Source organism: Euphorbia lathyris, chromosome 4 (genome assembly GCF_963576675.1).
Source record: "Euphorbia lathyris chromosome 4, ddEupLath1.1, whole genome shotgun sequence".
Lineage (NCBI taxonomy): Eukaryota > Viridiplantae > Streptophyta > Magnoliopsida > Malpighiales > Euphorbiaceae > Euphorbia > Euphorbia lathyris.
Window position 1 is genome coordinate 37092387 of NC_088913.1, and position 72089 is coordinate 37164475.

A 72089-nucleotide genomic window follows, 5' to 3' on the forward strand; every position below is an offset into this window, starting at 1 on the left:
AACCCTGCTCTCACACACCCCAGGCTCTCACCTGTTGGATCGTGCTCGCACAGAATCAAAGTACCAGACTCCATAATCCAGAATCACTAATTAATGAATGTTTGAGTCTGAGGATTAGTTATACCTACTAATACAAATGAGATGAACATTTGACACTTTTAGATAAATTAATCTATGTTGTTATCTCAAGTCGGGTCCCAATCCGAATGAACTCCTTCACCGGATCCATGTAACTGTCTAGATATCTAAATATCTAAAGCTTGTGAGATCCGCTTTCTGTCTCGATAGAAAACACTGTTACATGCAAGTCTCAACAGTAATATGCCAACCCTTATAACATATTACTTGACTTGGGTTGGTTTTAAGTCTATTGGTCTATTGCAAAGTATAGTCTCACTTCATGCTTGTATGAACACTTTACAACTACTTAAATAAACTTAGGATTACTTTCTTAATGAAAGATTTGTGACGTTATATATAGTTACATTTTAGTGCTATATGTCTGATTAAACAAATGATTAAATAAACAATTTATTCATTAATATTTATATCCTAAAACAATTGTATTTAGGACACTAAACTCCAACAGTTGGAGCGTTACCACTTCTAACACCAGCTGACCCGCTGTTTGTATCTACTGTCCCTATCTATCTCGATTCCCTAGCCTGCTGCCACTCCATAATAAACTTTTGCACTTCTTTGTAACTCTTTGTTGCACTTTGCAGGTGATTTTGCCATAGAACTGCATTGCGATTTTTCCAAATAGTGTACACAATACCAATAATATTAATCAATGACTCATTATCCACTGTCATGCACACTGCCTCAATCCATTCAACCACATCATCATACTCCCCAACTGTCTCCCTCATCCCCGCCTCTCTTCACACACTTACTTGCAAACGGACAAGCACAAAACAAATGCCAGTTATACTCCACATCAATTTGACACACTATACAATTATTGGGTAAGTTAATGTGTCATGATCGTAATAGTGATCTCAGTGGTAAACATCTAGAGCATAATTTCCATATAAATAGTTTAACCTGAGGTGGAATCTATAATTCCCACATTCTACTCCAAGACACTATCAGAATGTTTCCCCAACATTGTTCCTCTAGCACTCTATAACCCGATTTTGCTGAGTATAAACCATTTCTAGTGAATTTCCATATCAATCTATCAGGTATATTACGATACGGAACTATAATTTTGCAAATCTCCTCTACCTCCTGACCCGAGAATAGTGTCTCCAATTTACATCTATCCCATACCCTAGAATCATCCCTAAACAGTTCATTTACTCTCATCCCTGCAATGTCCTGTGAATCCTTAGGCTCCCTTAACCTCTTGTTCAGACCTTCTACCCAGACATCCCTCCATACTCTAATCCTCTCCTCGTTACCCACTTTCCACCTAGCACCCTTCCTCACCACTTCAATTGACTTCCACACCCCTCTCCAAATAAAGCTAGGATTATTGCCCAATTTTGAAGACAAGAAAGACTCATTAGGAAAATATTTAGCCTTGAACATTCGACTCATTAATGAATATGGATACGATAACAATTTCCAACCCTACTTACCTAATAAGGATAGATTAAACATCTCTAGGTCCATATAACCTAACCCACCCTATTTTTTGTGTTGCACAACTTTTTCCACCCAAACCAGTGAATATTCTATCTACCATCCTTCTTTTTTCCCCACAAAAAAGAACTCATCATTCTTTGCAATTCCTCACAGATAGAATTTGGTAACAAGAACGTACTCATACAAAAAGTTGGCAATGCTTGGTCTACCGTTTTAAGCAATATATCTTTTCCCACATTTGACAAAAATTTAAACCCCCAACAACCAAACTTCCTACGCAATCTATCTAAAAGGAAAGTAAAGGTACTTCTTTTGGATCTGCCAATTAATGACAGTAGACCAAGGTATCTACTTGTATTCAAAGGAGCCCATACTCCAAGCAAACCACACACCCCATCTCTGATATTTTGATCAACATTAGAGCTAAAGAAAATACCTGATTTGTTCATGTTTACGTCTTGACCCGGTGCCTGTTCGTATGTATTCAGAATCTCCAATACTACCAATGTTTCCTCTTCAGTTGCTCCAAAAAACAGAAAACTGTCATCGGCAAAGAACAGATGAGAGATCATAGGTGCACCTTTACACACTTGGCTCCCTCAAATAAGGCCAGACCATTCCTCTTGATAAATCAACTAAGAAAGCACTTCCGCACACAGTATGAACAAATATGGTAATAGCGGATCCCTTTGTCTTATGCCCCTTTCCGGACCGATTGGCGCTACCAATTCCTTGTTAAGTGAAACTGAATATGTAATTGTTGTCATACATAGTAACACTCATCTTATCCATTTGTCTTCGAACCCTAATCTCCTTAACAATGCCTTAAGGAAATTCCAATCCACCTTATCATATGCCTTACTTATGTCAATTTTAAGGGCTATATTACCCACAACCCTCTATATTCTTTCTTTTCATATAATGTAAGGATTCAAATGCTATCTGCACTATCAATAATTGACCTTCCAGGGACAAAAGCACTAATAACCTTTGGAAGGACACATTTTAGATGATTCGATAGCACTTTAGATATTACCTTATATATCACATTGCATAGGGATATAGGTCGATAATCAGCCATAACTTTTGGTACTTCACTCTTCGAAATCAGCACAATTACTGTATCATTTACACCAATAAGGAATTCTTCCCTTTCCAACCATCTCGTGCATTCCTTAAACAACTCCTACCCAATATGCTTCCAAAAAATGCTGGTAGAAACCTGGGTTCAAACCATCCGGACCTGGTGCTTTGTCATGGTGCATTTGGAACACTGTTACTCGGAATTTTTCTAACTGAAACTAAGCCTCTAGCTTCTCATTCTCACCATCTGTGATCATTGATGTTAAGACATTTGCAGTTATCTGCTGGCTTTCTACAGGTGACTTGTACTCTTTTATATGATTGCCAATCTTAGTCTGTCCTATCAATATAGCCCCCTTTCCATCCTCTAAGGATAAAATACTATCCTGCTTCCTTCTAGACACAACACATGAAAGGAAAAACTTTGTATTCATATCGCCTCCTTATAGCGAAAATTGTTTTGCCTTTTGTTTCTAATAGCTATCCTCCTGATCCAATGCCATATTTAGCTGTCCTTGAATCTCTTTATACCTTCGTACTGATTCCCTATCCTCTATGTCCCTGAACCTTATGCTTAACCGCTTCAGGTGCTCTATTCGACCCGTGAATCATTTCTGACACTCTTGCCAAATTTATCCGTAACGTTAACACAACCCCTTAACCTCTCATTAACATTCCGGCCTTTACTCTCCACCCATACTTCCTCACCACCAATTTCTCAAGTTGCGGCTCCTTCACCCATGCATGTTCAAACTGAAATCTCCTACTTTTCACAAGATTCGTCGGTTCTGCAACCGATAATACAAATGGCTAGTGATCCGAATAGGATGCCATTGTATTCCATAATTTGTACCGGGGAAACCGCCTAATCCACTCCCCATCTACAAAACCCTATCAAGTTTCTCTTTGGCCCATCTCTTTGTTCCTCTACTCCTTTCCCAAGTAAATGGACTCCCTCCCTGTCTAAGCTCCTCTAGCCCGCATTCCTACGACATCATTTTGAATCTCCGAATCAAGCTCTCTAGATACATTGTCCCACCCTGTTTCTCCCTCTGATCCAATATATAGTTAAAATCCCTCATAATAATCCATGGTAATCCTGACTCATTTGCTACAAACTTCAATAAGTTCCATGACTCCCTCTGCCTACCCATTTCCGCATACTCGTAAAACCCCACACACCTCCAATCCCTATTTATTAGATCCGTAATTGTTGAATTAATATGATGATCCGAAAATCTTGTAATATTCAACTTAATTTCCTGCTTCCATAACATAGTTAACCCTCCACTTTGATCCCGACTCTCTATAACAAAACACCCCTCAAATTTCAATTTCTTACTAATATTCTCCATCCTCCTACAATCAATTAAAGTTTCAATGAGAAACACAACATTCGGGTGGCACGTGCGAACCATATCCCCCAAAGACCGAACTGCACGGGAGTTCCCTAACTCCCATCAGTTCCAACTTAAACAAGTCATTTTGACAGGTGGGCTTGCTCCGCAGACCTCGCCTTTTCATTTTATGCCAAGAAATCCTCAAATCCACCAAAAATGGATTTCTCATTTTGCATTATTTATACTGGCTGACCAATACTAAACACTTCCTTCTCTCCCATATAACCTCCTTGGCCCTCTCGCGACCCCTCCCCCCTTATCCTCTTCCTATCCTCTAAGATTAGCAGCTTTATCTCCTCCTCACTCACCATATGGACATCTTCTCCACTCTCATTCTCCCCCAACCTCGGGCCATGTACTATAATTTCTCCTCCCCTCACTCCTCATAATCACTTTCCCTTTCTCCCATGACCCCGATATTTGCCTCCCTAAGCTATGATTAGACCTCATTTGCCTGGATTCAATGACAGACCTCTACTCCTTGTGTTTGGGTCTAATTCCCTCAGTGGATACATCCCATTCCTCACATACATAGTCGGTCTTCCCCCTGCTAGCCCTATATTTTGTTCTCCATGTTCTTTTAACCATCTCGCCCCACTCTGGTCTCCCCATCTCCTTAATGGAGCCTTTAGCCAAATTCCCCACTCTTTGGGTAACATTCAGCTTTCACTTTCAAACAGACGTCCATTGTATCTTTCGGCATGCCCCAGTACACCAGACAAATAATAGAAAATTCATATTCTCTCATATTGGAATTCACAAAAATAGTATCATTCGCCGCCTTACATATCTTTTTGAATCTCTTCAAAGGCTTTCTCACATCTATACAGGCCCTGATTCTCATCACTCCACTCAGACCTCCTATATGAGTCTTCCTATCAAATTCCATAAATTCCCCTAGGAAATCACCCAGTTGTTTTCCTATAGTCTCATTCAAGGCTCTAAAAGGGAGGTCATAAACCTGAACCCATATTTCCATCATATTTAAATCTACCTCTTCCAGTTTTACATAATCAGACCACTATTTCATTATCAGTATATAATTATCAAACGTCTATGGACCCCTCGCCATAATTCTATTCTTATCAATTTCATGGTAAAATTCAAAAGAATATAAATTTGGTAATGACTCAAGGATTGTCACACTCCTACATGGCCTCCATCTTCAGTTTCATCGCCTGGAAATTTACAGGTCTGCCTGCTACGAATGTTCCCACCATCCTCGAGCCTATGTCTTCCCTGTTCACGGCAACCACAGGTAGTACAATCTTCAGCCCCTCATTTTCCTCTTCAGATATTGTCAAATGATTTAGTTGCTCCTCCATAAGGGGCGGCCCGGTCGCATTACGCGTCCCCGCTGAGCGAGGGTCCGGGGAGGGGTCCCACCACAAGGGTGTATTGGGGGCAAGCCTTCCCTTGCCAATTTAATTGGCAAGAGACCGCTCCTAAGACTCGAACCCGTGACCTCAGGTCACACGGCAACAACGTTTTACCGTTGCGCCAAGGCTCGCCCTCTTTAGTTGCTCCTCCATATTTGCAAAAAATTTCTCACAGCAGCCTAAGCGTTCTCTCCTGCCCAGATCGCACCAGCCAATGCTTATCAACAAAATGGATCCACGCGACCCTACCTCACCTGCCCAAAATCACCAGAAACCGACACCTCTTCCTTACGCCTTCGAAAAACAAAAGCCCCCTCAACAAACAGCCACCAGTGATAAAATCCGACCATCGCTACCCCAAGAAACCGTCATTCCCTTATTCACCCGTCCAACCGAAACTGCAGAACAAAACTAAACTATCCACTCACAACCTCTCACAACTATGGAGAGACAACTATCATAGATTCAAAACAACTACTACCTTGTCGAGAAAGGGAGCCGCTGCCATTAAATGTCTGGAGAGACTTTTAGGTTTTTACAATTAAATGGGATAAATTAATTTGTTAATTAATTGAGAAAAACAAAACATTTCAATTTTTCACGCATTCGAAAAAGATAGACATTTCATCTAAAATTTTTGGTATATGTCAAATTTTGTTCATCTCTCAAAACTTTGTTTTGACTTTTTCATCTTATTTTTTGGTTTTCTTACGATAACTCGATACACATGGTTAGAGTTCGACTCACATTTCTATTGTAACTTAAGAGACAATTATCAATTGCAGTAAAATTTATCTTAAGGAAACTAGTCTCATCAGGTATCATAATCTTCTTCTTCCTTTCACTCGGTTCATTTGAAGTTTCATTACATCATGTTTATTGTAATTTTATTAGTTGTATTATTCAATTTAATAAAATTATTATTTTATTCTTCAATCTTGTTCTTTAATTAATGGTGAATTTAAATAAATTTTTTGTGAATGTAATTCTTTAAAATTAATCACACTAGAAGGGAGGACAAAAATGAAAAAACTATATACTAATTAAAATGATGATATTATATAATTTAAAATGATTTTTGTAAATTTATGAATTAAATATAATTTAAATATATAACTCGTGCAATGAATAGACATTCGACTAGTTTCTCTTAACCCTTTTATGCATCATTAGGTATCAGAGCCTCGTCCTCTCCTAATCTGAGACTTCTTCGACCATTTGATTCCATCAAAGTTTGTAAATGAATCCATGAAGTCCTTGGAAAGAAAAAATTGAAGATGTGAGATACGAGATGAAGATAGAGATAATAACATCAATGGAAGAAGGAAAAAGAGAGTTTCAAGAAAGGTTTCATCAATTCCTAAAAAATGGAGAAGTAAGCAAAGTTATCTCCTCGTGTCAAAAAAAATTGAAGATATGAGATACGAGATGAAGATAGAGATAATAACATCAATGGAAGAAGTAAAAAGAGAGTTTCAAGAAAGGTTTCATCAATTCTTAAGTAAGCAAAATTATCTCCTCATGTTAAGAAAAATTGAATATATAATATACCAGATGAAGATAAAGATAATATCGAATGGTTCTTGTAAATGAGTCATCATCAATTTCTCCTCAAACATATTCTAAAGCTAAAGAGGTGAACCCCAACTTTCCAAATTTTACATTAAAAATATAGGTGTTGAAATTGTGGGTGAAAAGTTGGATGTTAGTATAATGGAGAAATTTTTTTTATTCTAATTTTGAATGTATAGGTAATGTAATTGTGAATTTAAAATTTGTTTCAAAAACTGGAACTTGCCTTATCCCGTCCGCCCTTATACTATATGTATTTAACATATTTTTTATTTGGTTTTTTTTTTGTTTATTTAAAATTATGTTTATTGAGTTTTGTTGAATTATTTAAATAATCGTTGATACATTTTTATTCTTCATAACTATAATTTATTTTTAATTTATGTTTTTAATATAACTATATTAATTGGGAACATTAAGTTAAATTTGGAAATTAATTTCTTTAGTCTGATTTATAACTCGGATCAGTCCGATGTGTCCTGAACAATGTAGTTAAATATTAATCTCGATTAGATAGTAACATATCTAGCTAAAAACAACTCCAAGTGATTAATTACGTTTAGGGATGGATTGATACTTCCAAATAGTAATATTTAGGTGAAAAAATATGGCGGGCTCATTTCTGATAAGGTTATGGAGTATCTGGCGAGCCAAAAATGCTAAACTCTGGAACCACGTCGCCAGAAATGCTAAACTCTGCAACCACGTTATCACGACGACGGAACAAATTGCGACTGTTGCGGACTCGTGCCGCGCGGACTGGATTCGAGCCCAACAATTAAGGCGTCAACTCGGTACAACCTCATCAAGTAACCCGTCGTCTGGCTGCAATTGTCCCCTCTGGCATACCCCTGCTGCTGGTTTAGTTTCCTGCTGTACGGATGCAGCCAGATTTGAGGAAATGAATTGCGTGGGACTAGGTATAGCAGTTAGAGATGCCATCGGTCGTTTTATCAGTGGGAGGTCGATCAGATTGCAGTCCTGCCCGTTGGTCAAAGAATGCGAAGCCGAAGCCCTACTTAATGCAATGAAATGGATGGCGGATCAGAATATCAACGGGATTGTGTTTGAATCGGATGCTAAACAGGTTGTCGATGCAATTGCTCAATGCCGAGCAATAATTGAATCAAACGACTCGTACTCAGTCAAATGGATTCGGAGGCAAGCTAACGGACTGACCCATGCAATTGCTCGGTCTTCCCGTTTCAATCCTTGCTCCACATTATTTAATTCTTTACCGAGTTTTATTTCGTCAGATGTATTACTTTCTTGCGAATTTACGGCTATTATTTAATTCATTCATTATTTGATTCAAAAAAAATATCTTATCCCGAAGATTTATATATACTCTACTCTATTGATTCAAAAAAAAAAAAAAACTCTACTCTATCCGTTTTAGCAGAGGGAAAAAAGAAGCCAAATTTTAATTATTTATTGGGAAAATTATAAAATTGGGTAAAATGTGAAACCCATTTACATATTTAGACCATTTTTCCAATCCATTACCTATCTAGACTATATTGTGTAACTTTCCTAAAATACCCCAATCTTTCATTTTCCCCTTCCCCTTCATCTTCCAAATCCACGATTTCTCTTCCCCTACCAGACCCGCTAACGATTCAATCTCGGTTTTGCCAGTATCGGCTCGATACCCATTTCGCTCCTATACGCAGCAGGTTGCACATCAGTATCAGCAAAAACAGCAGATAATTTTTCAGGCGGGATTAGTGGATCCGAAACAGAGAAAAGGAACAATACCAGGAACAACATACTTCCTTGGAGTCTATTCAGTAAGGCTCGAACTTGTAGAAAGCTTCTAGTTTGAAAATGAAAGAAAGTAGAAAGCGGAGCAGTTGCAGTAATGCTTTCACCATTGTTATGATCTGAATGTTACATCTCACTTCGCATATTGTGCAATATGCGAAGCATATTGCGAATTTGCGAAGTAAAATCATATCGCATATTGTGCAATATGCGAAGCATATTGTGCAATATGCGAAGCATATTGCGAATTTGCGAAGTAAAATCATTCGCATATTGTGCAATATGCGAAGCATATTGCGAATTTGCGAAGTAAAATCATTCTTCTAATTAGCATATTGCGAATTTGTGAAGTAAAATCGATTTTGCTAATTAGTATATTGCGAATTTGCGAAGTAAAAGTCATATATGCGAAGTCAGACGGAATTGAAAATGAAAAAGACTAAAAATTTTCTAAGTGTCATATATACATGAAGGGTATTTTTAAAAAGTTACAAAATATAGTCTAGATAGGTAATGGATTGAAAAAATGGTCTAAATATATAAATGTGTCTCTCATTTTACCCAATTTTGTAATTTTTCCTTATTTATTTAATAAACCAAATTGAAAAAAAAAACATATATGAAAAATGAAATATTGGAAAGTAATGGAGGGCATATCTTTTGTTGGGATTCAGAGAGTTGCAGACACATTTTTCCTTTAGCTTTACCTCTGTCCTTTTCTTCCCCCTTTCTCCTCTGCAAGAGAAACCCCAAGAAAGAAAATCACCTTCCTTCCATTTCCTATTCCGATCCAAACACTTCCAATCATGAGCACCGACTAGTGAGTTCTCTTTTTTACAGCCACCGCTCTCTCTTTATCATTTCCCCCCTTTCTATTTGCTTTATTGGTTTTCCTTTTTCGTGTTTTCGCAGCGATTATCTCTTTAAGCTTTTGCTTATCGGTGACTCCTCCGTTGGAAAATCGTGTCTGCTTCTTAGGTTTGCTGTGAGTTCGTCTTTCTCTGTTTTAGTTTAAGTGGACTTTTGTTATTAACCTTATATATTTAGTGTACATAGTTATGGTCAATTTGAGGATCAATAAGAAGTTCAGTGCAGAAAGCTGAGTTAAACTTTGTTAAATTTTGCAGGATGATTCATACGTGGACAGCTATATCAGTACCATTGGTGTTGATTTTGTGAGTTACTTCTCTTTGTATCTCTTGGAGTGTATGTTGTGTTTGTATTGTATCTGAATGTTCGTGAGTTAAAAATTGATAATGATTTTGTAGAAAATCAGAACTGTGGAGCTGGATGGCAAAACAATCAAGCTGCAAATTGTGAGTAACTAAGGATATAACTTCCCTTTCTTGAGATACAGTGTCTATTTAATGGTTCCGGCTAGTGTGTTTGAGATTGTAAGTTCATAGAAAATACAAATGATAACAATCCATGGCATTGAATTGTAGACTTGGGTTTCTATTCGGCTGACCAACTCCACTTAGTTGAAAGATACATGTATGCACCAGTGGTCTAATGATACGCTTGAAGATAGTACATGTGTAATAGCTTGTAGCATGTATGTTAACTGGTTTAAGTCTCCAAAGGATTAGCAGGCTGTTGTTTATGATACATTCATTGGCATAATAAGGTTTTATGCGAGTTAATAATTGAAATTTCTTGTGAAGACTCTCAGAGAGGTCAAAAAGCTGAACAACACTTTTTAGCTAATTAAAAATTCTTAGTGATAATAATATCATGTAATTGTTCAGAAGATTTTCCAGTCAATCTGTGAAACGTTTAAGTTTTATTCCCAATTTGATCCTCTAGATTAAATGCATCTCAGAATGTTGTCTGATGGAGGTTGTTAGTCCTTGTGATTTTAGATTCAAATATCTTTTATCTCATGTTTAGAGAACTTTTACTTTAGTATTTATACACAATTCACATCAGTGATCTGCTTCATATTTTTCCTTATGCATTCTTCTTCAAATTTGATTTTTAACTTGTTTTATTTATTTAGTGGGATACTGCTGGACAAGAGCGCTTCCGGACTATAACCAGTAGTTACTACAGAGGAGCACATGGGATAATTGTAAGATGTTTTGGCTTTCTATTTCATGTGATCTTTCATTGTTTCTTTGGGCCCATGATCATAGTAAACTTTGTTGCCCTTGATGAAATTACCTTGAGAATAAGGGTGTACTATTTCTTGTACAAGGTAATGCTGCGGTGTTGGTTCTAACCACATATTTGGGAACTTGGTAGATTGAAAACATACCTTCTTGTGTTTCTGAACTCACTTTATGAACTTAAATTTCCTACTAAGCTTGAATTTAAATTAACATCACTTAATTATGCTTTGGCATATGATAGATTACTAATCTATATTGTTGGGTCCATTTTTCTCTCTCTTTATGAGTTGTTACCTGCTCTTTTCTTTATCTTTTATTTTATTTTTGTTGTTGTTATTATTATTCTTATTTGTTCTTCTGATGAGTACATTCTTTATAATATGGAATAAGGATGCTATAATATGATCTTTTAAGTGTTAATTGTGGTGATACTTTGTTGATGTTGTAGTCATTAAATTTTTGTGTGAAATAATATTCAAGGGCTGAAATCTGCCATTTGCATTGCAATTATAACAGATAGTTTATGATGTCACTGATATGGAGAGCTTCAACAATGTCAAGCAGTGGTTGAATGAGATTGACAGATATGCAAATGATAGTGTGTGCAAGCTCTTAGTTGGAAATAAATGTGATTTAGTTGAAAACAAAGTTGTTGACACGCAGACTGCAAAGGTATGTATGGCTATATTTGCTGTCTCATCTCATATTTTAAGGTTGTTCTTAGCAAGCTTGTACAACAACAAAACCTCTATGTTGGGACTGCATACTCATCCAGTAAACACGAACAGCTCTATGTTTGTTGCCTTGTGGCTGTTAATGGGTGCTGTATTAGTGGTATATAAAGGGCGGCCCGGTGCATTACGCGTCCCCGCTTAAGCGAGGGTCCAGGGAGGGGTCCCACCACAAGGGTGTACTGGGCAAGCCTTCCCCTGCCAATATTTTGGTAAGAGGCCGCTCCTAAGACTCGAACCCGTGACCTCTCAGTCACACGACAAACATGCATCTTTTGAAGTGGTGGGCCTTTTAGGGGTAGATTTTTCACTGCACATTTATGTCTAAAATGTTTTTACGCCTGTGTATTTTGGTACATAGAAAGACTAAGGCTTCTTTTGGATGTGTTCCAGTCAAGTTGTTTTGCTGGTAAACATTTAATGGAGCACTTACCTTTCAGGTGAATTTACAGATGTAAAGAGAGTGATCTCTGCAACCCCTTACTCCTCTAATATGATCTCTATAAAACATGCCATGAGTGCTAATGAGTATCTTTCTATATGATTTTCTCAAGGGCATAATATCTAGAAAGAATCTAGTGAATTTTACTAAATTATATTGTCTGTCAGTCAAGATAATTATGTTCCCTGTACTCGAATGAAATGCAGGCATTTGCAGATGAGCTTGGTATTCCTTTCTTAGAAACAAGTGCTAAAGACTCGATCAATGTGGAACAGGCCTTCTTAACCATGGCTGGTGAAATCAAGAAAAAGTAAAACTTTTATGAACTTTCTCTATTACTCTAGTTCCATATGCTTGGTTATCATTGATTTGCTTATTTATCATCACTACCTGCTTTCGAACTATCGATTTGCTCTATGATAATTATATTATGACTGAATAGATGGAACAGTCAATTTGTTCCTTGTCCCTTAGACATGGGGTATTTCTTACAAATCTTGGTATTTGGTAAATTATTCTGTAAATACATTGATCTTATTAAATAGATTTAATCCATTGTTAAAGCTAATCCGTTGATTGATATGCAGAATGGGTAACCAGCCAACTGCAGACAAGTCAACAGGAACTGTTCAAATGAAGGGGCAGCCTATCCAGCAGAATAACAATTGTTGTGGTTAACCATTCATTGTATCAATAGTTTCTTACTGCAAGGTTGTTTGTTTAGACATAACTTAACTATGGTCCTAAAGGTGTTATCATATGGATCTATAGATTCTGTCAAATATTTTGTGCTTAAAGTTGTCTGTGAAAAGTGAAAATCTTCTAATTTCCTTAGAAAATCCCAAATTAGGGTGTGCACAATTCCTCTGTTGCATTTTGTGACTGTTCATTTCATTTGGAGAAAACTTGATGGAATGAAACACAGTAACATCCATGTTGAATCTGTGTATTATAGATGCATATGAGCAAAAACAATTTTTTTTTACTGGGCATTTGGTCATTTAAGCCCCATAAAAGCATGGAGCTGTGTAGAACTAAAGGTTGGGGACTTCTGCTTATTGTTTTGATATGGGGTTAATTGCATCAATAAGTCTGAAAAGGTCATTAAACTTTATTTTGCTTCAATTAAGGCATTTGAATTTTTATTTTTAATTTTTATTTCAATAAGTTATTTTATCCTTTTCATATAGAAAATAGTTACATGATAGTCACATTTTCAATGATTGTCATTATAATAGGATGCTAGCAAAAAAATAAAAATTATGTTTGTTATTTATTTGATTCAATCAAAAGTTAAGCAGAAAAGATTTTTTTTTTTTTTTGTCATGATTGCCATGTGGCTGTGAGGTAATACATTGTAAATTATTCAAATAAAAAACAAAGTCCAGTAATTATATTCAATCAAAACTAAGTTAAAGTAATTATATTCAAACAAAACAAAGTTAAGTAATCTTTTTAAAATTGATCTTAATGATTGGTGCAATTTAGAACATCCACAATGGAGTATATTGAACCACTCAATATATTTCATTGTATCATACTCTCTCATTGAAGAGAGTATGATACCAACCTAAAACTATCAACCGGTTAATCTGCATCAACCGGTTAGCAGCAAAAGTTGAGCAATACATTTATTTTTTTTAATTTTTTTTTTAACTTATTTAATACATTGCTGTTGGAGAGGGTTCTCCAGCCCTCTCCTACGGCAATGTCCTTTTTTTTATTTTTTGTTTTTAATTATTATACTTTATTTTTTAAAAAATATATAAAATATTATTTTAATCACTACCCTAATTAATTACAAAGAAAAACCTTCTATCACGGTAATTTATATAAAAAATTATTGTTATATAAAAAATTATTTTGTTAGATAATATATATCATTTTATGAGAAAATTAATTATTTAGTTTAGTAGTATAAAAAATAATAAAAAAATGTGATTTAATAGTGGGTCCATATGATTGAGTGGTTCTAGTGTTTAACCATTGGAAAAAGATAGTTTATTAAGTGGGGCTCACAAAAATGATGTGGTATATCTATTGAGTGGTTGTATGGTTTAACCATTGGAGATGCTCTTAGTATGGCCTCTAAGTCCTGAACTATTAAAGAGGTGACACGTCAATAATAAAAGGCTTAATACATATCCAGCCCCCTAAAGTTGTCCATTTTATTCATTTAACCCCTTCAACTTAAGGGACATCCTTTTAACCCCCTAAACTCCAAAAAAACGCTACTTTTAACCCCCTTTTTTAGAATGCCGAGATATAATGTTGTCCGTGTGTATCACGCGTGTGACACGTGTGTATCCTGAATTACCCAGCCCCCTAAAGTTGTCCATTTTGTTCATTTAACCCCCTCACCTCACGGGCCGCCCCTTTAACCCCCTAAACTCCAAAAAAACGCTACTTTTAACCCCATATTTTAGACTGCCGAGATATAATGTTGTCCGTGTGTATAATTTGCTCTTTTCTTTCCTACTTTCTTCTTTTGAAAGTCCTTAATATTGAAAAATTGCTATAAATATCATTTAGTCATCACTTCTCTTCCACTATATTCTATACTTCATATCAAATCAGATTTTAACTCTTCCTTTGTATTGCCTTCCACTGTATCTATATACACTGTGGTCATAATTCATACAAAGTTAAAGCATTTTTTACAATTCCAACGTGGATTGAGACCAAAAAAAGCACCAATTAAAAATTAGAAAGACACCAATTAAATCTTCTTTATCTCCAATGCCCGTACTTGAGTTGGAACTAGGATTTTTTTGGAGTTTAGGGGGTTAAAGGGTTGTCCCGTGAGGTGAGGGGGTTAAATGAACAAAATGGACAACTTTAGGGGGCTGTATGCATTTTTTTTTTACCGTTGGAGGCAAGAACAAAATCCTCCCACGCGCCTCCTGTGTTTGAGACACAAACGTTGACTAGGTCAATGCCACGTCGGATGATAGGGGGTTAAAAGTAGCGTTTTTTTGGAGTTTAAGGGGTTAAAAGGATGTCCTTTAAGTTGAAGGGGTTAAATGAATAAAATGGACAACTTTAGGGGGCTGGGTATGTATTAAGCCATAATAAAAATATGTTATCATTTAAATGGTTAGGATCAATTTGGTCCCAAATCATTTTCTTAATAAAGTACACTGCTAATTCATCGGAAAATACTTGCATCATGAATAATTAGAATTTGTGCTTGATCATCTGAGAATTAGAATTTGTGCTTGATCATCTGAGAAGACAACCTGATATTTCATTTTGAAGAATGGCTACGGCAATTACCAAAATGTGAAAGTGTGTATGCGACTTTCCTTAATTTGACATGAAAGTACAAGAGTTCCCCTGATTTCCCCAAAAATACTGAAGTTGCACAAAGTACAAAGGACATCAGTGTTCTTATATGTCTTGGCTCCTCGCATTTAGCCAGAAGAAGGCTAATGGATATTACCCTACAAATACAGATAGATAATTCCTGACGGATAACACGATTTAATCATTTTTCTTTTACTGTATCAAGCACAAGAGAGAGAGTTTATGACAGATAACCGACTAACAAATAGAGAGAATTTCTGACAGATAACACTCTACATAGAAATAACTAGACTAACACAACAGCGATCGCCACAATATATTATTTTTCCATAGATAACATGATACAGCAAAGCATTCACATAGCAGGCACATGCACACGCAAAATATACTAAAATTAAAGTATACTAAATCATGTAACATATGGCAATTGCTTCGAATCTTACCGCAATTCCTATAGGAAATTTGATCCAATTGCGACATACAAAAACAAAGTAAAAGTACAACAAAATAACCATAAAAATTGCATCCTATTTCATGTTTCCAGTCACCATTATCTCTATTCTAGTTTCAATCCAGATTAATGCTGGGGTTCGCATATTGAAGCAGTAACTAATTGAATATGGAGGATGAAATCATGGAAAAAATAGGAACAAAATGAATCATGAGAGCAACTATAAAAGAACTATAGGGAATCTCATCGAAAACAATAAGCAATTTGACAACATTATCTGACCATAAAAAGAATTGTTAAAGAAGAAGGTGCCGTAATAACACCCCCATAAAGGAAAAGTAAAAGAGAATAATTGGGAGCGTAAAAGGGTAAGATCCAGATAAATACAAAATCTTCTTCAAGATGAAGAACAGCAAGGCTTCTTAGTGTTTGTCTCAGATCCTCCTACCGTAATTGTTTTCCCTTCTTTAATGTTGGCAGGGGCGGTGGTTTCTTCCGATGAAATTGACTTCTTGCTAATTATCCTGTATATCTCCGAGAGGATTGTTTGGAAAGCCCTTTCCACATTTGTTGCTTCCAGAGCAGATGTTTCGATGAAGGAAAGCCCTTCTCTCTCTGCATAACCTTGAGCATCCTCAGTAGCCACTGCTCGAAGATGTTTGAGATCAGTCTTGTTCCCAATTAGCATGATCACAATATTGGAATCCGCATGGTCCCTCAGCTCCTTCAGCCAGCGGCTGACATTGTCAAAAGTTGTTGGTTTTGTAACGTCGTACACGAGAAGAGCTCCAAGGGCACCTCTATAATAGGCACTGGTTATTGCTCGGTATCGCTCCTGTCCAGCTGTGTCCCATATTTGAGCCTTAACAGTCCTTCCCTCAACCTGCAATATATAGGATTCTCTCTTTAGAACTACAACAGAAAGTGAAAAAAAAAAAAAAAAAAAGAGGTTTGGTAATCAATAGACCTCTCCAATTTCTAATCAATTCAGTTGTATAAAAAAATCTTGGAATTTGTCTTGCAGGAAACCAGTATTGTAGATGGAGAAACATGACTGCTCAAATTTCATATTTGAGTGAAGGATCAAGGACAAGAGGGCAAACAATTATCTATTAACTATTCACAGCCATATCTCATCAAAATGACGAAACCAGTACCTACCACAATTATTCGCCCTCCCATTTTCTAAACAAAAAAAGTATCAATGCATGTAATATATTGATTATAATGCCAAGTACAAAAAAAGTAGACAGAAAAATTTGATCTTTATGACCTATAGTACCATCAATTAAGCTTTAAGGTTCCCCTCAAATGGCACTTTCATGCATAGAAAAGGCCTAGAACTTAAGAGAACAATTCTATGTAAGTGGGTCAAAAAGGTAACCATGAAAAATATACTTGCATTATTCAATTCAGCAATATAAGCAAATAAAAATAATACAGATTTAAAGCTGACAATAGTGATCCTCCCACCCCTAGATAGGGGTTTACACAACCTTAATATGAAGATATTACAACTTGCATTTTCAATAATATCTGATTAATATTCTGTTTCTTATGTGAAAGTAATATTACATGTAGGACAAGGAGGAATGCATCAAAGCTTTGAGTAAACTTTAAGCCCAACACGTAGAACTCATTCTAAAAGATAGTGCCCAGTCATTAAACAGCTAAGATTCAGAATATATATTGTTCAAAAATCTTATAAAAGTAAACAACCATTTCCATCTTCTATCAACACTACTTCAATCCCAAACAAACTTCTAAGAATTCAGGAATGTGTAGCATACTCAATTTTGAATTATCACTGTTTCAATTCTAATTGGATACTCCAATTTCCAACAGTTCTGACCCAGTGACCCCAATGACTGTTAATTATTTTCAAAATTCTCTAGATGCTCATGAACTTTGGTTTATACAATCACACCAATAAAAGATGCGTGAATAAGCTAGATAAGAATTTGTGGAATTCCTTAACTAGCTCTAATTTCTACTCTCAGATTGGCTAAATTAAAGAGACTTTCTCCAACGTTTTGTGGGTTCTTCGTAACATAACCCTGCATCTATTAACACCTACCATCACTTCAAAAAAAAATTGTTAGCTTATCTTCCCCACGATTCAAAAATGTTTTGATGTTATCTCAATACGATCCACATTAGATTCAATGCTAATAAAAATCCCAGCATAAGGAGCTATAATAGTTCAGGTGTTCGTCTCAACACAGCCTTCCAAGAAGACATGTTTAATACATTATATTTTGGTTTAGATTTTGATTTTGCGATGTAAATATTGTACACGATTATCTTTTAGAAAATATCTTCACCAAAACTGGTTGCTCTATTTTGAATTAATTTTTCAATACTTCCATGGTTAAATCATAAATTATATTTCAACTAATGTCTACAACGATAATAATACCAAAAAAAAAAAATCACCAAAAACGTTAAACAAATTAGATCTGCCATATATTGCGAAAAATGAGAAAGAAAAAAAGCCAAAATTCAAAATAAAGATCAAAACCTATATCCTTGCAAATGATAAATCTTAAATCTGGCAACAAATTCACACATCTAAAACCGGATTATAATCCAATCAAACACCAGCAACAGATATGAACATGTCACTCAAGCACTTGCATGCTCGAAAGCGAGATTAAATCAAAACCTTAACTAGAGAAGAACTCGCACTCCAATCCAAAAGATCAACAAAATTTGAAGTTAGAATCGAATTGCATAGAGTCAAATCCAACTAGATCAACAACAAAAAAGAAATCCTAGTTTTGAATTAATAAAACTATTGAACAGAGTAAAGGAAGTACTTGAAGAGTACGAGTGGCAAATTCGACGCCAATGGTGGACTTGGACTCCAAACAGAACTCGTTACGAGTAAATCGGGAAAGAAGATTTGATTTTCCTACGCCAGAATCGCCGATTAATACCACCTTGAACAGATAATCGTATTCCTCATCCGGTCTCCTCGCCATTTCTCTTTCCTACTTTCTCTATGCTAATAATAAAAAGATTGCAGAAAAATGAAAGAAAAAGAGAATATCTGCTGAGACCTCTGTCTCTCCCCTCGGAAATCGGTCAAAGAGAGAGCAGGAAGAAAGAAAGAGGAGCAAGAAGAAGATGAAGAAGACGAGAAGAATTTTGTGATATCTATTTTCAAAATTATTCAAAATATAAAAAACAGAAATCGGAATTCAAGAAATGGTGAAATACCAAACAAGCCCCTATTAGAAAGCATGCTTTGTTTGGTGACAGCAAATGATTGTGGACCCCTGGTGACTGTGAGTGACCCATTGGCCATAACTTACGCTTCTTCTACTTGCTTTTCCAGTCTGTTAGTTCTAATGACGAATTTGCCCCTGGCGTTTCTCGGATGCGCGCAGAAAATTGGACAAAATGGGAAAGCTAGCCCTAGTTTGTTACAACTTACATTGCCAAAAGTATTAATAGGAAAATCTTGAAATTTAATAAATTTCTAGATTCACTAAGCCTATATTAATAATGAATAAATAAATTCATTTAATGAACATCACCTTATGTTTAAAATAAGGTTAAAAAAAAATAACTTTTGAGTTTTTAGTGTTTTCGCATTAAGCTTCTAATGAAGAAGAAAGTGGGCTTTAAATATAAAATTGGATTAATAAAAAATGTTATTCACGGTCCGTTTGTTTTATCTGATGTTTGCTGTTGCTGTTTGCTGTTTCTTGTTATGGTTTGCTGTTTGCTGTTTGAAAAGGTTGCTGTTCCAAAAAACAGGGATTCCCTACTTTTATAAAAAGCTACTTTTCGGCTACAAAAGGCAAATAGGAAGTGTCTAACCAAACACCTTAAACTCTCCTTTTTAAAGTGAAAAGGCAAACAGGAGGTCGAAAAGCAGCTACCAAACACCCCCTCAATTCATATACATTAAATTTACATTTGTAAATTATTTAAAAATATATTTTTTATATATGTGATATGGTCATACGTGTTAGCCGTTGTAGTCTTGTTCATATGTTGACATAGGATAAAGACTAAATTTCACCATAATATTTTAAAGGAAGTACAAATTTAGTCTTAACATATGAAATGATGTAAATATAATAATTTTAACTGTACGGTATAAAAAAATTAGAAAAAACTGATTTCACTAGTATTTAAACATTTCAGGCCTTCAAAATTTCAATTATGTTTAAGATATTTAGTATATTACTAACAAAATTAAAATCTTTGGATCATGTTAAAACCACAAAATGGTAACCGATTTTAATATGCAACCACACTAAAAGAATACTATAACTGGTTATGAATTCATAATAAATCAGTCATAAAACTCGATCAAAAGAACAAAACCATATGATTTTTTCAAGTTCAGAAATAATGAAAAAGATTAAATTAGTTTGTTGAAATTTTCTATTAGGTACGGATATATTGCTCTGTAATAATAGATGTTAAATTGTATGATTTTGAATGTTAAAAATATAGCAGTTAAAAAAAATTCTTTCAGTTATTTTCTCACTACCATTTCATGAATTAGAAATTTATTTTGATATCTATATATATTATAAAATAGTACCGATGGAGCCGAGGTGTCACTCCCTCATTTTTTAGGGTTTAAAATTAATAATCTATTTAATAGTTATTTATTAAAATATTTTACCTTCTTATCTATTCGATTTGAACGAAATCCCAATTCACTTCCCTAATAAAGTGGTCTTCTATCTGTACTCGAACTGCTTCGTCTCTATCTCATCATGATAAAATCGTTTTTTTATTCACCAATCTTGAGGAGTTATTTTTACAGATTTGATCTTGAAGAAGTTGTGGGCGTTCCTATCAATTTCATTGGTGTTGGACTTGGACGTGATGCACTCATATATTGGTGTAGTTTCTCTCTAATCAGCAAGGTAATCTCTTTATTATGATGATATTCAACATGATTAACTCATTCCCTTCAATTACTATTCAAGTTCTGTTATCTGCTTTTATTGTTGTTCATTTCAGGTCAGATTCTCTTTGATTATCTAAACCCTAACTGTTTCAAATTGTTTTTCTGGATTTAATCTCATTCTACTGCAGAAATCTTCTATCCATGCTATCTCATCTCTAATTCTGGCAAGAATGAGCCTGGCAATTTTCTTATTCCACTGATTATCAAACATTACGAATTTGTGTTATTAAGTTATAGGATTTATCATCTTGCATAAATAGCCACTCGTGGCCTGGGGTGAGTATTAGAATGGATGTGAAAAGATGGTTTTACATCTTTCTCCTTATTTTACATCAAACCAACTTATTATTATTATTATTTGTTTTGCAGAATATAAAGTCTTATCTTTTGAGGAATGGGATTCCGTAAATTTGGAGGCAGTAAACTGTTAACTGTCTAGATTTTCTTTATAATTTGTTATATTTTGGAGGCAGTAAAGTGTTAAGTTCTGTCAATTGTACGTATCCAATCCATTATCGAGGTCTAAATTGGTACCATTTTTAAAATGTTAAGTTTATATTTGTGCTATTTTATACGTAGAACCTAAATTACTACTTCCCCCAAAAATTATAGGCATATTTTAATACATTATCCCATATTAATAAACTTATAACTTAAAAAAAAAATCTTAACTTCCCCCAAAAACTATAGGCATATTTTAATACATTATCCTATATTAATAAACTTATAACTTAAAAAAAAATCTTAACATAGAATAATAATGTTATTTTTTTTAAGAAAAACTAGAAAATAATAGTTTATTTTACTAATTATATTAATTACTTTAAAATATTATATATATCACGTGCTGTGATTTTGAATTTAATACAACTGCCTAAAAAATTTAAATCAATTTTGTGATATTAAACTCTTTTAAAGTAAAAATCTTCAAATTATTCATTACTTAAAAATATTTTAATTTTCATGGAAAAATTAAAATATTTTTAAGTTACAATATGTCCTAGAGGTCCATTTGGTTTACATTTATTATTTACGGTTTGTGGTTTGTGGTGGTATTCAAAATGTAGTATTTAAATAGATTTTTAATAATTTATAGTTATATAGTCAATCATATATTTTTATATTTAAAATCTATATATAATATAAAACAGTAACGATGGAGTTAAGGTGTTATTTTCTCATTTTTACTAATAAAAATTTAATATAATATATTAATTTTAATTATATTATTATATTTATCTATAAAAATATTTTATTTGCATTATATCTAAGAGTTCTACAAAATTTAGATTAATTTCTAAATTTTTTCTTAAAATCTCTCTAATTCTCTGCATATATATATAAAACAGTAACAAATCTTTTTTTACTGATAAAAAATATAATATAATATACTAATTTTAATTATATTATTATATTTATCTATAAAAGGATTATTTAAAGTAAATACAAAAATAAAATAATAAAATTTAATTTAAATACCTTTATGTTATTAATTTTAAATATTAAATTATAAATTTTTTTAATATTTATATGCCAAGATGAATCCGTGCATCGCACGGGCCAAAAACTAGTTTATAGAATAAAAAGTTATACTTTTGATATATTAAAAATTAAATTACCATAATTGATAAAATAATAATATTATTGTTATATGTGATTTTCACGTAAGAACCCAAAAGATAATGGTATACTAAAATCATTAAAAATCAAAACATAAGAAATCCAACTTAATATTATTTTTTATGTCAACAGAATAAAAATAATAACACCATATTAGTTTTAATATGTAAAATTTTGTTTCAGGTTAAAAAAAACACTCAATAATCAAAATATAAAAGAAAAAACGTTAATGGTTATTGTATTTTTAAAATTCTATTAGACTAAAAACAAATGAGGAAGAAATTCATAAATGTACCAGGAAACGTGAATCACTAATCGGAAATCAAGTGGAACGTAATTTCTCAATGAATTAAAACATGAGCCGTTCTCATACCACTTGTTAGATCCATGAATCACAATACAATAAACTTATGTTAACTTATCGAGATAAAAAAACGAAGCGTAGTTGATTTCATATCACAACAGATTAAGTGGAACCGAGAGCTTATTGAGTTGATTGACCTTTTATGGCTAAAAGCAACTAGAACGTCTATACTAAATGAGGGAAAAGTTGTAGATTTAGAATGATAATGTCTTTAGGGACCATAATCCTCCATTTATAAATAAAAGCTAGTATGTGCAATTACTAATCTACTCATCATAGAATTAGGATATTGCAATTATATATCTATACATAATTAAACATATACCCATTTTATATGCTTTAAGTCCATAAACTAAACTAGACCTTTCAAAAAAAAAAAAGTCCATAAACTAGAAAAGCTAGGTATATTTGAAAAATCGAGCCTGCTAACGGGCGTCCCGGAACGCTAGATAAGAAATATATTTTATTATTTTTTATATAACACATATTAAATGATTTCCATTGTAATTAGTCAAATTCTATGCATAAATATGGTTGTAATTGGGTAGTCTATTCAATAGTAATTTAGCTGTCATTTATACCACTTCTTATTCTTCTTCTTCTTGTCTCTCTCTACAAATGTAACATGTACTTCTCTCTAATATCAGTTCTTTTTTTCTTCTTCTTTAATTAATTCAGTTGTCATTCAAATCATGCACTTGTGCTCTAAAAAATTAGAAAACCAAGTATTAAAATTACAGGAAATTAGTGAAGAATTGGAGATTGTGTAAATAATAACCCAAAAATTCGAAACATGAGTTTCTTCTCCATTATTTGGAGGCTTCACTGGAATTGAAGTATGTAAAGAATTTTCCAAATTCGGATCTTCCCCCATGAACGCAGCTATGTTTTCATTGAATGGAAGGACATTCAAATCAAGCATTTTGCTTTCAAAAATTAGAAAATCAAGTATCAAATAAATAAGTGGGGAATTAATTTAATTAATTTTGGCACAATTTATTAGATCTATATTGTATTTATGGTAATTATCCTATATTTATGCTAATTAGCATAAATACAATATGGGTAATTAATTTATTAGTCCCTATATTTTGACAAAACACATTGTTTAGTCCCTGCATTTTCAAAAACACACGGTAAAATCCCTAACGTTTTCTCAGTGAACTGTTTAGTCCCTAACGTTTTTCTCGGTGAACTGTTTAGTCTCTGTCGTTAGACTCTTATGAAGATTCTGTTAGTCAATTTGGATTTGCGTTTTTATTTTCCTTTATTTTCCTTTCATTTAAACTCTAATGCATCTGAAATCAACTTTGAGTGTTCTTCTTCTTGATTTTCTTCTTAATCGTTCAAATTCGTAAGCATTGGGTATGTTCTTTTTCTTGTTCTCCATACAAATAGCTTATTATTCTAAATTGAATTTTCTCTTCTAAAGTTTGAAGGTAAATAGTAAATGGTAATTTAGTCATTTCCGAAGTCATAAACGGTAAAAAATCTAACAAACAGACGGAATGACTAAACAGTTCACTAAGAAAAAGGTTAGGGACCTTACCATGTGTTTTTTAAAGTACAGGGACTAAACAGTATGTTTTGTCAAAATATAAGGACTAATAAATTAATTACCCATACAATATATATATAACACAATTATTTAAACTTTTGTCTTTAATTAATTAATTTGTATCAAACCACTTAATGCATATTATATATAAAAAAAAAGAATAAAATACATTTCTAATCAAGCGCCCCGGGAGCGTCCGTTAGCTTTTGTCTTGAAAAATAAAGCATACTTGTTGCAATAGTATGAGAAATTGAGAACTCACGTTGTTAGAGTTAAATTAGATTTATTTACCTCATGGTAAATAACGATTTCTCTATTAATTTCTTTTTTTGAGAAATTATTAACTTCTTTACCTAATTTATCAAGACTTATTCAAATTCTATTAATTAGACTAGAATCGTAAAATCCCTTAGTATCAGCTCTCAACCTCCCATATCTTAGTTGATTGTATATAGGAATATAAATACTTTTGTACATTACTGTAAAGATCATTCAGAAATATACAATACATTACGTTTATCATCACTTCTCAGATATCAACATGGTATCAGACTCCAGTCTCAACTCCAGGCCACTTCCGTCAACGGCAATCACTCTGGCATCGTTTCCGGAAAATTCGTTCACCGTCGAATCCTCTGAATATACAATGATATCAGATGTTGCTTCTTCTTTTGCAACACAACCAACACCCTTCACTTTTCAACCGATCTTCTCTGCAAACTCTCTACCACCGCCGCCTCCTCTCACCACCCATGCAAACTCCATTTCTTCATGGAAGACCCACCAGCAACCTAACCCGCCGGTAACCAGAACCATTCAGCAACCACAATTCATGCCGGCCACCAATGATTCGGAATTTTCAATTCCGGAATCCTCTCACCTGCAAATAACCCCTATGTTCCCAATGGGACCTCCATCGACTTCTACGGCATCGGTCATCCGTGGTTTCACACCACAATTCACAGTAGCACCATTCTTAGAAATGCCCAATCTCAATTCTCAATCTCATGAGCAGCAAAATCAAGTGCAATTTCAGACCACCGCGCCACAACCGATGGGCTATTCTCATCTTCGACATTCTATCGCCCCCACTGGTCATCAAATTCAATCGACACAGCCTGGTCTAACTCATATCCAACATTCACATCCCCAATTCAACCTAGGCTCCTACATCCCTCCGCGTACAACTTTCAATTTCAACCCAGTCAATTCTATGGTAAATGGTTCTTGCCCTGAGTCTACAATTCCGGGTTCCACAATTATGAATAGCAGACCTTTACCCATACCAGCAAACACAAATGTTCAAGTAAAAGTACAACTGAACAATCACAACTATCGTGCCTGGTGCATGAACATCACAGCTCTTATGAAATCCCAGAAATTGTTTGAACATGTTACTAGCCCAGCCCCTGCTCCACCAAAATTCCTTCACCACATGAACAATCCAATGGATTTTATCACTAACCCATCCTATACTGATTGGGACAATGTAGAAAATATTGCCCGATCTCTCGTTTTAAACTCTATAAATGAAGAGGTCTACCATGTCATCACCAATTCCTAAACTTCCCATGACATCTGGTATACCCTTGAACGCACCTATAGTGTAATTTCTGGCAGTAGAAGATAAGAAATCAGTGCTGCAATTGACAGACTCACTCAAGATGGCATGTCTGTTGAATAATACCTGACCAAACTCAAGGTCCTTTTGGATGATCTATCAGCATCTGGTCACCCTTACCCATCAGACCTATTACCTCGTCTAATCTTCCAACGTGTTCTCAAAGACTTCAAGCTAGTTATTGCGTCTCTCATGGCCACATCAAACGACATTGATTATTTCAAACTTCATCATCAACTGGTCTCATATGAGACATTGCTCAAAGGGCACTGTGATAATCCAGTCATACTTGCTAATGTCAGTACCACCTCCACCAAAAATGACTCACACTCGGCCAAGAAACATGGTTACTGCTACATTTGTGGGGATACTACTCATTGGGCTGATAAATGCACCTCCAAAAGACAAAACATAGGCAATCATGGCAACAAACACAAGAGTCGTTGTCCCTCTCACCCCCGAGCCCAAGCTCATATGGCGTGGCAACAACCACATGATATTTTAGTGCTTAGTGAACCACAACCCTGGTATCCAGACACAGGTGCAACCCACCATATGACATCAGACCCGACACACATTCCATATGCAGCACCGTATCATGGTCATGATCCCATCTACTTTGGTAATGGGCAAGGTTTGTCTATAACTCATTCAGGAAACACTAAAATTCAGAACCTTGAATTAAACAATGTATTGCTTGTACCTAAACTTACAAAATCTCTTCTGTCTGTTCAATAATTCACAAAAGTTAACAATTGTTTCTTTGAATTTTGGCCTAATCAATTTCTTGTGAAGGATCAGGTAACCAAGGAAATCCGATTAAGAGGACCGAGTAGGCATGGATTGTATGTGCTGCCCCCAAGTCTTAAGCAAGTGTTGGTTGGTGATGTCGTCTCCTTCTCTTAATGGAATGCTCGACTTGGACATTGCCACAATAAGACTGTCATAAAATTGTTCACAAGAATAAATTGCAATCAGCTGGCACTGCTGTTCCTTATAGCTATTGTCCTCTAGGAAAATCATCTAGAGCACCTATTCCGTCTATCAAAAGAACAAGTAGAATGCCATTTGAGAATATTCATACTGATGTTTGCGGCCCTTCTCCTGTTGTTTCATTCTCTGGTCACAAATATTTTGTTGTCTTTATTGATGAATTTACCCGGTTTTCATGGGTGTTTTGTTTGCATAATAAAAGTGATGTCTTTGATATTTTTTCTAGCTTCTATGCCTTGGTTGTCAATCAATTTGATGCTAAAATTAAAAAAATTTATTCCGATTTTGGTGGTGAATTTCAGAAACTCACTTCCTTTTTTAAGCAAAAGGGCATAATTCATAAAATTGATTGTCCTCACACCAATGCACAAAACAGAATTTCCGAACGAAAAATTTGACATCTTGTAGACACAGGCTTAACTCTATTAGCCCAATCTCCTCTACCATTAAAATTCTAGAATTTTGCAATTTTACATAACACTAGATTGATTAACATTTTACCTACCCCAGTTCTTCACAATGACTCTCCATCATATCGTCTGTTCAAAGTTCATCCTAAATATGACAAGCTTCGTATTTTTTGTTGTGGAATTTTTCCTTTCTTATGCCCGTACAAGCATCATAAATTTGATTACAGGTCCAAATTATGTGTTATCTTGGACCGTCTCCTAATCATGCATGTGATTTGTGTCTTGATCTTCAAACTGACCGCTTATACATGTGCAAACATGTAGAATATCGTGAAGATCTATTTCCTGCTTGCAATACTTCATCAACGACGCAACCAATGACTCGTCAAGACTCGGGCTTCACATTCTCCATGCCATCATACATTCCTCCTACACAGAAATTCTCCTTGGCTCTTGTTCCTGGTCCAAATGCAACTGTCACTCTTGTTTTAACCTCTACACAGAAGCAAAACATTTTACCACCCACATCGGTCACCTCCTATAACAATTGTACAGCTGCTACTTCCTCAAATCAACAACCGACTATCACCTCTCTTTCAATTACCACCAGCTCCTCTCTCATGCATACACTATCGCTTACTGCTCTTCAAAATTTGGATTTCACAGACCACTCGCCCTCCTCTCCCATATCTTTAAATTCTGGTCCCTCAAACACTACACCATCTCTGCCTATCTCCACAACACCTGCTCGTCCCTTAGCCCGTGCCTCTTCAGCTGCGTTTCTTTCACCTGTACGAGACATAGTGGCAATATCTCCCTCACCTACGTCTATCTCGCCAGTCTCGAAAATCAACTCCCCCATAATTGAACAAACACCATTCTTGGACAATTCCTCGCCTAGCCAGCATACTTGCACTCATAACAACTCTTCTGCTTTGACAACTACTGCACTACCTAATTCTTCAATAAATCCCATTAATTCATCTTGTCCCTCTACTGTCTATATAAGTGTTGCCCCTCCAACCAATCACCGCATGCAACTACGGCCATCAACATACAACTCTCTCGGCAGATTCGGTGGGTCTTCTTGCTTCTCATACGTCTGATGATATTGATCCCACTTGCTTTTCCAAAGCAAACAAACTTCCTGAATGGCGCGCCGCAATGTCTGCGGAAATTAAAGCACTTATTGACAACTCAACATGGGTACTCGTTCCTTGCTCGATAAATAGGGACACCATTATAAGCCGATGGTTGTTTCGTACCAAACGTAATGTGGACGGTACAATTGAACGACATAGGGCACGCCTTGTTGCTAGGGGATTCACACAACAATCTGGTTTGGATTTCAAAGAAACTTTTAGCCCAATTGTTAAGGCCACTACTATTCATATTGTTCTTGCCCGTACTTCATCTCATAATTGGTTCGTTAATCAGCTTGATGTCAGAATAGCTATTTGCAGCTTAGATTTGGATACAAATGGTCTTTCATGCTATTCTCCATTAATGTTTGATAAGTCTCCAATTCAACGTTCAAATGTCCACTTTAGTGCTAGGTTATTTAATTAATTTGGTGTTATTTTGGGTATTATTGCTTGTTTTGGTTTGATTTGCCTCCACAGGACTCAAATGATTAAAAGGAGCAGAATTGGACTTAATTGAAGAAACTTTGGACCAGAAAGGAATTTGGTGCTGAATTAAAGGAGCTGAAGCGAAAATGGAGTTAGTCTTGCCCAAGACTAAGGACCTGAAGCGAAAATGGAGTTAGTCTTGCCCAAGACTAAGGACCTCTGAATCTGCTGATGTTCAAATTGACCAGGACCTTTTCCAACTCGAAAAAGAAGGCAGAAAATCAGGGATTTGAAATTTGTAAAAGAGGTTGCCGATTTAAATAGATATTATTTGGTTACCTAACTTTTAGGAGGGGGTTTTCTCTATAAATAGATTAGGAACAAAACTTCTTCTCTGAGGTTTTTTCTCTTTTTGGGTTCTTAGTTAGCTTTATTTATTTTTATCTTTAATGGTTATCATGGTCGAATTCATGACTATGTGTAGCTAAACACTTTATTGATTAAGGGATTAATCAAAGGCTAGCATTATTTCCAATTGTGAGATTGTTGTTCTTAATTTCAGTAATCTAATTTTATGTGATCTGTTTACATATTTATCGATCTATGAAATCAGACCTTCAATGAAAGTTTAGGTTACAGTTCGGCCGGGCTTCGGCTTTTTCATTCATTGAAACAATGTTAGGCTATAGGATTTGTAATCATCTGAAATCCTAACTATGTTCAAAGCGCATAAACATGTGATTTGGTTTAAATCGGAATCGCTAAGAATTCGGTTAACTTAGATTGGGTCCTTCTAATCCCTAATGCTTTCGACAGATTAAATTCTAAGCGCTAAGCTAGAACTGTCTGGCCGAATAGGGGCTTATCTTTAGGTGCTCTAGGATTTGCTTTACAATTAAGGAATGATTAGGTCGGGAATGAATAAGGAACGACTATAACCAATCCAGATCATGTCAATTATGATATCATCTCACTTTCAATGATCAATAAGGAAATAATTGTTCAGCCTGCGAATTTCCCTTGATCGAAATTCCATCATATAAGAATCACTAATTTAATTTCATTTCAATTTTGCAAATTTATTTATTCATTAATCAACAATTTCAATCCCCCCTATTTACTTTTTGTTAATTGCTTGGTTATATTTATGATTAGATCAGTATTAATCATTTGGGTACGACCTTTACTTGCTCTTTTACAATCTGTTTTCGGCTAAGTGAAGTTATAATTATTTTTGGTGGATTCGACACCCATCAATGTTCTACCCAATAAATCTTGTACAATATGCTCATATCAATAAGACATATTACTATTACTCTATTCCAAATAAGGTGAGAGGTCAATAGTCATTACTAAGATAGATTCCAGGATCTATTCTTTATTTTAGGCATTCAAATGCATGTTTTTTTTACTTCACTTATTCTTCTTCTTGTTTTTTCTTTTTTCTTTTCTCACTTCCAGATAAATGTTTTTTAGGCAATATCTCATCAACAAATATAATATCTAACCAATGTAAAAAGAACAATTGCACCTGAAAAACTTTAACTTTGGATTCTTGAAGTAGGAAGGCGAAATTTGAAGCCAACTTCTACTATACAAAGAACCAGTGCATCTGAATGAAACTAAATCAAAATTAATGCCTCAAAATAAGTTAAATACCAAATTATGTTACTGTAATTGTAAAGAATAAACAAATAACAAAATTAATTCAAAAAAATCAATTAAAATTAATTCAAAGAATCAACAAATAACAAAATCAATTCAAAGAATGAACAAATTTAATAGTGATTATTTATTTTACAAATGATAAGAAAAGGGAAAAACAAATGAACAAATTTAGTGGTGATTTTTTCCTTTAATCAGACTGGAATTTCAGTTTCAGACTGGCTCTATTGTTCAAAAAATCACATTTTAGATTGAAATTTTCATACAAGGCACAAATTACAATTTGATTCGAAAAATACAATCAAAACTAAAACTAAAAGCAATAATAAAATTAAAACTAAATCATATGCTTAATATATAATCTGAATTTTTTTTTTGTTCAAAATCACATTTTAGACTAAAATTTTCATAGAGAACACAAATTACAATTTGATTCAAAAAATACGATCAAAATTATTACTAAAAGCAATAATATAACTATTACGATCAGGGCCCTCTGCTGGACCTAGGTCCTATGCGGCTACACTTGTTGGTAATGTTACTTCTGCGGCTTCTTCTCCGGATGTTCCTTCCCCTGTGGATCGATCTTTTATATCCGAAGAAGGTGGTTTTAAAGCCGTCAAAATACAACAAGATATTTACAATAAAAGGCTCAATCTTTGTAAGCATTCTATTATCGGGCGTATCACTCTTGCTAAAGGGGAATCTCTTTGGAAGCAACCGGACTTGAAAGCCAAACTTTCAGCTATTTGGGGTTGTTATCCTAATTGGAAATTGATTTCTCTGGATAGAGGTTTTTACCACATCATTCTTTCGTCCGCAGAGACTCTCCAATCTGTTTGGAGTCGTGGTGCCATTGCTCTTAGGTCGGGGATTATGCGCTTTATTCCTTGGAGCCCAGGATTTAACCCAGACTCTCACAAATCCACTTCTGCTCAAGTCTGGGTCCGATTCTACAATCTTCCTTGGGAATTCTGGGATAAGCGGATCATGGCAAGCATTCCTACCCTCTAGATGCGGCTAAAGACTGGTTTCTCAACCTACCCTCTGGATCCATCACAACATGGATGGGTATGGCACAAGCATTCCTAGAAAGGTATTTTCCAGCTTCTCGAGCAGCAATGATTCGTAGGGAGATTAGTGGAATAAGGCAAAAAGATATTGAGACACTCCATGACTATTGGGAGAGGTTCAAAAGGCTATGTGCAAGCTGTCCCCAACATGGGATAACTGAACATTCTCTTATTCAATATTTTTATGAGGGAATGTTAGGAATGGAAAGAAAAATGGTAGATGCTGCAAGTGGGGGAAGCCTCATTGATAAAACGCCATCTGCTGCTAAAGAATTGATCCAAAGCATGGCAGCAACTTCCCAACAATTTGGGAAACAACAAGATGCTCCACGAAAAGCGTACGAGGTAGGTACTTCTTCCATTGAAGAAAAATTAAATACTTTGACATCTCTTGTACAAAATTTGGTTGTAGGGAAGGTAGCTCGAGTGAAAACATGCGGGATATGCTCAATTATCGGACATGCCTCAGATGAATGTCCTGCATTGCACGAAGGTACACCGGAGTAGATCAATGCCATCTTTGGATATCAAGGGCAACCTCCACAAAAGTATGATCCATACCTCAGCTACAAGCAGCAAAATAATGTGCTTCAACCGAATATTCCCTAACAATATCAACAAAGACCTCAACAATATAGATATGTCCAAATGGATCCAAATTCAGGTATGATGTCAAATTCCAATGATCAATTTGTTATGTCTAACCTGCTGAAATTCCAGGAAGAACAATGCAAGGTCAATGCCAATTTTCAAGCCAACTTCCAAAATCTAGAGAAGTAAATGAGTCAGATAGCGACCACTCTAAGTGCAATACAGTCCCAGGGGAAGTTACCTTCACAAACTGAGGCAAATCCGAGACAGAATGTGAGTGCAATCTCATTTCGCAGTGGAAAGGAATTAGTCTTGCCCAAGACTAAGCCTACTTCCAAATCTGAACAGACTGTGTCAGAGAAATCTGCAAGCAAAGAGGAGGTATTCGAAAAAGAAACGGAAGGTTTAGCTGCAGAAGGTTTAGCTACAGAAGGTTCAGCTGGTAAGTCATCCGAAGAGCAAGACATGCCTTTTGTAATTAAGGTCCCTTTCCCTCAACATTTAGCCAAATTAAAGAAGGACAAAGAAGAGAAAGACATCTTTGAGGTATTTCGTAAGGTTGAGGTGAATATTCCATTGCTTAATGTTATTAGACAAATCCCTCGATATGCTAAATTCCTTAAAGAATTGTGTGCTAATAAGATTAAAAAAATTGGGTATGAAAAGATTACCATGGGTGAGAATGTGTCTGCTGTACTCCAAAAGAAAATGCCCTAAAAATGTAAGGATAGAGGTATGTTTGCTATTACTTGTCAAATTGGGAATACTAGTATTAAGAGAGCAATGTGTGATCTAGGAGCGTCAATTAATGTCATGCCTAAATCAATTTATTCATCTTTAAATGCTGGTCTTTTAGAGCAAACAGGAGTAGTAATCCAACTCGCTAACCGATCTATAGTTTATCCCGACGGTTTGTTGGAAGATGTTCTTATGCAGGTTAATGGTTTAATTTTCCCAGCTGATTTCTGATGCGGATTCTGGAGAATCCTCACTAAGGGATAAGTGTACCCCGTCGTTATCAAGTAATAAATTTCTGGTTTAAGTCCAGATTATCATCCACAGGATTTATTTCTGCAAGTATCAAGCTACTTGGTCTCGGATGTTATCTAGGCTTAGGGGGTTTTGAGTTTGGTTTGTTTAATTAATCTACTCCTAGGTTGAATTATACTAATCCTAGCTAAGTTATCTAATTCTAACTAAATTATCTAAGTTATTCTACGCCTAACTAAGTTACTCTACCCCTAATTGATCTTTTACCAAAGCAATTAACTGAATGAACATGAAGGAATACGATGATAACAATGATAGAATGTTTAAGCAATTGAATTGAAACTAAGTCGCTTGTGTCCAAGGAGATTAACCCGACCTATCCTCCTAAAGTCCCTAGTTCGTGATTCCCTTGTAAGGCCGAAACTAGCTCTAAGGCTCAGTAATTTGGGCTTAATCTTCTGTAGGGTCGTCAATCCTATAGGCACTGACTAGGTCAGATTCAGCTCGCAATATGTGCCAACCTAATTTTGGGATTATCGAATGAGTTAAACCAATCAGACAAAGCGTGAGACAAAGATTAAAACATCAAAACAATTGAATGAACAAAAACTATATTATATATCAAAGATGAATGTATTGTCACGAAGTTACAATAAACCTAGAATTCATAGCATGTATCAGAGGCTAGACAGAATATAAAAGAAGAAAAATCCCTTTCAAGGAACCTGTCTACCAATGCAGGCGTCTTTCTAGGATTTAAGGATGGAGCTTGAGTAATCCTCGGTGAATGGAGCTTCGAAGGTATCTTCAATGGAGGTTTGAAGGATATGGAGGAGGTGGAGAGGATTTCTCAAGGTGGAAGCTAAGCTACTTACAAAAGTAAAAGATATTTAAATTACAATGGAAAAATCCTATTTATAGACGCATCTTGGGCCTCGTTTTGACCTATTTTCGTGTCCTTGTTGGTGTAGGAAGATGTGGGGCCGAACGTGGCTTCGTGGGGGCAGAATTGGTCTTTTTGACCAATTCCCGCAGGGCTGCTCGCCGAGCAGGGAAGGCTACTCGGCGAGCAGGGCTGCTTGACGAGCAGGGCTGCTCGGCGAGCAGGGCTGCTCGGCGAGCAGGGCTGCTCGCGCCGAGCAGGCCTCTGGCAGCCTGCTCGACGAGCAGGCCACCAGGGGCCTGCTCGGTGAGCAGAAATGGCCCGTGGGGCCCTGCTCGCCGAGCGTTTTCACCCGAAGCGTGCTCGATTCAAGCTTGATGAGTTCCATGCCCTTTTTCGTCCGAACCTACACCTGCACACGCATAAAAACTCCGGAAAACATTAGTCCAAAAGCCAAATTGATCCGTCAATCGCTCATTTTAAGCAAACGCTTCGTTTGGTGCGACTTTTGACGGACCAATTAGCTTCAAAAGATAACGAAATTCTATTATGCATGCTATTTCGGCCGTATTTGCCTAAATTGATCATAAAACGAGCCTAAACGATGAAAAGTAAATAGAACGTTTCCAATTCCTAACTAACTCATACAAAAGCATTTAAATGCGAGAATTGCTCGCTTATTAACCAAATAACTCTAAAACCCGTCCTAAAACCGTACCCAAAGATAGGGGTTTTTGACCCCTATCAAACCTCCTCGCACTTAAAACTTTACTTGTCCCCAAGTAAACTAAAAACTAAACCCGCCATCACAAGCAAGCTAGAAAACCTCCCGGTTTGACTAAGTGCTTGACACAACTTCGAGCATCTGTAATTACATGCATTCGGAAATACAAAGTAGAGACACGATATCCAAAAGCCGCATTTCAATTATCATGGGTCATAGTTTTAAGCAAATGGACACATGTTCAATTAAACGAGTTTAAGGGGATCGCTAAGTAAAACACCTCACCATAGGTAGTTCACTCATTCACACAATTTTGGTGGCTAAAGTGTTTACTCTCGGCTTATGTTCTTGCTTAGGATTACGTTGATTTTGCACGTTCATCTGAGTTCCTCTACTATGCTATATGACTCCGATGACATCAAAAACAGCCTCTAATTGGGGTTGTAATGTGGTTAGAGGGTTAAAGGTACAACAAAGGTTAAAAGCTCCAGCGCTACAAAAACAAAGTTAAAATGGCTTTAGCAAATACGAAGTGACTGAGCTTTTTATTCATCCCTTTTTTTTTCTTTTGGGATGTTTTCTTGAGACGTTTTTGATTTTTAAGAACTGGGGAATGAAGTTTTTCCCCTTTTGTTCGTCTCTTTTCTTTTCTTTTTCTGTTTCTGTTTTTCTCTTTTTCTTTTTGGGGTAGTGATGCTCATTTACTTCTTAGCCTTTTGGCTTGCTACTGAAATGCCATAAACAAAGGTAAAGCGCTAGAAGAAAGCAAAGGCTCAATTTCGAGCTTTGCAAAAACAAAGGTTAAATAGCGAACCAAGTTGTGGTTTGCAAAAACGGGTTAGAACGAAAGAAAAATCTACAAACTATAAAAATGTCGGCTCAAAGGGGCTTCCTAGAGTGGATGAAAAAGAAAAAATAAGGTAAAGAAAAGGATTAATTCTAATGAGGCTGATTCATCGTTTATCATCTCAAATCATTGCATGTAGGTTCAACACAGTATTAGGTGCAAAATCTGTAATCTTCCACAAATCAAAGCATTCACACAAAAATGTCAAGAAAAAGAGCTTTTTGATGTTCGCTCTTAGGCTCAAATTCAGCTCACAATTCTTTGGGTTTCAATTTTGTGTTTACTAGTTTTCCCCAAACTCAAGTTTAATATCACATGCCTTCAATTCTTAAGTTATCTACCTAAGTAATGATTTTAGCATTTCTTCAAAAGTAGGGTCTAAATGCAAACTGTAGCTCATGCTTTTACAGATACAAGGGTTGTGTCCTACACCTAAACTAGTTGTCATGCAACTTTAGATTCGGTTTTCATCCCTCAAAGACAAATAACGAAGTTTAGATTCGAAGGAGGTTCACGGTTTTAGGTCCTAAATATGCGAAAACATAAATAAAGCAAAAATAAAACACCAAAACGCAAACCTAAACTAAGCACGACGCAACAAAAATTAAAAATTTATACAATTTTTGTAAGTTTGTCTACCCCTCCTCCTCACACTAAAAATATGCAATAAGTTCCAACATTGCATCACAAACCATAAAGTACAGGTGCAAAAAGTTAGGGTGGAGAAGAAAACTTACGGATTTTATCGCAATCGCAAAAGCTTGACGATTTGCGGTGGCAATTTTTTTTTTTTTTTTTAAATTTTATTTTAAACCTGAAAACTGAAAAGTTTTATTAAAACTTGGGTTGCCTCCCAAGAAGCGCTACGTTATAGTCGGTGAGCTCGACATAGAATTCCCGCCTAAGTGTATGCTTCTACTCGGGTTAGGAACTCGAACTCCTTAACAAATAACCCGTACCTACAAAACGGATTAAGATCCTCTAATAAGTTTAATGAAAGTAGGAGGCCGAATTTAAACATATTATGAAAAAGTTTGGTTTGCTCCCTTTTGGATTCTCTTGGTAGGTCGAAGAGAATGAAAACTTCCGAGCATGAAGCAAACCTAAACTTTTCTAATTTTTGAGGAAGAGGTAGTTGAGATACACAAGTTTTGATTTGATCTTTTATCTCTATCACATGATTTAGAAATTCAGATTTTGAACCGGGGTTGCTTACCGCTTCCGGTTCCTCACTTACCTCGAGTGATGCATGTGATAGTGGACTTGGTTCTACCTTTTTGTCATTCCTCAAGGAGATGGCTTGAGCTGATTCCCTTTGCGGGATTTCTATGTTTTCCTTTATGCCTGGGAGAGCATCTCGGGATTGCTCTTGCATCTCATAGTTTATTTGAGCCAATTGGTTGCTCAAGTCCTTGCAAACCTCCTCGTTGATTGTAAGTCGGGCTGATATTCCTTTCAAAAGGGACAGCACCTCATCTCGTGAGCTAGAGGGTTGTGGAGGAACTTGGCTTGCTTGTTCGTAAGGGAACATTCCCAATTCGTTTTCCCTGTGGTCATTAACAAACCTATTTGGAGGCCTCAACATGTTAGGATTCCCGCAGGACAGATTTGAGTGTTGAGGTCTCCTCCAATTATTATCATAAAAGCTATAAGAATTGGGGTTAGAATTGTACCTTTGGTGATTACCCACAAAACTTACACTTTCATTGGTGTTGAGGCTCAGTTTCGCCATCAAGATATCCATTTTCTTATTTAACTCGGCCATGGAGGGATTGGGAGCCTCATTCTCCAGGGCATGAATGTGTCGTCTTGATGGGATATTAAACTTTTGAGCTTGCCACTCGACTCTTTCTTGCCAATTCATTGATCAGAGAACTCTGAGAAAAAGTGAAGTTCTAGCACAAAAGTTGATAAGTAAAAAGTATATAGTTATGGACAGAATACAAAAGATATGAACAACTACAAAAGTTATAAAGAATTATATATAAGCAGATATAAACGATATAAACAAAGGATATTCACAAAAGAATGCCTAAACTAACAAGTCGACCTTTGGTTCGATATTGCAGAAGAAATAAATCCCCGGCAACGGCGCCAAAAACTTGATGCGGATTCCGGAGAATCCTCACTAAGGGATAAGTGTACCCCGTCGTTATCAAGTAATAAATTTCTGGTTTAAGTCCAGGTTATCGTCCACAGGATTTATTTCTGCAAGTATCAAGCTACTTGGTCTCGGATGTTATCTAGGCTTAGGGGGTTTTGAGTTTGGTTTGTTTAATTAATCTACTCCTAGGTTGAATTATACTAATCCTAGCTAAGTTATCTAATTCTAACTAAATTATCTAAGTTATTCTACGCCTAACTAAGTTACTCTACCCCTAATTGATCTTTTACCAAAGCAATTAACTGAATGAACATGAAGGAATACGATGATAACAATGATAGAATGTTTAAGCAATTGAATTGAAACTAAGTCGCTTGTGTCCAAGGCGATTAACCCGACCTATCCTCCTAAAGTCCCTAGTTCGTGATTCCCTTGTAAGGCCGAAACTAGCTCTAAGGCTCAGTAATTTGGGCTTAATCTTCTATAGGGTCGTCAATCCTATAGGCACTGACTAGGTCAGATTCAGCTCGCAATATGTGCCAACCTAATTTTGGGATTATCGAATGAGTTAAACCAATCAGACAAAGCGTGAGACAAAGATTAAAACATCAAAACAATTGAATGAACAAAAACTATATTATATATCAAAGATGAATGTATTGTCACGAAGTTACAATAAACCTAGAATTCATAGCATGTATCAGAGGCTAGACAGAATATAAAAGAAGAAAAATCCCTTTCAGGGAACCTGTCTACCAATGCAGGCGTCTTTCTAGGATTTAAGGATGGAGCTTGAGTAATCCTCGGTGAAGTTTGAAGGATATGGAGGAGGTGGAGAGGATTTCTCAAGGTGGAAGCTAAGCTAATTACAAAAGTAAAAGATATTTAAATTGCAATGGAAAAATCCTATTTATAGACGCATCTCGGGCCTCGTTTTGACCTATTTTCGTGTCCTTGTTGGTGTAGGAAGACGTGGGGCCGAACGTGGCTTCGTGGGGGCAGAATTGGTCTTTTTGACCAATTCCCGCAGGGTTGCTCGCGCCGAGCAGCCCCCTGCTCGCCGAGCAGGCGCCTGGTGGCCTGCTCGCCAAGCAGGCGCCTGGCGCCCTGCTCGGCGAGCAGCCCCCTGCTCGCCGAGCAGGCGCCTGGCGGCCTGCTCGGCGAGCAGGCCACCAGGGGCCTGCTCGGCGAGCAGAAATGGCCCGTGGGGCCCTGCTCGCCGAGCGTTTTCGCCCGAAGCGTGCTCGATTCAAGCTTGATGAGTTCCATGCCCTTTTTCGTCTGAACCTACACCTGCACACACATAAAAACTCCGGAAAACATTAGTCCAAAAGCCAAATTGATCCGTCAATCGCTCATTTTAAGCAAACACTTCGTTTGGTGCGACTTTTGACGGACCAATTAGCTTCAAAAGATAACGGAATTCTATTATGCATGCTATTCCGGCCGTATTTGCCTAAATTGATCATAAAACGAGCCTAAACGACGAAAAGTAAATAGAACGTTTCCAATTCCTAACTAACTCATACAAAAGCATTTAAATGCGAGAATTGCTCGCTTATTAACCAAATAACTCTAAAACCCGTCCTAAAACCGTACCCAAAGATAGGGGTTTTTGACCCCTATCAATTTCTATGTCGTAGACATGGAAGATGAAGATCACTCTTCAGATTCATCGGAAATCCTGTTAGGTAGACCATTCCTAACAACTGCTCGGACAAAAATCGATGTTCACAAAGGAACAATGACTATGGAGTTTGATGGTAAAATTGTTCAATTTGATGTTTATAAGGCTATGAAAATTCCTAATGAAGTGTCTTCTATTTGTGGCATAGATGTTATTGAACCAATAACTCATCAAGTTTTTGAAGCATGTAGGGAAGACAGGATGCAAGTAGTAATTGAAGAAAGCTTAGATGTGAGCAGCAAAATAGAGGAGAAAGAAGTGGAGATTGGAGAAGATGTGCAGGAAACACCGGCAGTTGAGCAGTGTAACATGAATATTGATGAAGCAGGAAAACTCAGGAAGTTGAAAGGACAAGAACTTGAGGAATTAAGGAATGAAGCTTGTGAGAGTTCGAGGATCCACAAATTGAAGACTAAGAAAGTGGAAATTCAGCGTTTGGAGAACGGAAAAGTGCAGAAAGTAAATGGCCATCGTCTCACGCCATTTTATGAGAATATCCCGATTGAAAGTGGTGAAGTTATGGAGATACAAGTTCCTAGAGACTAGCCTTTGAAGCTCGATTCCGTCTAGCCAAAGACGCTAACTAGTGGCGCTAATAGGAGGCAACCCAGTGTTGGTCCTGCCCAGGACCAGCATCTGCCATTTATATTCAGTAGTGTTGGTCCTGCCCAGGACCAGCATCTGTCATTTATATTCAGTCTTTGTTTTTATTTATTTATTTATTTATTCAATTCATATGGAATAACCAATTTTACCATCATCTTCCCCAAATGACTTAAATCTCTTGGTTTTGATTTTACAGGTATAAAAAAAAGAAGTCCCTAATTCTATCCCTTAAGCCGCCACTCCCTCTCTCATTCCTACCCGACGGCAGGTCAAACCCCTTCACCACAACTCGCAGCTTCTGGCCACCATCCTCCACGGGGCAGTAACTCTTACTCTTTTCTTTTATTCTACTCCTGACCTTAGATTCTTAATGGTTTCTCTTTTTACATCGAGACGATGCATGTTATAAGTGGGGGAGGAGACTTGAGTAGTATAGGATGTTAATATATATGTTTGGTGCTGATTGGTGTGATGGGAGCTCTGCTCTGGTTTACATGTGATGCTCTAAATTTTTATTTTTTGATGTAAATTCGGGGTCGGAACTGATTTTTGACTAAGTGTGAGGTGCACACCAATTTCTGATTGTGAATAAGTTTGCAATAGTGTGGGGTGTCCACCCTTTGTTTTGTCCCTAAAAATAACAATGCTAGCTCTCAGTTTTGTACTTGGTTGAAAATAGGTTGCCAACTCAGTATTGAAACCCCTAAGTTTTGTTTTGAATAAAGTTGTCGATTTCAAAAGGTCGGGATTGCACAATTGTCTTGAGCATGCATATGAATCACTTGACTAATCTCCCATTACATGACAGACGTTTTCGATGAAGCAACACCAATTTGACACCAATTTTTGGAAAGTTTTTGAGCCTAAATGCAAGAACAAAAACATTACACTTTGTTCTATTCTTTCCGAGTGTTATCCAATTCTAGTTTGGAATTCTAGAACTTGCCATGTTATGCATTTCGAGACCACACTGATGTATTCGAGTATTAAAAATGATAAGGGCAGAAGGTTTCTTTTCTTAGCCATTTCAAATAAAATTCGAACCCTTAGTCTTGCTCAAGACTAACAAAAATAACAGTACCAGCCCTTAGTTAGCCACATTTGAGCCTTTTTCCATTCTTGACACACCTTTGTTTTGTGTCCCTTGGCCAGGGACGTTCTAGCCATCAGAGTTTGTACATTCTTTCATTTATTTCTTGTTGAAACACCTTTCCACATGATTTTGATTTGACAAAATTATTTAAGTAAATTGATAAAAAATATTCTAACACATTAAATTTAAATGCTTTGATTTATTTATACTAATGTGTTTGTTCAATGTTGAGTTTATTTATCTATAAGACATTAAGATTTAAAGTCTAAAAGCCCATGAGTGGAAGTCAAGCCCAAGTCAACATAATCAAGACCTCACGGCCCAAGAAGATGAAATGAAGTCGTTTCAAGCAAAACGACGACTCTGCGTATAGAAGGATCGAGAAGCCTTCTAGCAAAAGCTTCGAGGAGAAGCTGCTGAGTCAAGCGACAAGCAGTCGGGACAGCGGCAGACAAGAATCAACTTCTAGACAAAGTATTTCTACTTTGGGTAAAGTTCAGAAGGCGTAGGAAGCTGTCTGGAAGACTTTGCCAAAAATGTCGAAACATTATGTTTGCCAGACAAAAAGCTGCCGAGCACTGCCGTGGACAGAAGATGCATGAATCTCATTGGCCAACGACACTGAGCGCGTACTGAGTGATAACGACAGGAAGTCGTTTCCCTCCAGCGGTTATTTCGAAATTCGAAATGACCAGGTGCCTCAAGTGTCACTATATAAAGGCCTCTCATTTGCTTCATTCGATGCAGATCTTCAATTAGCCGAAACGCTGTCCAAATTCATACTTGAAGTTCTGTGAGAAAAGCAAAGCAAATTCCTTACACCAATTTCCATATTATTGTGTAAAATTCTAGAGTGATTTTCAATCATCTAAAGTGTCTTAGCAATTGTTGTTTAGGACAAACACTTTATCATTTCTAGAAGAATAGAAAGGAGAGGCTGAGTACTCGGTTATAGTACTCAGCGATAGATATAGGAGTGAGTAGAGGTATAGAGGAAGGTACTCTTGTATACTCAGCTTCTATTGTAAAAGGTTTCGTGCTCTACCTTTAAAGAGCTCAGTAGAGAATTCGAAAAGCTCGGAACGAGTTCCGGGGACTGGACGTAGGCAGAGAGGCCGAACCAGGATAAGTCTGCTGAGTAATATCTTTCTAACCCTTAAACTCCTTTACATATTGCTTGCTATAAAACTGACTAAGTAACGAGCTCACGCTGAGTTAAGTATACTAAGAAGCTGAGTTCAGGAATAGACTCTAAGTGTTATCTCCTGACTCAAGGAAAGAAATAGACTTAGTCACAAGTTGACTAAACTTGTGTCTTCAAACTGCTTAGTCACGCTGTGTAAACCTTTTTCACAAGAAAAGAAGTCAGCCTTAACGGACAAAATTTTTAAATAGTTCCTATCCCCCCCCTTGGAACTAACTTGTCACGTTATAAGGGACCAACAAGTGGTATCAGAGCTTAAAAGCTCACTGTGCAAGGTTTAACTACCTTGAGCTGATCCCCACTATGGCTGAAAACAACACTCGGTTCCTCCCAGGAAATCAGACAACTCAGATTTTACCTGAGGGGTTGTCCATCACTCGGCCTCCTCTATTCTTCGGGTCTAACTATACCTTTTGGAAGAATAGAATGAAAAATTTTATCCAGGCAACAAATATGAGTGCATGGCTATCTATAGTCCAAGGCCCATTTGTTCCTGTTGAAACTATTGACGGCCAAACGGTTGTTAAAGCTAAGACTAGATGGATAGAAGATGATCTCAAGAAGCTACAAAATCATGCTTCGGCTATAAACATGCTTCACTGTGCGTTAGATGCTGCAGAGTACAACAAAATTTCAGGTTGTGAGTCAGCGTAGGAGATCTGGAAGAAGCTGGAGGTTACCTATGAAGGAACCAACAAGGTGAAGGAATCCAAGGTCAACCAGCACATGAGGTTGTATGAGCTGTTTGAAATGAATGATGATGAAGGAATCTCTTGTTGGTCCCTTATAACGTAACGAATTAGTTCCAGGGGGGGATAGGAACTATTTTAAATTTTAGTACATTAAGGCTGACTTCTTTTTCTCTAAAAAGGAATTACACAGCGCGCTGAGTGAAATAAGACACTAGCTTAGTCAACTGGTGACTAAGTCAGCTTCTTTCTTTGAGTCAGGAGATAGCACTTAAGTCTATTCTTGAACTCAGATACTCAATGCACACAACTCAGTGTGACCTCTTTACTTAGTCAGTTTTGTTTAAGCAAGCAATATATATTAAAGGAGTTTAAGGTTAGAACGATGTTACTCAGCAGATTTATCCAGGTTCGGCCTCTATGCCTACGTCCTGTCCCCGAAACATGTTCCGAGCTTTCGAATTCTCTACTGAACTCTTTAACGGTAGAGCATCAAACCTTTTACAACAAGAAGCTGAGTATAACAAGAGTACCTTCCTCTATACCTCTACTCACTCCTATTCTATTGCTGAGTACTATAACCGAGTACTCAGCCTCTCCTTTCTAATTCTAGAAATGATAATAAGTTTGTCCTAAACAACAATTGCTAAGACACTTTAGATGATTGGATAATCACTCTAGACTTTTACACAGTAATATGGAAATTAGTGTAAGTATTTGCTTTGCTTTTTCACACAGATTCTTCGAGTAGAAATTTGGTCAGCGTAATGGCTTGGTGAAGATCTGCATCGAATGAAGCAACTGAAAGGCCTATTTATAGTGACACTTGAGGTATCGGTTATTTCAAATTTCGAAATAACCGTTGGAGGGAAATGGCTTGATGTCGTTGTCACTCAGTACACGCTCAGTGCCGTTAGCCAATCAGATTGTTGTATCTTCTGTCTTTGGTCAGTGCTGAGCAGCTTTTAGACAGACAGTCAGAATGTTTCACCTTTTATGGAAAAGTCTTCCAGACAGCTTTCTGTGTCTTCTGAACTTTACCCAAAGTAGAAATACTTTGTCTTGAAGTTGTTCCTTGCTCAGCTGCTGTCTTGTACTCTTTGTCGTCCAACTTAGCAGCTTCGTTCCGAAGTAGATAAAGAAAGTCTTCCAGATCCTTCTTCATGTTGACCTGCGTTTTGTCCACAACGACAACGTTTTGTTCACACGGGCCGAGTTGTTTTGGGCCTTTGACTTTCCTTTGGGCCTTTAGCCTTTTAGTCTTTATGTCTTATAAACAATTTAACTCAACATTGAACAAACACATTAGTGTAATAAATCAAAGCATTTAAACTTAGTGTGTTTAGAATATTCTTTAATCATATACTTAAATAATTTTGTCAAATCAAAATCATGTGGAAAGGTGTTTCAACAAACTCCCCCATTTTGATGTTGGCAAAACTATTCAGTGAAGAACTCAGTTTTGAGCTCCCCCATGATAGTTGACCTTTTATAACTTAATAAACTCCCCCGTAAGGGTTGAGCTACTGACACAGTTTTACTCTAAACATTTTAAGGTTTAATCGAGTAAGTCCTAGGTCAGTTTTCAAATAAAGGTCAGCTCATGAAACATATTCTATTAACTCAGTTTTAAGCGGAAGATTTAACTATCAGAGAGCACTGAGTATTTTGTGGTTCAATGAGTCTTATAAGACAATGTTTTAATCATCCAAGACAGTGTTAACAACATACAATCAGAAGTCATTAAGAATGATAAACACAGTTGATGTATGCAAAACATAATAGCTCAGCATCGCATAAGATTTTAATCAAGTTGAAAAATTTGATGCAAGTATAGTATTAATAAGTAGTCAGCATTATACATAACAGGGATACTCAAGACTTAGAAACTAGCTATCCAAACTAAGCTATTTTTTCTTATATATCAGTTTTCCCTTTCCCTTAAGCTGACTACTTCCAGCAGCCGCTTGCTGAGTTCTTCCTGTTTGTTCTTTCTCCCCCGTTTTGACAGCATCGGGAGCAGGAGGAGGCCTGAAGGTGCTGTTTTGAGCAGCTTCAGATATTTGAGCTGAGAATTCCTTAAGCTTGAAAGTGCTTTCATTTATGCCATCAAAGATAGCAACACCATCGTCGAATACTTCTTGAGGCACACCAATTTCAACAGCGCTGAGGATGCTCAGTGCGTAGGCTTGAGATTTACCCATCCAAGTGAGTGTATCAGTCAGCACATCATAAGCTTGATGAAACATCTTGAGCAAAGATGAGTCATAGAACTGACGCTGAATGTTGGAGTGACGTACATGGGTGAAGATTTGATGTGTATACTGGAGAATCTTATTTTGCTTCATCTGGTCAGTGTCCATCTCTGCCTTGTTTAGATTCAGAAGACGAACAGCTTCGCCGATCTATTCTACTGAGCATTGGGAGTAAGAGGAAAGCTGATGGTTTGTCTTCTCTTGCTCAGTTCGAAGCTGGGTGAATAACTAATGAACTTCGGCAGAAGTTGCATACCCTGAGTTCGCAGCTGACAAGGCTTGAAATTGTCCCTGAAGGGAGTTGATATGTTGAACCATGGTCAGCTGGAGTTCATCCAACTTTGTTATGGACTCCTGCTTTGGTTGTTGGGCTTGGACATTGATTATTACACTCAGCAAGTCTTTTAGACCTCGAACCTCGTTGAGAAGTTGAGTGACTTGTGGAAGCTGAGTGGACTCATTATTGGTAGACCCAGCAGCAGTGTCTGAAGTTTGATGAAGGTCTTGGATCAAGGCCTGAGCCGAGTTAATTATCCTTCTACCAGATTCAATGGCAGTGAGGTAGTTGAATGAGGCTTCATTAGTTTGACCAGCTGGTGGAGGAGTGAGATTTAGTGCATCATTTGTAGTGCCATTGGGGTCAGTGACTGATCTTAGTGTTTCACCCTGCACTTGTTCTATAGAATGGAGAGGTGATTGAACAGCAGCATTGAATGCAGGTTCAGAGTCAGGCTGAAGCTGACTTTCTGTTGAAGGTGGGATAGGTTCAGTGCTGACTGGAGCAGGAATTTCTTTAGCCGGTAGAGGGCTAGGTTCAGCATCTGTATTGAGAATTGGCTCGGTGTTAGTTGGGTTCTCAAAAGCATTTAAGTCGGCTTGTTCCTGTGGAAGAGAAACAGAGGCTTGCTTTTCAGTGTGCTCTGGCAGAGTAGTAGAAGATTTCTTGAAGAATTTCAGTTTTATAGTCGATGGATGGGTGGATGATCTTTTCTGCGTTAAGTTATCCATGACATCAAGCACAGTTGTTGGGTGTGCCTTGACAAGTCTTCTTCTTTTTCCCTGGGTTCTTGGAGGAGTGGGATCAGCGTGAATTGATTGAATTGAATGAGATGGAGAATTTACTCCTTGATCAGCATCCTGCTGTTCAGTTTGCTCAGCTTCTTCTTCTGCAGTCAACTCAGTGTGAGTTGGCTCAGCATCTTCTTCACTAGCTGTCTCCTCAGTGTCATCCTGACCACTCTCTTCTCCTTTTTCTTCTTGCTCATCATCCTGATCTTCCTCATCTAATTCTTCTTCCAACTGTTCAATGAACTGATCATCCAGTTCAACTTCATCGTTCTGTTGCTCAGCGGTAACACCTTGACTCTGAGTATAATGAGAGTCGTCGGGAATAAAGAAGCCAGCAGGAATGGCATCGATTGGATTTAACTCTGAAGAGTTCTCCTGCTTCTTACTCAGAGGTTCGTTCTCAATGTTTTCCCTTTCATCTGCCTCAGGCTCATCTGGCCTAGGTCTTTTCTCAGCTGACTTGGGCTCAGCGTGTGCAGTCGTTCCTTTGGACACAATCTTTATCTTCTTAGGAGTATGAACAGCGCCCTTAGAGGTGCTTAGCACAGCTTTCCTCTTCCTGTCAGTAGGAGCTTTGGTTCTTCTACTCTTTTGAACCACTGTTCCCTCAGCGGTCTGATCAGCGGCACCTTTTCCTTTCTTAATTGGCTGATCAAATTTCAAGGCGAACAGAGTAGCAACAATTATCTCTGATCCTTTGCCCTTAGTTTCCCCGTGAGGTCTGTGGTCAAGGAGGATTTTGGTAATGAGTGAACCCAGCCTTAGAGTGCCAGTGCTCCTTTGAAAACCGGCAATCAAGAATACTGGCATATTGATGGGCTTGTAGGTCAGCATATGCCATATGAAGCATTGTTCGAAGTTTGTTGCTGAGCTGGTGCAGTTTATCTTTGGGAAGATGTAATTGGTCAGCAGGTAGTGCGCCATCTTTTGGTGTTGTCCCATTGAAGTGCTAGAGATTTCGCCAGCATGTCCAGTCGGTTTACAGAACGTAATGGAGTACCCAGTAACGTCCTGATCTCCAGACTTTCTAAGAATGGCTCCTTCATTCTTGAGTTTCAAAAGGCTGGCTAGGTAGGTGGGATTGATGAAGATGGTTTTGTCCTTCACCTTGGTGACTAAGTGGTCCTGGTTGTCATCAGCGACACACAGCTTGTGGTAGAACTCCCTTACCAAGTCAGGGTAGGTATTGTAGCTTATTGAGAACAGCTCGGTCCAGCCATTCTTTGAAATCCACTCATAGAATGGTTGCTCTTTTTCCACAAATTCTTTCGAGAACCACCTTGAGTAGTCAATCTTGTATTCCCTGACGTTTTCATAGACCCTGGTATATGTTCGTTGCTTAGGTTTCTTTCCCTTAGAGGAGGTACCTTGCTCAGTTTGGGTTTTCTTGCTCGGTGTGGTAGCTTTGGTTTGATCATGCTGGGTAGGAGACTTAGGGTTTCCAGCAGATTGGTGACCGGCATCGGAGATGTTGACAGAAGCGTTCATCATTTTCGCAGAGAAGATATGAATGATTTGATGTTTTTTTAGACAGAAAATATTTATGCCAGAGAATTCTGTAAGCGTAGAGAGGTAAAAATGGGGATTTGCCCATTATTTATAGATGTGAGAGATGGATCTTATCGAATCCATGTGTCAGTTTTGCCCTTGGGATATTCAACCGACAAGAATCCTGGCATTTATGACACATTCGGCGCATACGTCATCCTAGGTGGCTATACGCGTGCTTTTGCATTCAATGCAACAGATCAATTTACTCAGTGTGAGAATCCTAATCATTCTATATTCTGAGTAGTCAGTTTTATACAAACGAATGATTTAAGTAATTGGTTGCTCAGTTTGAGATAACTACTCCGTGTGCATATTTGCTCAGTATGTGATATTCAATTAACATTAAACACTCAGCATACATCTATTCACTCAGCAAATAATAGCATAGATCATTCAGCATGTCAATTCACTAAGCATGAATCTATATTTAGAACTGGAATTTACTGAAGAGGATTAAACATACCAATGGCTTCTCTCAGTATGCTGAACTGCTCACGAGCCAATGGCTTCGTGAAGATATCCGCAAGCTGCTCATCCGTTGGGACATAGGTCAGCTTGATCTCACCTTTGAGTACATGGTCTCTAATGAAGTGATGTCTGATGCTGACATGCTTCATCCTGCTGTGCTGAATTGGGTTCTTTGATAGATCAATTGCACTTTTGTTGTCACATTTGACCTCAATTTTCTTTGTTTGAACACCATAGTCTTCAAGCTGTTGCTTAATCCATAGGACTTGAGCAACACGGTGTCCATCAGCAATGTACTCAGCTTCAGTGGTAGACAAGGCTACTGACGCTTGCTTCTTGCTGAACCAGGATACAAGACAGCTTCCTAGGAAGTGGCATCCTCCAGAGGTGCTTTTTCGTTCAAGCTTGTCTCGTCCATAGTCAGCGTCAGTGTATCCAACGAGTGTAAAATCATGAGTGTTGGGATACCATAAACCTGCGTTCACTGAGCTTTGCAAATATCTAAGGATTCATTTTACAGCTATGTAATGAGATTCCTTATGATTAGATTGATATCTAGCACAGTAGCATACTGAGAACTGAATGTCCGGTCTACTCGCTGTTAAGTAAAGTAGAGAGCCTATCATACCTCGATACAATTTGCTATCTACCGACTTACCATTCTCGTCAGCACAAAGGACAGTGTCAGTGCCCATAGGAGTAGATATTGGCTTGCAATTTTCAAGATCATATTTCTTCAATATCTCCTTGGCATATTTAGCTTGACTGATGAAGATGCCATTTTTCCCTTGTTTGATTTGAAGTCCAAGGAAGAAGTTGAGTTCTCTCATCATTGACATTTCAAACTCAGTCTGCATTTGCTTGCTAAATTCCTTATACATTGACTCATTAGTAGCACCGAAAATAATATCATCAACATATATTTGAGCCAGCAGGGTGTCTTTACCCTTTCTCTTAATGAATAAGGTTGTATCAGCTTTGCCTCTGACATAATTTCTAGTCAGCAGGAAACTGGTCAGTCTCTCATACCAAGCACGTGGTGCTTGCTTGAGGCCGTACAGAGCCTTTTTGAGTTTATAAACGTGGTTTGGGAATTTAGGATCCTCAAACCCTGGAGGCTGATTAACATAAACTTCCTCGTTTATAACTCCATTAAGGAATGCACTCTTAACATCCATTTGAAACAGTTTAAAGTTCATATAACTTGCATAAGCGCATAAAATTCTAATAGCTTCTAGCCTTGCCACTGGGGCAAAGGTCTCACCGTAGTCAATACCTTCTTGCTGACTGTAGTCCTGAGCTACAAGTCTTGCTTTGTTCCTGACTACGTTTCCTTGTTCATCCAGCTTGTGGCGGAAGACCCATCTTGTTCCAATGGTCTTCTGACTCCTTGGATGTGGCACTTGTTGGTCCCTTATAACGTAACGAATTAGTTCCAAGGGGGGGGGATAGGAACTATTTTAAATTTTAGTACGTTAAGGCTGACTTCTTTTTCTCTAAAAAGGAATTACACAGCGCACTGAGTGAAATAAGACACTAGCTTAGTCAACTAGTGACTAAGTCAGCTTCTTTCTTTGAGTCAGGAGATAGCACTTGAGTCTATTCTTGAACTCAGATACTCAATGCACACAACTCAGCGTGACCTCTTTACTTGGTCAGTTTTGTTTAAGCAAGCAATATATATTAAAGGAGTTTAAGGTTAGAATGATGTTACTCAGCAGATTTATCCAGGTTCGGCCTCTATGCCTACGTCCTGTCCCCGGAACACGTTCCGAGCTTTCGAATTCTCTACTGAACTCTTTAACGGTAGAGCATCAAACCTTTTACAACAAGAAGCTGAGTATAACAAGAGTACCTTCCTCTATACCTCTACTCACTCCTATTCTATTGCTGAGTACTATAACCGAGTACTCAGCCTCTCCTTTTTAATTCTAGAAATGATAATAAGTTTGTCCTAAACAACAATTGCTAAGACACTTTAGATGATTGGATAATCACTCTAGACTTTTACACGGTAATATGGAAATTGGTGTAAGTATTTGCTTTGCTTTTTCACACAGATTCTTCGAGTAGAAATTTGGTCAGCGTAATGGCTTGGTGAAGATCTGCATCGAATGAAGCAACTGAAAGGCCTATTTATAGTGACACTTGAGGTATCGGTTATTTCAAATTTCGAAATAACCGTTGGAGGGAAATGGCTTGATGTCGTTGTCACTCAGTACACGCTCAGTGCCGTTAGCCAATCAGATTGTTGTATATTCTATCTTTGGTCAGTGCTGAGCAGCTTTTAGACAGACAGTCAGAATGTTTCGCCTTTTATGGCAAAGTCTTCCAGACAGCTTTCTGTGTCTTCTGAACTTTACCCAAAGTAGAAATACTTTGTCTTGAAGTTGTTCCTTGCTTAGCTGTTGTCTTGTACTCTTTGTCGTCCAACTCAGCAGCTTCGTTCCGAAGTAGATAAAGAAAGTCTTCCAGATCCTTCTTCATGCTGAGCTGCGTTTTGTCCACAACGACAGCGTTTTGTTTACACGGGTAGATAAAGAAAGTCTTCCAGATCCTTCTTCATGCTGAGCTGCGTTTTGTCCATAACGACAGCGTTTTGTTTACACGGGCCGAGTTGTTTTGGGCCTTTGACTTTCCTTTGGGCCTTTAGCCTTTTAGTCTTTATGTCTTATAAACAATTTAACTCAACATTGAACAAACACATTAGTGTAATAAATCAAAGCATTTAAACTTAGTGTGTTTAGAATATTCTTTAATCATATACTTAAATAATTTTATCAAATCAAAATCATGTGGAAAGGTGTTTCAACATCTCTGACATGAACGCAAGGTTCACAAACATAATCAACGAGCTCAAGAGACTTGGAAAGATCTTCACTGAGGAAGAGCAAGTCAAGAAGATTCTTAGGAGTCTTCTTAAAAGCTGGCAAGCAAAGAAAACTGCTGTTGAGGAAGCTCAAGACTTAACCACCTATAAGTATGATGAACTCATTGGGTCGCTGCTGACCCACGAGATATCAATGAAGAACTTCGAGGTGAAGGAAAAGTCTGAAGACAAGAAGCAAAAGTCTCTTGTCATGAAAGCTGACTCCACTGATGGGAGCTCAACAGACGATGAAGAACTGGCTATGTTCACTAGAAAGATGAAAAAGCTGTTCAGAAAGAATGACAAATATTCTAAGAATCCTTACAAGAAGTTTGATAAGTACAAAGCTGAGTCCAGCGACAGCAAGTACAAGAAGGACAGCTCAAATCCCATTACATGCTTTAAATGTCATCAAACTGGCCATATCAAGTCAAGCTGTCCCACGCTGAGGAAAGAAAGAAAGAACAGCAAGAAGGCAATGGTGGCAACTTGGAGCGACAGTGATGAGTCTTCATCATCAGAAGCTGATGCCACTGAGTCAGCAAAGATTTGTTTCATGGCTGACAAACTTGCTGAGCCATGTGTTTCTGAGCATGCTGACCCCTCCATCGCATCTAACGATGAGATCCACTCAACTGAGGTAATATCACTACCCTTGCTCAGAAATGAAATGGTAAATGCCCTGAGTGACCTCTACACACTCATCAAAAAGTGTAACAAGAAGGTTAGAGCACTTAGCAGGCGATGTGACGAGATTGAGGAGGTCAAACTGAGTGGCATTCGATATCTTCTCCAGGACAACTCAACTTTGCATAGTAATGTAGAAATTATGCAAAAGTTTGTCACTGAGGTCCAATCAGATTCTAAGAAACTGAAAAAGGATGTCACATCTATTCAGAACCAACTTAAGGTTTCGAATAAAAGAAATATCCCTCTGAACACTCAGTACCGAAGTACTAGTCAGCAGAGATGGAATCCTCAGCGAAATGTCCAGTGTGACTTCTGTGGGAAGAAAGGACACACCACTAAGGTGTGTTGGCACGCTCAACACTGGGGTGCTGACCAGTCAGTGAGACATCCTAAACGGAAGGTCAGCTGTGACTTCTGTGGAAAGAATGGACACACTGTCCAAGTATGTCATCATAAAATGAAATATGATGCTTTACCTGTTGAACCTAACAAGCAAGGACCCAAAAAGAATTGGGTACCTAAAAGCAACTAGCTATATTGCAGGTAAGCCTGAGGTGTGCTAAGAAGTCAAAGATGTGGTACATTGACAGCGCATGCTCGAGGCATATGACTGGTGATGAAACTGAGTTCATCACATTTGTGCGTAAATGAGGAGGAAGTGTAAGTTTTAGAGACAACAAAAAGGGTAAGATAGTAGGGTCAGGAACCATTGGTGGTAATCCTACTATTGAGTCAGTCTCCCTAGTTAGCGGACTCAAATATAAATTACTCAGCGTAGCTCATCTATGTGACAATGGGAGAAAAGTTATATTTGATGACACTGGATGTAAAATATTCGAGGGTAAAATAAATGAGTTAATTTTAACTGCCCCTCGTATTGATAATGTCTTTATGCTGAACTTAGGAAAGAAGTTTTCAAAAACTGTATGCTTAGTGTCAAAGGAAGAAAATTCCTGGCTATGGCACAGGAGACTTGGTCATGTAAGCATGGACCTCCTAGCCAAATTAGCAAGAAAGCAATTGGTTGAGGGACTGCCAGAACTTAAGTTTGAAAAAGATCAATTATGTCACGCTTGTCAAGCTGGAAAACAAACCAAACAATCTTTTCATAGTAAAACATTGTCTCAACTAAGAGTCCATTAGAGTTGCTACACTTGGATCTCTTCGGTCCAGTCCAGCCGCTGAGCTTGGGTGGAAGAAGATTTTCCTTAGTCATTGTAGATGATTTTTCTCGGTACACTTAGATCATCTTGCTGAGTAGCAAGGATGAAACCTTTGAGACGTTTTCAAATTTAGTAAGAAAACTTGAAAATGATAAAGACCTCAAGTTAGCTCACATCCGAAGTGATAATGGTGGAGAATTCAAGAACCAACAGTTTGTTGAATTCTGTGAAGCCAATGGCATTGATCATAATTTTTCTGCTCCTAGAACGCCTCAACAAAATGGGGTTGTTGAAAGGAAAAACAGAACCTTGGTTGAAATAGTCAGGACAATGCTGAGTGAGCATAGGCTTCCAAAGTACTTTTGGGGAGAAGCTTTTAACATAGCGTGCTACATTCTTAATAGGGCTCTAGTTAGACCTATACTAAAGAAGACCCCCTATGAACTTTGGAAAGGACGAAAGCCCAACATTGGATACTTTCATGCCTTTGGTTGTAAATGTTTTATCTTAAATACCAAAGACAGCCTAGCTAAGTTTGACTCAAAAGCTGATGAAGCTATCTTTTTAGGCTACTCAACAAACAGCAAAGCATACAGAGTTTTCAATAAACGAACTCAGTCTTAGAAGAGTCAGTACACGTTGAGTTCAATGAAACTAACCCTGCAGGAAGAGACATGCAGCTGACTGGGAATGATCCACACTCAGCTCCCGCTGACCAAGAAACAGCCGCTGAGTCATTGCCTCAAGGGCTGGCCAAAAGTAAAAGTGAAACTCAAATTATTTTCACTGACCAATCTACACCTGCAGAGATTGTTGAAACACAACCAGCACAAGACATCAATCTACCAAAAGAGATCAGAATACAAAGAGGACACTCAGAGAGTGCCATTCTTGATGCCGCTGAGAACACCCTGATGACAATGAATCAACTCAAGAGATACCTCAGCAACGTAACGTTCGTCTCAATCCAGGAACTAAAGAATTTCGCTGAAGCTGAGTATGATGAATTCTGGATGAATGCAATGCAAGAAGAACTTGATCAGTTCATAAGAAATGAAGTATGGGACTTAGTGTCAAAACCAAGAAGCCAGAAGACCATAGGAACAAGATGGGTCTTTCTCAACAAGCTGGATGAACAAGGGAACGTGGTCAGAAACAAAGCAAGACTTGTAGCTCAGGGCTACAGTCAGCAAGAAGGTATTGACTACGGTGAGACCTTTGCCCCAGTGGCAAGGCTAGAGGCTATTAGAATTTTATGTGCATATGCAAGCTATATGAACTTTAAATTGTTTCAAATGGATGTTAAGAGTGCATTCCTTAATGGAGTTATAAACGAGGAAGTTTATGTTAATCAGCCTCTAGGGTTTGAGGATCCTAAATTCCCAAACCACGTTTATAAGCTCAAAAAGGCTCTGTATGGTCTCAAGCAAGCACCACGTGCTTGGTATGAGAGGCTGACCAGTTTCCTGCTGACTAGAAATTATGTCAGAGGTAAAGCTGATACAACCTTATTCATTAAGAGGAAGGGTAAAGATACCCTGCTGACTCAAATATATGTGGATGACATTATTTTTGGTGCCACTAACGAGTCAATGTGCAAGGAATTTAGTAAGCAGATGCAGACTGAGTTTGAAATGTCAATGATGGGAGACCTCAATTTCTTCCTTGGACTTCAAATCAAACAAGGGAAAAATGGCATCTTCATCAGTTAAACTAAGTATGCTAAGGAGATATTGAAGAAGTATGAACTTGAGAATTGTAAGTCAATATCTACCCCAATGGGCATTGACACTGTCCTCTGCGCTGATGAAAATGGTAAGTCAGTAGACAGCAAATTGTACCGAGGTATGATTGGTTCTCTACTCTACTTAACTGCTAGTAGGCCGGACATTCAATTCTCGGTATGTTATTGTGCTAGATATCAATCTAACCCTAAGGAATCTCATTACATAGCTGTAAAAAGAATCCTTAGATATTTGCAAGGCTCAGTGAATGCAGGTTTGTGGTATCCCAACACTCATGATTTCACACTCATTGGATACACTGACGCTGACTACGGACGAGACAAGCTTGAACGAAAAAGCACCTCAGGAGGATGTCACTTCGTTGGGAGCTGTCTTGTGTCCTGGTTCAGTAAGAAGCAGGCGTCAGTAGCCCTGTCAACCACTGAAGCTGAGTACGTTGCTGCTGGAAGCTGTGTTGCTTAAGTCCTATGGATTAAGCAACAGCTTGAAGATTATGGCGTTCGGACTAAAACAATTGAAGTCAAATGTGACAACAAGAGTGCCATTAACTTATCAAAGAACCCAATCCAGCACAGCAGGATGAAGCATGTCAGCATAAGACATCACTTCATTAGAGATCATGTACTCAAGGGAGAGATCAAGCTGACCTATGTCCCAATGGATGAGCAGCTTGCTGATATCTTCACAAAGCCACTGGCTCGTGAGCAATTCAACATACTTAGAGAAGCCATTGGTATGTTTAATCCTCTTCAATAAATTTTAAGTATAGAATGTATGCATGTTGAGTGAATTACCATGCTGAATGGTCTATGCTGAGTAGATTTGCATGCTGAGTGTTTATCTTAAGCTGAGCAACTAAGCATAAGAATTATTTCTTTGCGTAACTATTACTCAGAATTTCAAACGTTTGAGATCCTTAACACTGAGTAAAGATCCGTTGAAAAACTTAATGCAAAGCACGCGAATTGAATAGCCGCCTAGGATGACGTAAGTGCAATAATTAGAAAATACACGCGCCGAATGTGTCATAAATGCCAGAATATTTGTCGATTGAGTATCTCGAGGCCAAACGGCCACCTCAACGCGTAGGATCAAATTCGAGACCTCTATAAATAGTGGACGATTTCCCACTCTTACCTCTTTACGCTTAGAAATCTCTGGTATTCCTATCTTCTCTCTAAAAATCTCCCAAACTTCTCAAACTTCTCTAAGAATCATGACGAAAGATTCTCAGAATGTCTTCGGTGCCGTTAATCGCTCCGATGAAAATCCTTCATCTACTGCCCAGCGTGATCTCTCTAAGGTCACCACGCCGAGCAAGCAAACCAAAGCCGACCAAGCTGTCTCCTCAAAGGGAAAACAACAAAAGGATAAGGCTAAGAAGCCTGTGGAACGCACCTACACTCAAGTCTACGAGAGTGTGAGGGGGTATAAGGTTGACCACTCTCGATGGTTTTCAAGGGGTTTTATGGACGCTGAGCAACCCTTTTGTGAGTGGATCAAAAAGAACGGCTGGACCGAGCTGTTCTCAGTATGCGAGGCTACTTATCCCGAGCTAGTTAAAGAATTTTACACTAACCTAAAAGCCGCGGATGATAATCGGGACTATATGGTCACCAAGGTTTCCGGGAAAGATATCTTTATCAACCCCGCCTACCTTGCCTCACTACTCAAACTGAAAAATGAAGGAGCCATACGTCGTAAATTCGGTGACCAAGATAAGACCAACTACAAAGCTGAATTCTGTAAACCTCCTGGTCATGTAGGAGAAATCTCAAGTACCTCCATGGGTCGTAATCAGAAGATGGCCCACTACATACTGACCAATTTCCTTTTCCCCAAAATCAACTGCACCAACTCAGCGACAAACTTCGAACAGTGTTTCATATGGCATATGCTGACCTACACGCCGATCAACATGCCCGTCTTCATAATCGGTGGATTCCAAAGAAGTACCGGAACCCTTAGGCTGGGCTCCATCATCACCAAAATCCTCAAAGATCAAAGGGTGAGCCTGGTTGAGGAAATCCACACTCGGGGAACCGAGATTACGGCTGCTGCCCTGTTCGGCCTGGCATATGACCAACCAATTGTGCCCAAGAAAGGGAAAGGGGCCGCTGACCAAAAAGCTGAGGGGATGGTGACTCGAAAGGGAAGGACACAAAGAAAGAGGAAAGTTGTGCAAAGCACCTCTAAAGAAGCTGTCCCTGCTCCTAAGAAGTTTAAATTTGTATCTAGAGGAACTAAGCCTCAACCTCAACAAGGTTAGGATGGACATAGGTCAGCTGAGAAAAGACCAAGGCAAACTGAGCCTGAGGTATAAGAAAGAGAGGATGTTGATGAGCAACCTCTGAGGAAGAAAAAGAGACTCTCTTTTGAGTTAAGATCCATCGATGCCCTTCCAACTGATGTAGTTGTTCCTCCTAACTCACATTATGTACAGAGTCAAGACATTGACACTGAACAACAGTTCGAAGAAGAGGAAGAACAAGACCAATTGGGTGGTCAGTTTGAAGAAGAGGAAGAACAATACCAACTGGGTGGTCAGTTTGAAGAAGAAGAAGAACTGGGTGGTCAGTTCAATGATGAGGAAACAGTGGAGGATGAGGATGATGAGCCATCGGACGTTGACCAACATGGCACAATCTACACTGAGGAGATTGAAGAAGATGACGCTGAGCAAATGGCAAATCATTCCGCTGTTCAAAGGGAAGCTTCACCCACTGACTCCATTGAGTCCATTCCTGCTGACCCTACTCCTCCAAAGCTAAAGAGACTGAGAAAGAAGAAGGCACATAGAGCTCCAGTCATTGACCTCATGGGTGACTCACCACTGAGGGATGAGATCACTGACTTAACAGAAGTACACCTTAAGTTCTTCTCCAATCCTCATGAATCTCAACCAGAGCAACAAGAAAATCAAGCCTCTGTTTCTCAGCCAAAGAAACATGCCGACTTAACTGCTTCCCCCAGCCAAAATGATGCCGAGCAAGTGCTCGAAGATCCTGCTACTCAACATGTTGAGCAAGCTAAGGAATTACCTGCTCAGGTGAACACTGAACTTCCTCAACTTCCAACACCTAGTCAGCTTCAGCCTGACCCTGAGCAAGTAACACATTCTGCCGATCCTCCTCTTCCACAACTCCAAGTGCAGAATCTAATCCAGTCAGCTTCTACTGGAAATCCTAATTCAAGACCAGCCGCTGATCATGCTGGCACTTCTAATCTTGAGCAGAACCAAACACCGCCTCTATTCAGTTCTACTCCTCCTCCGGCATCTAGGCCAACAAATGATGGATCCTTTAGCTATCTAAATGCCTCTGAGTCTGGTAGAAGAATCATTGACTCAGCTCAAGCTCTTATCCAGGACCTTCATCAAACAAACACCGATGCCGCTAGGTCTACTAATGTTGAGCCTACTCAGTTTTCGTCTGTCACTCAGCTTCTTACTGAGATCAAAGGTCTGAAGGATCTTCTGAGTGTCATGACTTCATTACAATCTCAACAGCCCAGGCAGGACTCTATAATGAAGTTGGCCGAACTCCAGCTGACCATGGTAAACCACATAAACTCTCTACAAGGTGAAATTCATCAATTGTCTGCTGCGAACTCAATGTATGCAACTTCTGCCGAAGTTCATCATCTATTCAACCAGCTTCATACTGAGCAAGAGAAAACCAATCACCAACTCTCTTCCTCATCCGAATGCTCCATTGAGCAAATTAGCGACGCTGTACGTCTGCTAAACTTAAGCAGGGAAGAGATGGAAACTGACCAGCTCAAAACAAACGAAATCCTGAAGTACTCTCGAGTAACTTTCAACCACGTGCGTCACACCAATGCTCAGCGTCAATATTTTGATTCGTCCTTGCTGAAGATGTTTCATCAAGCTTTTGCAATGCTCATGGACAGCATACACTGGGTTGGAAAGGCTCAAGCATATGTTCTAAGTATGTTGAGTGCTGCTGATGTCAGGATTCCACGAGTGTTAAGCCCAAAATATACCTAAAATATCATACATAAATACGTTAAAATTACATTAAAATCATGCTAATTATATTCATTTGGAATACTTTTACATCTTTATTTACTTCTTTGATGCAAGGTACTTAATTATTTGGTTAAATCCAAATAGGAGCGAAAACGGATCTAAAATGGAGCTAAAATGGAGGAAAAACCTAAAAAACGTACCGAGAACGCATATCAGCCAGAAGAACGCTCAAGGAGGACGAAAAGCAGTCGAGAGACAGGGAAAATATCTCTCTGTCGTGACTGAGATTTTCATAATCTCAATCGCGACTTATGGAAGCCAGCTCGGGAGAAAGACGAAGTTTTCACTCGTCCCTATACCCCCTGTCGCGACTGAGATTTTTAGAATCTCAGTCGCGACAGCGAACCATTCTGCACACAAAACACATGTTTTAAATCGGAAAAACGCGTCTATTCGTTCGGATAAAAGCAACCCTTCACCAGTGGACACGACCCATCATTTACAACCCTTCAACAACTATAAATAAGTGATCCATTTCAGAATTGAAAAGGTTGGAAAAAGTTAGAGAAATTAGAGAAGAAAGTTATTATGTTGAGTTTCTGATTCAGAAAAGAATCAGAAAGTTAGATTTCATTTGTGTAAACAATCGTGCTATACACGAATTGTTATTAGATTAGTTATAAAAATAGTATTAGTTTAGTTTTCATTCTGGTAGTGGACGAGATCAGTCTCTATTCCAAAGATCCAGCGAGAAGAATTGACGGCTGAAGCGCATGAGGTTTGACGCACCTACGGAGTTTGAGAGAAAGATTGTCAACCCGGATCTCAAAGTTTTCGTTACAATGCTATCCAAGTTTCTACTTCTCTGTTAACTTGTGAAAATTCACATTTCATTAATGATATACCTATTTATTCAATATATTCTTACTGTTGATTATTTTGATATTTTTCTGACAAAATGATTTTCAAAATGATAAACTGGTGTTTTTATTAAAACGTTCTATTCCATCTTATTCATATAAGAACTTTGTTGAACACTTGACAGATTTAGTTTTTATGGATGACATGATCGCTGATCGCGGCTTATCAGACATAAAATACTAGTTTGATTAAGGTAGGAATCACCTCAAGATCAGGGGGATTTCTACGGTTCAAAGCCATTTAATTGAGTATATCGCTATATTGTTACATGTCCATAATCTTACAAAGTTAAAGTTGCTTTCTTTGCTTTATGAAAATAAGTTTTAAACCTATTATTTATTCCAGTTACGGTAGTATCTGTTTTGTAATCAAAATTCCAAAACAGAATTGTTCTCTAAACTCGATATAATCCTTCTATCTAATCCTAATTTACCAAAACCAATTCCATCAATTAAAACGTATTTCTTTTATTAAACCTAAAACACGTGATTAAACCGAATTAAATAAAGTTTTATTTGAAAAGTGTTCCCTATGGGTTCGATATCTTTTATTACTACAAGCGTATACCGTGCACTTGCGGAAATCGCTCAACAAGTTTTTAGCGCCGTTGCCGGGGAACGCCAAAATTTTTGACAAAATTTTAAATTTTTCATGTTTTATTTCGAATCTAGGTTTAAACATACTTATTTTAACTTTTATAATTTAATAATTTTCATTTACTAATTTATTTATTTTTCAAATTCTGTTTTGTAGGTAGTTTCGGTTCGTGCAAGATTTCAGGTTCATGCGCAGTTCTCGAAGTTTAGGCATTGTACTAGACCCTATAGACCCAGAAATTGAGAAAACCATTAGGAAGAACAAGAAAAACAAGAAAAACAAAAATAAGACCCCAGTAAAAACATTTACCGAGCCAGAAAAAATGGCAGACCCACCAACACTTATGGATTACGCTAGGCCAGGTGTGGCCGGTGTGACCAATAGTATCGTTAGACCCAGAATCACCGCAAATCAATTTGAAATTAAGCCAGCTTTGCTTAATATGTTGCAAAATAATGTAACATTTTACGGGTTACCTAACGAAAATCCTAACACCCATTTAACAAATTTTCTTGAAATTTGTGACACTTTTAAAATCCCAGATGTGACTGCAGAAGCAATCAAACTTCCCCTCTTTCCTTTCACTTTGAAGGATCGAGCCAAAGAATGGTTAACTTCTATGCCAGCCGCAACTTTTGCCACTTGGGAACAATTAGCCCAAGCGTTTTTATCTAAATATTTTCCTTTAGCAAAAACCACAAGAGTCATAAAAGAGTTAACATCTTTTTCTCAAAATGATAATGAGACTCTTTATGAAACTTGGGAACGTTTTAAAAAACTTCAACGTTTATGCCCACACCACCAATTACCCGCTGAACTTTTAATGCAAACATTTTACAATGGACTAAATCCTACAACTAGGGGTTCATTAGATGTTATGTCGGGAGGGCTATTTATGAAGAAAACATATGCCCAAGCGAGAGAACTTTTGGAGGAAATGACAATCAACAGCAGTATGTGGCCCGCGGAACGTGGACATATGCCAGGGGTAAAACCGTCATCCTCAACCACACCATCAGTTAAAGGTATAGTTGAACTTGATCCAGTCGCGATGCTACAAGCCCAATTTTCTGCTTTATCACACAAAATTGACAAATTTATGGCACCACGCGATACCAATGGTAATCCAATCCAAACGGATGTGGACTATGAAAATATGAGTGAGATCGAACAGGTAAATTTTGTCCAATGGCAAAACCAAACTACTAATCCTTATTCTAATACCTATAATGCTGGATGGAGGAATCATCCTAACTTTAACTGGAAAGATAACAATAACAATAATGCAAGTGCTAATCAAAATCGTACCACTAATTATCAAAATCAGTCAAGAGATACGATTAGCACTTTATCTTCTAAAATCGACAAGTTTATAGATGATATCAGTGGAAAAATAAGTAATCACGACGATGGTTTTAAACGGATCGAAAATAAATTCGATCAGCTTATTAAAAACCACTCATCTAGCATCCATAATATGGAGGTTCAAATTGGTCAACTTGCTAAATCAATTCCATCCCGAAAAGAGGGAAGTCTTCCCAGCCATACGGAAGAAAATCCGAAAGAGCAGGTAAAGGCTATTACTCTTCGTTCAGGAAAAAATTATCAAGGGCCTGAAATGCCCAAAGATGCAACATTACCAGGAACTGATTTACCAAATTCCAAAGAAGATATCTTAAACACAAATAGTTCACCATCTGACGCAGGTACCAAAACTTTTGTACCCAAACCACCTTTTCCACACAAAGTTCGAAATAAGGACTATGATAAACAACTTCTAACGTTTTTGGATAAACTTAAAAATTTGTACATCAATTTGACATTTATGGATGCAATCACACAAATTCCTAACTATGGTAAGTTTTTAAAGGTTTTGATTTCGAAGAAAATCATTTGGGAAGGAATTTCATCCATCTCGTTAACTGAAGACTGTAGTTCAATAGTATCAAGTAATTTCCCACTAAACTCAAGGATCCCGGATGTTTTACTATTCCGTGTAAGTTGGGAGATATTGAATTCCCAAGTTGTCTTTGTGATTTAGGAGCAAGTATAAACTTAATGCCATTGTCTATTTTTAACAAGTTAGGTTTAGAAGAAGATATCAAACGTACCAATATGGTTTTGCAATTAGCGGATCAAACCACTAAGAGGCCATATGGTATAATTGAAGATGTTTTAGTCAAAGTCGATAAATTTATTTTTCCTACCGATTTTGTTATATTAGACTTTGCATATGATGTAAATTGCCCTTTAATTTTTGGTCGACCGTTTATGAACACAGGACGCGCTCTAGTAGATGTGTCGGAAGGGAAGGTAGTTTTAAGGATAGGAGAAGATAAGATCGAGTTTGATATGAACAAAGCGATGAAATACCCTATGGAGGAATTCGCTTGTATGAAACTTGATTTAGTCGAGGAATGTGTCAATGATGTAATTCAAAGTGAAGAAATAATTGAACCTATAATAGGTGAGGAAGTAGATGATAAGGACCCAGAGCCTTTGATTCGAGAAGATGGACCAGTTTCGCCTTCAATTGTAACACCCCCTAAATTAGAACTTAAAGAGTTACCCAGTCATTTGAGGTACACTTTCTTAGGCGAAGGCGATTCTCTACCAATAATTATTTCTAACAAATTAACAAGCGATCAAGAAGAAAATTTGAAAGAAGTTGTTAGAAATAGGATAGGAAGTATGGAATGGCAAATTTCAGACTTAAAAGGAATTAATCCTAGTATAGTAATGCATAGAATTCACTTAGAAGAGGATAAGCCACCTAAAGCGGATAGACAAAGACGCTTAAATCCGAACATGAAAGAAGTAGTCAAAAATGAGATTACTAAACTTTTAGACAATGGAATCATTTATCCGATCTCGGATAGTGAGTGGGTTAGTCCAATCCATTGTGTACCTAAAAAGGGAGGCATAACTGTTGTAAGAAATGATGAAGGTGAACTGATACCTACACGAACCACCACCGGTTGGAGGGTTTGTATAGACTATAGGAACCTAAATAAAGCTACTAGGAAAGATCATTTTCCTCTACCTTTCATTGATCAAATGATCGAAAGGATAGCCGGGCATGCATTTTATTGTTTCTTAGACGGTTACTCCGGATTCTTTCAAATTTACATTTACCCGGATGACCAAGATAAAACAACCTTCACATGTCCTTACGGAACATTTGCATATAGGAGAATGCCTTTTGGTCTATGTAATGCACCAGCAACTTTTCAATGATGTATGACAGCAATATTTAATGACTTCATTGAAGACATAATGGAAGTTTTCATGGATGATTTTTCAGTTTATGGAGATTCTTTCAATGCATGTTTACAGAACTTAGATAAAGTATTGTCTAGATATGAGGAAACGAATTTAGCATTAAATTGGGAAAAATGTCACTTCATGGTAGACGAAGGAATTGTTTTAGGTCATAAGATATCTGAAAAAGGTTTAGAAGTGGACAGAGCAAAGACTTCGGTTATAGAAAAATTACCTCCACCAACCACTGTTAAGGGAGTAAGATCATTTTTGGGTCATGCAGGTTTTTACAGACGGTTTATAAAGAACTTTTCTGTAATCTCCAAACCACTTACTAATTTGCTTATGAAGGATTCAACTTTTGATTTTAATAAAGATTGTTTACAAGCTTTCAATACCTTGAAAACAGCTTTAGTCAGTACACCTATAATATCGAAACCCGATTGGAATCTACCTTTCAAAATTATGTGTGATGCGAGTGACTTAGCTGTAGGATGTGTATTAGGTCAAAGGAAGGATAAGAAACTTCATGTTATATATTATGCGAGTCACACTTTGTCCGGTGCACAGCTAAATTACACCACAACTGAAAAAGAAATGTTAGCAGTAGTTTTTGTTGGTCCCTTGTAAGGTTGCAAATATAGTTCCAAGGGGGGGTTAGGAACTATTTTACCTTTTTAAAATAATTTGGGCAGATTTCTTTTCTTTAAGAAAAGTTTATCTAACAGCGGCGCTTAGCACACAGCAAGACACTGGCTTAGTCAACTAGTGACTAGGACAGCTTCGTTGCTTAGGTCAGGAGATAGCACTTAGAGTCTATTCCTGAACCTTCTCGTTGGTAGCGCACAATTCAGCTTGACCTCTTTTACTTGGTCAGTTTTAGTTTGTTTTAAGCAAGCAATATGAATAAGGAGTTAAGGTTTAGAAATACTTCACTCAGCAGATTTATCCAGGTTCGGCTTCTTCTAAGCCTACGTCCTGTCCCCGGAACACCTCTGAGATTTCAAATCCTCTACTGAGCTCTTTAAAGGTAGAGCCTCAAACCTTTTACAATATCAGCAATTGAGTATGACAAGAGTACCTTCCTCTATACTTCTACTCAATCCTAATCTCTCCGCTGAGTACTTAAAACCGAGTACTCAGCCTCTCCTTTCTACTTTTAGAAATGATAAAGATTTTGTCCTAAACAACAATTGCTAGAACACCTTAGATGATTGAAAAACAATCACTCTAGACTTTTACACAAATGAATAGGCTTTGTAGTGTAAGAATTTGCTTTGCTTTTGATGGAGAACTTTTGTATACGTTTGGTCAGCGCAACGGCTTTTTGCTCAAAGTTCTCTGTAGAATGTGGATTCTGAATGCTCTATTTATAGAGAGCTATGAGAGCTTCTGGTTATTTCGAATTTTGAAATAACCGTTGGAGGGAAACGGCTACAAGTCGTTTTCACTGAGTCTGCCAGCAGTTCTCTTTAGCCAATCAGATTCCAGCATCTTCTGTTCTTCAGTCAGTGTGACAGTATGTTCCTCCATTTTGGGTAATGTCAACCAGACAGCTTGCTGTGTCTTCTGATTTTTACTTAAGGAGGAAATATTTTGTCTGGAAGCTGTCTTATGGTCATCAGCTGTCTTGTACGTTTTGTCGAGACAGCTCAGCAGCTTCATACCGAAGTTGTCTACGTGGATCTTCTCGATCCTTCTTTACTCAGCATGCGTCTCATTACTTCAACGGCAATGTTTTGAAGACACGCGGGCTGAGTGATCTTGGGTTTGTTTGACTTGGGCCTTGACTTCCATATAGGGCTTGAGCCTTATGATCTTTATGTCTTATGATAAATTATAAACTCAACATTGAACAAACACATTAGTAACAATAAGCCAAAGTATTTAAACTTAGTGTGTTGTAGAATATTTACTTTCACTTAATTAATTTTGTCAAATCAAAATCTTGTGGAAAGGTGTTTCAACAAACTCCCCAATTTTGATGTTGGCAAAACTAATCAGCAAGGAACTCAGTATGAGCTCCCCCATGATAGTTGACCTTTTTAATTAAGTGAACTCCCCCGTAAGGACTGAACTACTGACTTAGTTTTATTCTAAACATTCTCTAGTTTAATTGAATAAGTCTAAGATCAGATTTCAGGTATAGGTCAGCTTATGGGTCATATTCTATTTTACTCAGTATTCAGCGGAAGTAATGTATAGTGACAGAGCGCTGAGTAAATCATTTGTTCAATGGTTTATATTTGACAAGTTCAAACATTTATATGCAGCATGCATTTATATAATACTTGGCATTTGAAGGATGAATAATCAACAGTTAAATACGAATGCAAGTATTTCAGAAGTAACTGAAGTTAGGCATATTGTTTAAAACAAAACAACAAAAAGCATTACAAAACAAAATAACAAAATAAAACAAAATAAAGTTCTTCTTCCTAACTTCTAACTCTCTAGTTTCTCACTCAGAGTTCCTTCTCCTTAGTTGCCACTTTTCTCCCCCGTTTTGCCAGCATCAGCAGTAGGCAAATTAACGGTAGGGGTAGGAGATTTGACCTGATCCTGCAGCACACGTATTTGACCCTCCAAGGAATTCATGTGACTGACCATAGTCAGCATGAGTTCGGTCATTTTGGTCATTTGAGCATGTGTTGGTGGCTGCGTCTGGATAGAGGAGAAGTGATTGATCAAGTCATGGATTTCACGCAGAATATGGTGAGTGACAGGTGGATGAGAGGACTGGGCATGAGTTGGTGGAGGATGGGCTTGTTCTTGAAGCAGAGTGTTAGCTGAGGCGATGACACGCCATCCTGACTCAGTAGCACCTAGGTGAGCATATTTGGCATGAGTGGGCTCGCACTGAGTGCCTTGTGTAGTGACAGGACTATGAGGCGTGTTGACCTCAGGTGCTGAGTTGCTTTGAGCTTGAGGTGGGAGTGGAGCTTCTTTTGGACTCGCAGGGGTTTTGGCTTGTTTCTCACTTGGAGGAACAGAGGCTTGTTTTTGTGGAGACCCCTCTTGGGTAATGTGGGGCTCAAGAACATATTCTGCTTCTGTTCTCAGTTTCTTCTCAGCTGGCTCATCTGGGTCCTGATCAGCTTTCCTCTTGTTTCTTTCCATCAGCCTTACCTTTCTCGGGACAGTACGAATATCCTTCAAGCAGGCTCCCTTTTTCTTCTTCTTCTCAGCTTCAGCAATCTCAGATGGCACAGTAGAAGGATTCTCAGTTTGAGGTTCATTGGTTGGTTCTGTACCCTCAGCAGTGTGATCAGCTTCAGCCATGACATCATCTATAATAGCATCCAGATCTGTCAGATTTTCCATTTCTCCAATGGGTTGCTCAACCTCAGCCATAAGATCCTCCTCCTCAGTGGTTTCATTCTCGTCATAACCTTTCAGGGGTTGGCTATGTGATAGTCCATTCAGCAGACGTGCAGTGATAACAGTTCCTGTTGAACTTATTTCACCAACAGTCTCTATGTTCTTATCCTGTATTATCCTTGTGATGAGGGAACCTAAACGGAGCTTCCTTCCACTTCTTTGGAAAGCACCGACCAGAAATACAGGCATGTTGAAGGGAATGTTGGTCAGCATATGCCAGATGAAACATTGTTCAAAGTTTGAGGCGGATGAGGGAGAACTGAGTTTAGGGAAGATAAAGTTGGTCAGCAAAAAGTGGGCCATCTTCTGATTTTTGCCCATGCAGGTGTTGGGTACTTCTCCTTTGTAGTCTTTGGGTTTACAGAACCCCTTCATCTTTTCTACGATGGCTTTTGGTATCGGCTCCTTTGTTGTCCTGAACTGGATCCCTGTATTCGGTATCTCTAGTAATGTTGCTAGATATTCAGGGGTTATCACTATCTTTTGACCCTTAACTGTGGTCTCTAAGTAGTCAGAGTCATCTGCATCAACGTGCAGGTTGGAGTATAACTCTCTCACTATTGTGGGATAGGTTTGCCCGGAAAGAGAGAAGAGACCTTTCCATCCGTTGTTTTTGATCCATTCACAGAATGGGGTCTCTGAAGAGATGAAGTCGGAGTGGAAGTATCGACTCCTTAGTACCTCTTGATTTTTGGCGCAAGAGGGCACCTTGATCATCTTTCTCATGATGGTGGTTGAAGGACCAGCCTGGTCAGAGGATTTTAGAGTTGGAGAGAAAGTGCTTTCGTTGAAAGACATTTTTGGAGTTCTAAAGCTCTTAGGTGTAAAAGGAAAAATTTTGAAGCTTTCTCAAAGTTCAGTGCGCATGTAAAGAGGGTAGTGGGTTAGTATCCACTATTTATGGATTTTTAGTTTAGGGTGCCGTTTGAATTTAAGCCGGTTTTTCCCTTGGGTTGTCCAATCGACAGAAACCTTGACACTTATGACGCTATTAACACGTTATTCGGCGCATGCACCATACAGGTGTCATTTCGCGTGTGGTGACATTAAATGCTAATAAGTGCTTTTACTCAGCGTTTGTTTACATAAACGTTTCATATTCTGAGTAGTCAGTGCATTCTTTAAGGATGGTTCTAAGTTCAAGTTCAAAACTAATTTACTCAGTGTGCAAGATTACTCAGTATTTGTATGTTCAGTCAGTTTTAATGATATACTCAGCAAACAAAAAATCATTCAGCATGTAATTCACTCAGCATTCAATATTCATTTAGCGTAGGAATTTACTGAAGAGGATTAAACATACCAATTGCTTCTCTCAGTATGCTAAATTGCTCTCGTGCTAGAGGCTTTGTCAAGATATCAGCCAGCTGCTCATCTGTTGGCACATAAGTCAGCTTAATTTCTTTCTTGAGTACATGATCTCTGATGAAGTTATGTCTTATGCTGACATGCTTCATCCTGCTGTGCTGGATTGGGTTCTTTGAGAGGTCAATTGCACTCTTGTTGTCGCATTTGACTTCAATTGTCTTTGTTTGAACACTATAATCTTCAAGCTGTTGCTTAATCCAAAGGACTTGAGCAACACAGCTTCCAGCAACAATGTACTCAGCTTCAGTTGTGGACAGGGCTACTGACGCCTGCTTCTTGCTGAACCAAGATACAAGATAGCTTCCTAGGAATTGGCATCCTCCAGAGGTGCTTTTTCTTTCCAGCTTGTCTCGTCCATAGTCAGCGTCAGTGTATCCGATGAGTGTAAAGTCATGAGTATTTGGATACCACAAACCTGCATTTACTGAGCTTTGCAAATATCTAAGGATCCTTTTTACGGCTATGTAATGGGATTCCTTAGGGTTAGCTTGATATCTAGCACAATAACATACCGAGAACTGAATGTCCGGTCTACTTGCTGTTAAGTAAAGCAAAGAGCCAATCATACCTCGGTATAACTTGCTGTCTACTGACTTACCATTCTCATCAGCGCAAAGGACAGTGTCAGTGCCCATAGGAGTGGATATTGGCTTACAATGTTCTAGTTCATATTTCTTCAATATCTCCTTGGCATATTTAGCTTGACTGATGAATATGCCATTCTTTCCTTGCTTAATTTGAAGTCCGAGGAAGAAGTTGAGTTCTCCCATCATTGACATTTCGAATTCAGTTTGCATTTGTTTGCTAAATTCCTTGCACATAGATTCATTAGTAGCACCAAATATAATATCATCTACATATATTTGTGCCAGCAGGGTATCTTTACCATTTCTCTTAATGAATAAGGTTGTATCAGCTTGACCCCTGACGTAACCTCTAGTCAGTAAGAAGTTGGTCAGCCTCTCATACCAAGCACGTGGTGCTTGCTTGAGTCCGTACAGAGCCTTTTTGAGTTTGTAAACATGGTTTGGGAACTTAGGGTCCTCAAAGCCTGGAGGTTGATTTACATAAACCTCCTCGTTTATAACTCCATTAGGAAAAGCACTTTTGACATCCATTTGGAATAATTTAAAGTTCATGTAAGATGCATATGCACATAAAATCCTAATAGCTTCTAGCCTTGCCACTGGGGCAAAGGTCTCACCGTAGTCTATACCTTCTTTCTGACTGTAGCCCTGAGCTACAAGTCTTGCCTTGTTTCTGACTACGTTTCCTTGCTCATCTAGCTTGTTCCTGAAGACCCATCTCGTTCCAATGGTCTTTTGGCTCCTAGGATGTGGCACTAGCTCCCATACATTATTCCTCCTGAACTGATTGAGTTCCTCTTGCATGGCATTCATCCAGTATTCGTCATCCTCAGCTTCGGCAAAGTTCTTCGGCTCCAGTACTGAGACAAAAGCTACATTGCCGAGATACTTCCTTAGTTGATTTCTTGTCATCAGCGTATTTCCAGCTGAGTCAAGAATTGCATTTTCTGAATGCCCTCTTGGGACTCTTATCTCCTTTGGTAGATTTATGTCTTGTTCTATTCGTGTTTCAACATTCTCTGCAGAAGTAGATGGGTCAGTGAAAGTAATTTTAGGTTCACTCTTACTCTTGGTCAGCCGTTTTATGAAGGACTCAGTAGCTGGTTCTTGATCAGCAGGTGCTGAGTTTGGTTCATCTTATGTCAGCGGCTGGTATCTTCCTGCAAGGTCAGTTTCATCGAATTGCACATGTATAGATTCTTCTAATACTTGAGTTCTCTTATTAAAAACTCTGTATGCTTTGCTGTTTGTTGAGTAGCCTAGAAAGATAGCCTCATCAGCTTTTGAATCAAATTTGGCTAAGCTATCTTTGGTGTTTAAAATAAAACATCTACAGCCAAAGGCACGAAAGTATCCAATGTTGGGCTTTCGTCCTTTCCAAAGTTCATATGGGGTTTTCTTAAGTATAGGTCTAACTAGAGCCCTATTCAGAATATAGCATACTGTGTTGACAGCTTCTCCCTAAAAATACTTTGGAAGCCTATGCTCATCCAGCATTGTCCTCGCTATTTCAACAAGAGTTCTGTTCTTCCTTTCAACAACCCCGTTTTGCTGAGGCGTTCTAGGAGCAGAGAAATTGTGGTCAATGCCGCTGGCTTCACAGAATTCAACAAACTTTTGGTTTTTGAATTCTCCACCGTTATCACTACGGATATGAGCTAATTTTAGGTCTTTCTCATTTTCAATTTTTTTAACCAAGTTTGAAAATGTCTCAAAGGTCTCATCCTTACTGGTCAGCAGGATAACCCATGTGTACCGAGAGAAATCATCTACAATAACCAAGGAAAACCTTCTTCCACCCAGACTCAGCGGCTGGACTGGACCAAAGAGATCCAAGTGTAGCATTTCTAATGGACGCTTAGTTGAGACAATGTTTTTACTGTGAAAAGATTGCTTGGTTTGTTTTCCAGCTTGGCAAGCGTGGCATAGTTGATCTTTTTGGAATTTAAGTTCAGGCAGTCCCTCAACCAATTGCTTTCTTGCTAATTTGGCCAGGAGGTCCATGCTTACATGACCAAGTCTCCTGTGCCATAGCCAGGAATTTTCTTCCTTTGTTACTAAGCACACAGTTTTTGAAAACTTTTTCTCTAAGTCTAGCATAAAGACATTATCTATCCGAGGGGCAGTTAAGATTAACTCATTAGTTTTACCCTCGTATATTTTACATCCAGTAGCATCAAATATAACTTTTCTCCCATTGTCACATAGCTGAGCTACGCTGAGTAAGTTATATTTGAGTCCGCTGACTAGGGAGACAGATTCAATAGTAGGGTTACCTCCGACGGTTCCTGAGCCTACTATCTTACCATTTTTGTTGTCTCCAAAACTTACACTCCCTCCTCGTTTACGTTCAAACGTGATGAACTGAGTTTCATCACCCGTCATATGCCTTGAGCATGCGCTGTCAATATACCACATCTTTGGCTTCTCGGCACATCTCAGGCTTACCTGCATTGTAACTAGTTATTTTTAGGTACCCAATTCTTTTTGGGTCCTGACTTGTTAGGTGCAACAGGTATAGCATCATATTTTATTTTATGGCGGCATACATGGACAGTATGGCCATTCTTTCCACAGAAGTCACAACTGACCTTCTGTTTAGGATTTTTTACTGACTTGTCAGCACCCCAGTGCTGAGCGTGCCAGCACACTTTAGTAGTGTGTCCTAACTTCCCACAAAAGTCACATTGGACTTTTCGCTGGGGATTTCATCTCTGCTGAGTACCTTGGTACTGTGTACCTTGATACTGAGTTCTCAGCGGAAAATTGTTTTTATTTGGAACCTTTAATTGGTTCTGAATGGTTGTGACATCCTTCCTCAGTTTCTTTGAAACTGACTGGACTTCAGAGACAGACTCATGAATGATTTTCATATTTTCATGCAAAACTGAGTTGTCTTGAAGAAGGTATCTGAGGTCACTCAGTTTGACCTCTTCTACTTCATCACAGCGCCGGCTGAGTGCTTTAATCTTCCTGTTACACTTTTTAACAAGTGTATAGAGATCACTCAGGGCGTTACCCATTTCATTTCTGAGTTGAGAGAGTGATATTACCTCATTAGATTGCTCTTCATTATCTGACTCATCAGATGGGTCAGCATGCTCAGAAAT

The 72089-nt window shown here is 37.8% G+C and overlaps 2 protein-coding genes and 1 non-coding gene across 3 annotated transcripts; 1 reads left to right on the forward strand and 2 right to left on the reverse strand.

Annotated features, from left to right (window-relative positions):
• The first annotated feature begins 9434 nt into the window (after nucleotides 1-9434).
• Nucleotides 9435-12905, forward strand: LOC136226760 (ras-related protein RABD1). Its single transcript, XM_066015412.1, has 8 exons — nucleotides 9435-9611; nucleotides 9704-9776; nucleotides 9919-9966; nucleotides 10060-10107; nucleotides 10791-10862; nucleotides 11419-11574; nucleotides 12282-12385; nucleotides 12663-12905. The coding sequence occupies exons 1-8, from the start codon at nucleotides 9598-9600 to the stop codon at nucleotides 12751-12753; spliced, it is 606 nt and encodes a 201-aa protein (XP_065871484.1). The 5' UTR covers nucleotides 9435-9597; the 3' UTR covers nucleotides 12754-12905.
• Nucleotides 12906-16055: 3150 nt separating this feature from the next.
• LOC136226255 (ras-related protein RABA2a) lies at nucleotides 16056-18994 on the reverse strand. Its single transcript, XM_066014622.1, has 2 exons — nucleotides 18652-18994; nucleotides 16056-16715 (listed from the first exon to the last, which is right to left on the reverse strand). The coding sequence occupies exons 1-2, from the start codon at nucleotides 18814-18816 to the stop codon at nucleotides 16230-16232; spliced, it is 651 nt and encodes a 216-aa protein (XP_065870694.1). The 5' UTR covers nucleotides 18817-18994; the 3' UTR covers nucleotides 16056-16229.
• Nucleotides 18995-61082: 42088 nt separating this feature from the next.
• On the reverse strand, nucleotides 61083-61189 carry LOC136228249 (small nucleolar RNA R71). The gene has a single exon (XR_010688578.1). It is a non-coding gene; the product is annotated as a small nucleolar RNA R71 (small nucleolar RNA).
• Between the last annotated feature and the right edge of the window lie 10900 nt (nucleotides 61190-72089).

What these genes read in the sequence shown, in the direction of transcription:
- LOC136226255 (XM_066014622.1), bottom strand. Translation starts at nt 18,816, where the DNA reads ATGGCGAGGAGACCGGATGAGGAATACGATTATCTGTTCAAGGTGGTA. An exon ending in TTGCCACTCGTACTCTTCAA is followed by an intron (nt 16,716 to 18,651) that starts GTACTTCCTTTA and finishes TATATATTGCAG; the next exon opens with GTTGAGGGAAGGACTGTTAA.
- LOC136226760 (XM_066015412.1), top strand. An exon ending in GTACCATTGGTGTTGATTTT is followed by an intron (nt 9,967 to 10,059) that starts GTGAGTTACTTC and finishes ATGATTTTGTAG; the next exon opens with AAAATCAGAACTGTGGAGCT. An exon ending in GAGGAGCACATGGGATAATT is followed by an intron (nt 10,863 to 11,418) that starts GTAAGATGTTTT and finishes CAATTATAACAG; the next exon opens with ATAGTTTATGATGTCACTGA.